At 45.9% G+C, this 71,521-nt stretch overlaps 1 protein-coding gene and 1 non-coding gene across 2 annotated transcripts; one reads left to right on the forward strand and one right to left on the reverse strand.

The window, feature by feature from the left end:
- The first annotated feature begins 4,015 nt into the window (after positions 1 to 4,015).
- Positions 4,016 to 14,813, forward strand: ATG101 (autophagy related 101). Its single transcript, XM_043967163.1, has 3 exons — positions 4,016 to 4,141; positions 11,195 to 11,495; positions 13,950 to 14,813. Exons 2-3 carry the CDS (start codon positions 11,244 to 11,246, stop codon positions 14,352 to 14,354), a joined length of 657 nt encoding a protein of 218 aa, XP_043823098.1. The 5' UTR covers positions 4,016 to 4,141; positions 11,195 to 11,243; the 3' UTR covers positions 14,355 to 14,813.
- Positions 14,814 to 29,194: 14,381 nt separating this feature from the next.
- On the reverse strand, positions 29,195 to 29,301 carry LOC122730186. Its single transcript, XR_006353399.1, has one exon. It is a non-coding gene; the product is annotated as a U6 spliceosomal RNA (small nuclear RNA).
- Positions 29,302 to 71,521: the final 42,220 nt, after the last annotated feature.

The raw sequence follows: 71,521 nt of genomic DNA on the forward strand, positions 1-71,521 counted from the left end.
CTCGTTTGATTCTCACAAACAACCCTGTAAGGGAGGTGCTATTATTATCCTCCATTTTACAGCTGAGGAAACTGAGGCAGACAGATAAGTGATTTGTCCAGTGTCACACAGCTTGCAAATGTCCGAGGCTGGATTTGAACCAACTTGACCTGATTCTGTGTGTGGGTGCTCATGTTTGGAGGGAATAAGAGAGAAGATCTCTGCTTCAAAGTCAACTCCTGGCTGCTGCACTGCCAAGGTCAATGCCCCACCCAGGACCATAAATCAAGCTGGGCTGTGGAGGTGAGGGGATGGCATTTGGGCCTGGGTCAGGGTAGGTAGGGCCCTCTAGAGACATGCTGTATTAGCAGAAAGCAGTGTCCAACATTGTGCCAAGGAGGTGGAGGCGCTGTCACTCAGCCCCTGAAGGAAGGAGTGCCCACTGGGGAATCCCAGGGCCTGGGCAGATTGGTCGGCCCCCAGTTCAGATCACACCTCCTTGGTTCTAGCGGAGAGTTTCATGAAGAATATTCAGAGTCCTTCAGACACATACATACTCCCCAGCTTCTTCCTCTCCCCGAAAAGAGGGCAGTCAGAGACACCCCTCACCCAGGGGTAAAGCTCCAGAGCCCTCTCCAAAAGGCTGGACACCCCTCCCTTCTCTAGCAGCTGCCCTTCCCCCACCCTGAGGGGCCGGACAGATAGACCCTCCTCCCCCAGACCTCCCCAGAGGGGCCTGGGCCTTGTCCAGTTCCTGGGGTGGCCTGAAGAGCTGTGGGCTGGGCGTCAGTTTCTCACGCTCTCCTGCTCCCTTCCCTGCCTCACCATTTCCTCTGCTGGCTTGGGGGGGGGGGGGCATGGGCAGGCAGCTCAGTGACATCAGAAGGAGGGGGTGGAGTGTTCCAGAGCAAAAAAGCCTCCAGGGGCCGCCCCCGCACCGCAAGACCAGTGTCTGCCTGTGCTGAGTGCAAAGAGAGGGGGGCTCCCTAGGGCATGACAACCCAGGAGCAGGGTCTGCTGACTCTTAGCAACACCCGGAGCCTGACATCACCTTCAACCCCCCCCCCATTGTTGCTGCTGGGGACTGAGTCACTGACCCTTGCCGAAATCAGGGGCACTGACGCCAGGGATGGGGTCAGCAGAAGAGCAAGGATGCTGGGGCAGCCCTAAGGTTTCCAGTGGGTTGGACTTAGGGATCAGCCCTGCCTTAGAGGGAGGGGGAGGCCAACCAGGGTCATTTTCCTCATGTCTACAGCTGTGAAATTCAGCTTTTCAGTCTGCCCTTCAAGGCTCCTCTAAATCCCACTTCCCTATCCCTTTCCTGTGATTAACTTCTGTGCTCCAGCCTGGCAAACCTTCCCCTCTCCCTCTCTTGCTCACTTTCCCCTTCTGCCTGGGATGCCCTGAACTCCTTTCCTCTCCCAGCCCCCTTCTCCCCACCCAGCCCTGTCCCTCCCTTCCTTCCTCATCCCGTTCCATGTTCCCCTCCTCCATCACTTCCTTGACTAAATAAACCCCTTTCAACTCCACCCCTCCCCATCTCAAGGCTCTATCCATTCACTTCCTTTTCTGTCTTTTTAGTTAGGTGTCTGTGGACTGGGTATCTCTTGCTTCTCCCCTCTTCTCCTTAGGATGCAAGCTCCCTGAGTGAGCCCAATGCCTCTTTCCGTTGGATGCATCCACTCTACACTTTTAGTACCTAGGACAGGGCACTCAGGAGGTGGGGGCCAGGGGAGAGAGGAGGGCTTTGAGGTTGGGGCAGTGCAGCTCAACCTAGGAAGGTGAGACTAGGACCAATAGGGAGGAGAGAGCTAATCATCTTCTCTTCTACCCCTTCTGCATTGCACCCCCAGGGACCCAAATGAAGTTCCTCCCTTCTTGGGCTAGATAGATCCTCTTACATTTCTATCCTGGGTCTAGGGCCTAGCTGCTGCTTCTTCTTTTTCTTCTTCTTTGGGGCAATTAGGGTTAAGTGACTTGCCCAGGGTCACCCAGCTAGTAAGTGTCAAGTGTCTGAGGCTGGATTTGAACTCAGGTCCTCCTGAATCCAAGGCCTGTGCTTTATCTACTGCGCCACCTAGCTGCCCCCCAGGCCTAGCTTCTTAAACCCCAAATTAGGTCATGTATCTGAATGTGGGGGGGTCGCAAAAAATTTGGCAACAGAAAAGGTTATATATACCTACTTTATATACCTGTATACTTGTGTGTGTTGGGGTAGAACATGGCTTGCTCACATGCAGACCTCTTCCAGCTCTCCAGGGGGGCTGGTCAGGCCGGTTCCAGATATCCTTAACCTGGCTCTTTTCCTTTAGTTCCAGCTCCTTCCTTTTTCAGGATTTCCTTCCCTCCTTCTTTTTCTTTGTCTATCAATTGCCAGGAGAAGACACCACACCTGTCTGACTAGCAGTCAGTTTCTTGGTCCAAACCCCTCTTCTCTAACCCACCCCCTTACTCCCATGGCCCTGTTCTTCTCCTCTCACTTCACCTGAGTGCCCAGACACAAAGCTGGATAAATGAGGAGGGATGGAATGGGGGTGGTGGTAATCTGAGAAAGCTTCCCAGAGGAGTGGAATCAGGGAGAGGAAAATCTGATGACTGTGAAGAAAAAGTGTTCCATCAGTAGAATTAGTATCAAGAATTACCCATTTAACATCCCATTAATTATCCATTAGCAGTCTACTATGTCTTGGGGACTGGGCAGCCAAAATGAAAGCAGATGAACCCCCACTCTAAAGGGGGTGGGTCTAGGGCCAACAAACATTCATTGAGGTCTGGATCCAGTGTGGTTCGGGTTGGGGTGGAGAGAGGAAGAGAGGAAAATGAAAGATTCGTTCTAGGATGAATGAATGAATGAATCAATCAATCAATAGAAATTTTTTAGGCACAAAGATCCCTTTCACCTGGATATCCTAGAACAAGGCTTCCTAAATGTTCCCCACTCTCCACCCCACCCTGGGCATATAGGTATATAAGGTAGGTATACAAATCAAACATTTACTGCTATTTTTTTTTTTTTGGTGAGGCAATTGGGGTTAAGTGACTTGCCCAGGGTCACACAGCTAGTAAATATTAAGTGTCTGAAGCTGGATTTGAACTCAGGTCCTCCTGAATCCAGGGCCGGTGCTTTATCCACTGCACCATCTAGCTGCCCCGTACTGCTATTTTTTTTTGAGACCCCCACATTGTTACTGCTCAACCCCCCCCCCCCCCAGTTTAAGAAACTTTGTTCTAGAATCCCAGGATTCTTAAACCTACATTTTCTGATAGGAACCTTACAAACAACTCTCTAAGGTAATCAGGGGCAAGGATTCTGTTTATTTTTACAGATGAGGAAACTGAAGCTTATAAAAAATACACAGTTAAGTGACTTTGCTCAAAGTTACAGAGCTAAATCAGCAGCAGGGCTGTGACCTGCAGGCTCTCTTTCTATCATCCGTTCCAGCAGCGACCTTAGAGTGTAGGAAAAAGGAGGCTCAGAGACGTTTAGCAACTAAACCAACGTCACACAGCACCCCCACAGTACGGGGCAAAGGGAAAAACACAGATCTTTCAACAACTATTCAAGGACTCCTATCCCGGGTTATTTCCCCGCAGGGAAATGTAGCCTATCTTTAAGGTTACTCTCGGTCCTCCCTCCGACTAGAACCGGGGTTACTCTACTATCCCTCGATCCGAGTTTGTGTTTATGCTAGGATCTACAGCCCCGCCTCGAAGCTGACGTTCTGATCCCGGTGACTCCTCCAACCCAGGGGGCGACGGAGAGCACTCATTGTCTTTCTGTCCCCCAGCTCACCGTCTCTCTATGCCGGAAGTCGGACTGTTCTTCCCAAAGCACAACAGCATCTCGGTGGTGTCGAGGGAATGGAGCCGGGCAAAAGAGGGGGTCAGTTTTTCGGGGTCCAATCTCAGAAAGAAACGAACGGCAAAGAAAGAAGGATCTTTCGCCCCACAGAAAGAACAATACATTATATAGTGATAATCAGTTATTAAAGAAGCCTTTTCTAATGCCTAGGCGAAACAGAGATACGTGACTCTCCTTTCCGCCCCCCCGGGAGAAGAGAGAACGATGGAACGGGCCGAACTCAGACCTCTGACTCTGGGGGCGGGTGGTAGAGTCCTCAGGCTCCTCCCCCCAGGGCAGTGGATGGTCTCGTCCGAAGCGGTGAGTGCGGTTCTTGGGCCTAGGCTGGCGGGGGTTCTGCGGCCCCTGACCCCGGGCTCAGTGCGCCTGCGCCGCTCCCCAGGTGCGGGGGTTCCGCGTGGTGGGACCCCCCGGGCCGGGCCGGGCTAGGCCGGGCCCGGGGACGGCGGGGGTCCTTGGGGCACTGGCGGGCGTCTGGGCTCCGTCTAGGGGGTTGGAGGAGCAGAAAGATCCCGCAGCCACCGCGCCGGCGTCCCTCTGTCTGCGGGGCCAACCGATTGGCGGCGAGTCCCGGCCGGACGCCGTCTGGGGCGGTCCCCCCCGACAGTCTTCGGGGAGGGCGCCGGGGCCAAGGATGCACCGGCGGAGCTGAGGTGCCTTCAGCCCCCAGGCCACCCGCCGCCCCAACCGCCCCTGCCTCCCGACGTCCGGGACAAGGTGGGGAGGGCTCCCCGAATCGAGCTTTGGGGGCGACCGGCGGCGACAGTGCCCCGGGCTGGTGCAAGAGTCCGATCCTGCTCCCCGGCCCGGCGGCGAGCAGCTCCGGGCCTCAGCTTACTCATCTGTGAAATGGGAGGGGGTCTAGGTCTCGGACTGGACGCGATCCCTCCCATCTCTGCATCCGCGGACAGGCGCCTATTTTATTTCCCCAACACATTCACAAACATGTTTTTGCCACCATTTTTTGTGGTAGCAAACAAACGTCGGCACTTTATGGCTTAGCACAGGGCCCGGCCCGTTGTAGGCGCTAAATGTTTATTGAAGTACGGTAGCAAACAAGCCAGCACTTGTTAAGGTAGCAAAGCCCCCAGCATCCACATTGAGGGGGGAGGTGATACTTTGTTTCCAAGTGGATGCTCTTGGGTTGTCTTAAGAACTGTGGCCGATGAAATCCCATGATTCCAGGTCTGTGTTCTCGTTGGGAGGTAGCCACGTTTGTTGCTTCGGGGTACGCCAGGGGAGGACCGGAGTGCAAATTGGCATTATCCTCTCCTGGTGTGGAGGCTTGAGGGGGAGTGACCCGAGAGCCTGTAGTGTAAGTAGGCTTGGATTTGCAGTGGGAGGCTTTTCAATTAAAATTGGAAGGGACCTCGCTAGATGGTCTGTCTCCACAGCCTCCAACCCCTTGATTATGCAGATGGGGAAACTGAGGCCCAAGGGAGGCTTAATAATTTGCCTAAAGTCACTCTGGTAGTAAATGTGAGAGGTATTCTTAAGCTGGGATGAAAAGTCTATGTGAAGGTTCATCTGATAGGAAAGATGAGTTGGGTAAAGAGAAAGGAGAAGTTTTTCTGGAAGATATAATATTGGGAAGAGGGAAGATGCAGGAGGTTAAAACAGAAAAGAGAGTGGTGAGAGGAACGTCCTTGAAGACTGTCTCCAAGTCTGGATTTGATCCATGAAAACAAACATACTGATAGGCTGCTGAACAGAGGAAGAAAGGATCAATATAATGATTGGGAAAGATGAGTTGGACAGGCTCTCTAGCATGTAAGGGAAGGTTCAGACAGCCTGTACTATCTGTCTTTTGGGAAGTGGTCAGTGCCTGACCTAGGGCCAGAGCGTTGACTGGGGAACCTCAGGGTGTTGATGGAAACTTTTATATTATGTCTGAGATTGTTGTGGGACAATGTAAATTCTTCCTCTAAGCCAAGGGAATTTGGATGATGGTCAGACATGGCAAGGCCAAGGAAGCCACCAGCTTGATTCAGATCCATTTGAAAATGTAAAGAGATTCAGGAAAGGTTCTCAGTTTAGATGATTTTACAGATGAGTAATTTAGAATTGGGCCACTGGGGAAAGGAGGGTGATGCAGAGAACATCATGATGTCACTGACCTTTGAGGCAACCTCTTCCCTCTGCCCAGTCCAACTTCACTAGTGCTTTCTGTGGATGCCAGATATTCAACTGGCCAGACCTTGCAGCTAACCCCAAGGGATGTTTTGGTTTTCAACATTTGTTTTCATAAGATTTTTAGTTCCAAATTTTTCTCCTTCCCTTCACTCCCCTCTTCCCAAGACAGAAAGCAATCCGATATAGGTTATATATGTACAGTCACATTAAACATATTTCTGCAATAGTCATGTTGTGAAAAAAAAATCAGAAGAAAAGGGAAAAACCTCAAAAAAGAGAAAAAACAACAACAAAACAATAGAAACAGTATGGTTCAATCTGCATTCAGAATCCAGTTCTTTTTTCTGGACGTGGAGAACATTTTCTATCATGAGTTGTTTGGAATTGTCTTGAATCATTGTATTGCTGAGAAGACCTAAGTCTATCACAGTTAATCATCATGCAATGTTGCTGTTACTGTGTACAATGTTCTGGTTCTGCTCACTTCAGTCAGCATCAGTTCACTTAAGTCTTTCCAGGTTTTTCTGAAATTTGCCTGCTCATTATTTCTTACAGCACAATAGTATTCCATTACATTCACATACCACAACTTGTTCAGCCATTCCCCAGTTGATGGGATGCTTTGGGAAGTCAGGGGAGGGTCCCAGGAGTGGGACCCAGGAGTGGAGAGAGGAGGACATCTGATTGGTGGAGCTCACCCATCCATCAGGTCTTGGGAAGAAACTTAGGAGGTCCCAGGGCACAGCTTGGGAGAAGAGCTAAAAGGAAGAAGGGAATCCATTCAGCAAGTCATTGTGGAGGACACAAGGCCTGAATTCAAATCCCATTTACTACCTGATTGACTTTGAATACAGTGTTACTTAGTATTTCTGGGCCTTAGCTTTGTCTATTGGGAATAAAATAAGGTTTGAGTAGATGTATTGTAAGGTCTCTTCCAGCTCTCTTGGGCTTAGGAAATGATCCTAGAGAAGGTGCTGAGGCTACAGAGACAAAAATGAGACGTTCCTTGCACTCAGAGAGTCTGCATTCTAAAGAGAGAAGAGTAGGTGCCTCCCATGGGTGGGAGATGGCCTCTGCAAAGGCAGGGAGGTGGGAAATGGACTGCCAGTGGGAATGAATGCCAGTTTGGTGGGCAGCAGTGTGAGAGGGGAGGAGGAACAGTTGAGGATGACTAGAAAGCTGGTGGTGCCCTTGACAGGAACAGAGAAGTTAGAGAAGTGTGGGCCGGGAGAGAGGACAGGAGAAGGAATTCTGATTTCTTGAGTCCACAGCAAGCGTGATGTGCTGTAGCCACTTGTGCCATGTTGGCACAAGCTCAGGAGAGGGCTGGACCAACAGAAGCTCTGGAGGAGTGGGATCGTTTTATTGTTTGTGATTGTGTCCCCATCCCCAAGCCCAGGACCTGACATGGAGCAGATGCTTAATAAAATACTTGTTGATTACTCACCTGTGTAGAATTGAAGCCCTGGGAGCTGATAAGATCGCCAAGAGAGGGGTGTGGAGAGAGAAGGGGTGAGGCCAGAGACCAGTGCCTTGATGGGCATCAGCGCTTAGAGAGCACAGTATGGATGGTGAGACTGGAGGAGGAGAAACAGGAGGTAGCCGTGCCTGAAAACCCAGGGCAGAGCTGCGTGCCTGGGAGGAGGGGCTACTTAATTAGCCAGCATTATTAAGTGCCTGCTCCTTCCTGTCTGCTGGTTATTAGGGATACAAAGACCAACATGAAATAGTCCTGCCCTCAGGGATCTTTGCATTCTCTCAGGGGACACGACATAACATGTATGTGCAAAAGAAATCCAGGTTCCCTGGGAGGGAGGGAGGGGACCCAGCACGTGGGGGAATCAGGGCCGGCCTCTTGTAGCAGGTGATATTCCAGACGAGTTTTGAAGATGTGAGGCCAAGGAGCTCCGAGTGTGAGAATCAGTTGGCCAGTTTTTTTTTTTTTTTTTTGGTGAGGCAATTGGGGTTAAGTGACTTGCCCAGGGTCACACAGCTAGTAAGTGTTAATTGTCTGAGACCAGATTTGAACTCAGGTCCTTCTGAATCCAGGGCTGGTGCTCTATCCACTGCGCCACCTAGCTGCCCCAGTTGGCCAGTTTGATTCCGCTATAGGGTATGTGGAGGGGTCTGATGGGGCCCAGTTATGAAGATATTGAAATACTAAACAGAAGAGTTTCTTTTTTTTTTTAAGTGAGGCAATTGAGGTTAAGTGACTTGCCCAGGGTCACACAGCTAGTAAGTATTAAGTGTCTGAGGCCGGATCTGAACTCAGGTCCTCCTGACTCCAGGGCCAGTTCTCTATCCACTGCGCCACCTAGCTGCCCCAGAGTTTCTTTATTGACCATGAGTTAATAGGGAACCACTGGAGTCGATTGAGTGTGTGTATGTTATAGGGTCAGAACCATGCTTCAGGAAAATCATTTTGTTTCTTTGAGGAGGATTGTAATGTGAAGAGACTTGAAGCAGAGAGACCCCTTAGACTGTTTCTATAAGTCCGGGTAAGAGAAGATAAGGGCCAGGGTGAGCGTGGCCATGTGTGGGGAGAGAAAAGTGGGCAGATGCTGTGGAGGTAGAAACAGTCTGATTTGGCGACTAAGTGGATGCGTGAGGGAAGGAAGAGTAAGGAGCTCGGTGTGATGTCCAGGTTCCCAGACTAGCTGTCTGGAAAGATGGGCAGTATCCTTGATGGAAATTAAGTTCAGAAGGGGCCGGGTTTGGGGGAAAAGATAAAATGCTCTGCATAGGATGTGTTGAGTTTGAGATGCCTTTGAAATACCCAGTTGTTGGCTGGTGATGTGGCACAGGAGGACTAGAGCTCTCATGAGAGCATAGTGATGATGATGATGATAAAACCCTTGGGGAGGTCAAGAAGATGAGGATTTGATTAGGATGGATTTTGAGTGTTAGTGACGAAGAAGTTAGCTTTTTCTAGGAGTTTGGCTGGCCAAGGGAGGACTTATAAGCCAATAGCTTGAGGACATGGTAGGGTCAGTGAAGGTTTTTTAAAGATGGGGTGCTTGGGCATGCTTATAGGAACAGGAACCAAGGAGGTAGTAGAGGTTGGCTGAAAATGAAGGGAGGGTGATTGAAGTGGAGGCTGCCAAGGGAGGTGGGATGAAGGACACAGGTTTTGGGGATGACCTTGGGGAAGGCCAAGAGGAGACATTGGAGGGAATTCTTGGTGGAGTCCTGGGGAGAAGTAACTAGTCATCATAAAAGAAAATTTTGAGGCCATGCCCTCTACTGAGAGGCCAGGACCAGAGTTAAGGAGGAGGAGGAGGAGACCTGAAAGAAGAGATGGCTTGGAAAATCCACTGTGGACATAGGCTATAGCATCAGGGAGAAATAAAAGGATTGTCAGGCGGTGGTGAGGGCCAAGTATGAGGCCTGTCAATTTGTAGTACACACAGTCATCGTGGTGTGGGACTTCTTTTATTACATGGGAGGCTGATGGTGGAGAAGAACCATGGGTGAGGTGGGTGTGGGAGGCAAGGAGGCACCCAGGAAAGGCTTGGGGAAGAGCTTGGAAATCCTGGGTAAGAAATTTATATTTGCGGACATAATCACCATCATTCATTCAACAAACATATTCAGTTCCAGTTCTTTGCAGTGAATTGGGGGAAAATATGTAAGCCACGTTCCCTGCCCTCACAGGAGTTAGATGGTAGAGACAATCCTGTCCTGCCTCCTTATTTTATTCCTGAGGAAATTTGGGCCCACCCTGGAAGGAGCAGTGATTTACCCAAGGTCACACAGTTATATATTGGATTTAAGTTCATAACTTCTGACTCCATAGCCACTGTTTCCCACTGATACAGAGCATAGACTAGTAAGATTTGTTTCTTACTGAAACTTCAGGGACTGGGGGGATAGACTTTTCTCGTTTTGGCCACCGGGTTGAGGGGCAGCCAAGCTGGGGGAGCAGTAGAAGGGCAGTAGCAGCTGCCCAGGCCCAGACCTTAGGGCCTTGTTCCTTAGGGCCCTGTGAAGCAGCTATGGGGAAGGTCTGAAGGGTGGCGCTGGCTGTGCACTTCCAAAGCCCTGGACTGGAACTGAATTAATGTGAAGACTCAGACCCACAAGAAGGTGTGAGGTGGCCCCCTGCCTCTCTCTCTCTCCATCTCCTCCTGAAGGACCATAAATCAGAACTGTCTGTTGAGTGCTTGCCTGTGCAAAGTCAGCTGCAGGTGACCCAGAGGCTTGTGGAAAGATGTGTTACCTGCCATGGGAGAGGAGCAAACCAGTATCAGGGGCCTGGGCAACTAGGAAAGGAGGGGGCTGGCTGATCCTGTGGCAAGAATAAGACTGAGTATGGGTACCCAAGTCCTTCTCGGGTGCCCTCAGGATGTTTAAAGAAAGCCTCTTGCACACTGAGGGGCTCCTCTGAGGGGGCCTTTGGTCAGATGGGGATGAGCCTGGTCCAGAAGGAGGGAGGGGCATTTGCTTGGGTTTGTGGTGGTTGGGTGGATGGCGGCCTGGATGAGGGCCTCGCCTTCCTGCCACCTCTGCGCCTGTGCTGTCCATGGGAAGCCTGTCTTCATCCTTCTGGCTGCTCTCACGTTCTAGAGACACTCCCCTGTTATACTGAATCCCCCCCTTGTAGGTTGGAAGCTCTTGGAGAGCAGGCCAGTTGGGTGGTGCAGTGGATAGAGTGCTGGGCCTAGAGTCAATAAGACTCCTCTGTGTGAGTTCAAATTTGGCCTCAGCCATTTTCTAGCTGTGTGACCCTGGGTAAGTCACTTAACCCTATTTGCCTCAGTTTCCTCATCTATAAAATGAGCTGGAGAAGGAAACCAGTCCAGCATCTTGGGCCAAGAAAAGCTCCAAAAGAGGTAACAAAAAGTTGGATATGACTGCCTTCCATTTTTGCCTTGTTTTATCACAAGACCTTTCTTTGCACGTCCTGGGGACCCATTGGATCCATTTAAATGTGTATGCAGTATGTATATGTGTTTGAGAAGGATGAAAAAGACTCCCTCTTTCCCAGTTGGGGAGGCATGTCCTCAGGAAGAAATAACCTACCTTGATTAGTTAGTGGCCAGATGAGATGCAGACAGTAAGGGCCGCAGGAGTTGTGGGTGAACAAGTGTGTGTGTGTGTGTGTGGGGGGTTGGGGCCATCAGGGAAGGCTTCGGGGAGGGAGGTGGGTCTGTGGGCAGCCTCAGAAGGGGGAGGATCAGCTTAGCGTCCTCAGTGTTTCTGGGTGTGTTTTCCCCCCAGAGCCAGCCAGCCCCCTGCCAGGTTGGTGGGAGCAGCCAGCGGTGGGGGGATGAACTGCCGGGCCGAGGTCCTGGAAGTGTCCGTGGAGGGGCGGCAGGTGGAGGAGGCCCTGCTGGCCGTGCTGCACACCGTGCTTCTCCACCGAAGCACCGGCAAGTTCCATTACAAGAAGGAGGGCACCTACTCCATCGGCACCGTGGGCACCCAGGACATCGACTGCGACTTCATTGACTTCACCTACGTGCGGGTTTCCTCCGATGAGCTGGACCGGGCCCTGAGGAAGGTGGTCGGCGAGTTCAAGGTAGGCTGGCTGCCAGAGTTGGGCTTTCCTGCTCTGTGGGCGCTCCCAGCTGGTGGGGGCAGCAGGCCAGACTGCCCTTTTCAGCCCAACAGAGCCCGCCTCTCGTCCTCTGCTGGTCCTTAGGTGGATAGGATCTTGTGGGTTCCTTGCTCCAAGTCCTTTTCTTTCCCCTTTCTTTGGAGCTTGTAGCCATTTCTTTCCCAGCCCAACCCTTTTGTTCTTTAAAACTCACATCCAGGAAAGGAGGATCCAGGATGAATCTCCTCATTTTAAAGGTGGGAAACTGTGTCCCGTCGGGGTCATCTGAGCACCTTATAGATCTAGAGGGCATCGGGGTGGGAGCCACAGGGGAGCCCTAGGCCTCGTCCTTGCCGATTAATTTGGTTTCCTGGGCCATCAGCTTCTCAGAACCTATTTGGAGGGTCCCTAAGGCTTTCTTCTTGTTAGCCTCCCTGAGGCTCAGTGGGTTTAGAGTTCCCAGACACTCTGTTCCTAATCACCTGCCTCCTTGCACAGCTGCCACCACCATCTCTTGGTGATGAGCTCAGCACTCACTCCCCCCTTCCTCCTGTTACACACCATGCTGTGAGAGTGGGTTTCATAAGGGAAAAGAACCATTTCCAGGCATACCGAGAATAGGGCTGTAAGGAATTGGAAGGACATTTGGAAGAGTCTGTCCTGGGCGCTGGTCGAGCGGTCAGTGAGAGAAGACTTTTCAGTTGGGAAAGTACTTTGTCCACTGTGAGGGAGCTTCCTAAGACATTCCCTTTTCTTTGCACCCTGATTCTCAGGAGCTGCTCCCAGCTTGGTCCTCTTAGGCCTGAACATGTAAGTGTCCTCCGAGAGGGAGAGTCAGGACGGATGGAGAGAGAGTAGAGGAGGCTGAAGGGGGTTCTGGGCCGGCGGAGGGAGGGTTGGGCAGAGTCACAGTGACTTAGTTTGGCTGATTTCATTTCCAAAGGACCCTGCCTGGAGCCTGTTGGGATATCCTCACACAAACCAAATGGACCCAGTCTGGGGAACTCTGGTCCTAAGTGTCCAGGAACTCCTGCCACAGCTACCCCCCCCCCTCCCCCCCGAAAAGGCAGAGCACTTTACAAATGACTGAGCCACTGTTGAGACAGGCAGCACAATCCCAGTTAGTCCATCCCTTCTACAGGCCTGATGCCTTTACTCTGGTAGACCCCCTATTAGGACATTTAGACCTATTCCCTGAAGCGTGCTTTAGGATTTGAGGCTTCCTGGGTCAGTAAGTGACTCACTTGAGAATGTGGTTTAGGATCTTTGGCCATCCAGGCTGGGGTTGGGGGCGCCCCCCCAGACACCACAGAGAAATTCCTAGAGCAGATGGTCCCAGATGGCTTCTCTGGGGAGAACAGGGAGGGGGAGCCAGGGATGGACGTATCGGCATCATTCCTTCCTTAACCCATTGTCCAAAGTGTCTCTATCTCGGGGCCTTTATTTTATTTTATTTTGGGGGGGTGGGTGGGGCAATGAAGGTTAAGTGACTTGCCCAGGGTCACACAGCTGGTAAGTGTTAAGTGTCTGAGGCCAGATTTGAACTCAGGTCCTCCTGAATCTAAGGCCGGTGCTCTATCCACTGCACCACCGAGCTGCCCCACAGGGCCTTTATAAAATGACCTTTTTAGAACAGTGGATTTGGAATCCAAGGACCTGGGTTTGAATCCTGGTTTTGCTAATTAATAATTGTGACCTTGGGCTAGTTACTTAATCTCTCTTGGCTTCAGTTTCCTCTCCTGTAAATCGAGGGCTCTGGACTAAATCCAAAGTCCCTTCCAGCTCTAAATCCCAATAGCCTAGGCAGGGAGTTTAAAATGTATCTTGTAGCCAAAGAAGAAGTGACTAAACAAAGGCGGGCTTTGAAGGAAGGGGATAAGAAAGACTAGGCAGCTAGGTGGTGCAGTGGATGGAGCACTGGCCCTGGAGTCAGGAGTACCTGAGTTCAAATCCGGCCTCAGACACTTGACACTTACTAGCTGTGTGACCCTGGGCAAGTCACTTAACACAATTGCCTTACTTAAAAAAAAAAAAAGACTGGGAAACACTCAGGTTTTCCTGGGGAGTTGAGGAGGCTGAAGAATTGAGGAGAGGCCCGACTAGAGAACACGGGAGCAGGCTAAGGTTTTAGCCGTACCAGTCTAGCCCTTCGTTTGCTCATCTGCAAAATGAAGGAGTGGGACTAAGCAGCCTTTGGAAATCTCCGATACTGCTGTTGTCCGGTTCTGTCACCGTGGTGGGGTGGGCTGGAGACCCCCTCCCACATACCCCCAGCCAGGACAGCTGAGGGGGCAGTGGAGGAATGGTGTGATTTGATTCCTTGGTCTTTCTCTGGGCCCTGTCCCTGCCCTTCCAAGGAGCTCCCCGGGGTCAAGGTGAGAGCTAGCGAGAGCTAGGAGCCTTTCAGCCTCATCTCTTTAACCTCTGCTTCCCTAGGATGCCCTTCGGAACTCCGGCGGTGACGGGCTAGGGCAGATGTCCTTGGAGTTCTACCAGAAGAAGAAGTCCCGGTGGCCATTTTCTGATGAGTGCATCCCGTGGGAGGTGTGGACGGTCAAGGTCCACGTGGTGGCCTTGGCCACAGAGCAGGAGCGGCAGATCTGCCGAGAGAAGGTGGGGGAGAAGCTCTGCGAGAAGGTCGTCAACATCGTGGAGGTGATGAACCGGCACGAGTACCTGCCCAAGATGCCCACACAGTCGGAGGTGGACAACGTCTTTGACACGGGGCTTCGGGATGTGCAGCCCTACCTCTACAAGATCTCCTTCCAGATCACAGATGCCTTGGGCACCTCGGTCACCACCACCGTGCGCAGGCTCATCAAGGACACGCTGGCCCTCTAGCTGCACTAGCCTTCTGAGCGGCGCTGTGGGCCTCATTGCGTTCTCGCTTTCCTTGGGGACTTGACTGGGCAGGGTGCCTGGAGTGGGAGCCCGCTCTGGGCTCCTGAGGGGTATTTGGAAGGTGCGGTGACAAAAGTCTGGGCTTATGGTACCTGGGCCGACCGGAGTCAGGCCTCCTGGCCAAGTTTTCTAGGAGTTACCCTGGTATCCTCAGGCCCTTCTCAGCCTCCTCAGATGATTTCTTGATTGAAGCCCCCCCACCCCCCTTTTATTTTGGCTGACAGCAAAGGCTCCCTCCCATCCCTTTCAAGCTGTTGAAGATACCTTCATCTTCAGGTCCTTGCTTAGGACCCCGTTGCCGTCTTTTCAGACCCTTGGTGTGGGAACCCCTTGCCCCTCTTCCTCCTCTTCTGTACAGAAAACACACTAAGGAATAGTGAATAAAAGTTGGAAATGTGAGTTTTGGCGTGACCGTCCCCTTCTTCAGTCCTGTGCCCTGTGGTTTGTCCTGAGATGTGGGCCAAAGTGTGAGCTCTAGGATACAGACACGACCTGAGCCAGGGGCAGCGCCTGCCCTGTAGCTTTCTAGGCCTCCCCCCTTGTGCCCCAGGGCTGGGCTGGGCTCCGGGAGTGTGTGGCCTAAGACTTTGGGGAGCAGGGGCTCTCCCTGTGCTTTCCTGAGATCGATCCTGCCCGATGGGGACAAGAGAGATGGGAGTGCTGATTCCCCAGGGTCTGCGGCGCTCTCTGCTTATAGCATTCCAGTGTTATCCTCAGGACAGACAGGCCTTGATACTTACTTCTCCCTGGCTTGCAGCAGCAGTCTGCAGAGGTACACGCAAAGGTCTGTAGTTACTTGGGGCCAGATTGAATGGAATGGGATAATCACCAAGGTCCTTTCCAGTTTCAAATCCATAATTTGGATGATGACAACATATGCCTTGGTTCTTTGGGGAGAGAGAAGGGGAGGGAGGAAGCGAGAGCGAGAGAGAGAATGAGAGAATGAGAGAATGTATGTATTTGCCAACACTCAAACCTCCCTGATAAAGCAGTTAGACCTGGAAAAGGCCTTTCCTTCCTGTGTTCCTCTCTTCCCACTGGGTCACTGATCAGGTGCTCAGCCACTTAGAACAAGCAAACTCAAAAGACTAAGTCGCTCCAAACCATACTCGTTGCCTTCACCCCCATCCACAGCCTTGGAGCCTCCTACCCCTAAGACCTTTTTTTGCAAAATGTCTCTCGGTCTGTCTGAATGGGCATCTGGTGGAAGAGCGTGGATGGATTGGGAGCCGCCTCCCCAGTGGAAAAAACAACTTCAAATGCCATCCTACTAAAAGCAGATTCACAGTGTTGCAAGTTGAAAGACCAAGATTTGCTGACTCTTTTCCTGGCCCCTTCTCATCTTTTGGCCTTCAGTTTAGGATCAAAAGATTGGAGACCTTCCAGGTCATTGAGACTGGTGCCTCCCTCTCACTTTACATATGGGGAAACTGAGGCTCAGAAAAGTTCAGTCACACCGAGGGGTAATATGGCAAGATCTCTGGTTTCAAAGCCAACACACTTTCCATTATACTTACCGAGATGTCTAGGCTGAGGGACTGGGACGTCTGCCCCGCCCCAGGGAAAAGTGGAGATGGTGAGAATTGTGAAGGGAGGCCAGTGGTTGGAGTGACAAGAGTTGCACTGGGAGTTAAGCTCTTTCGTGGGGCAGGTCGTTTTGGCTCAGGTGGGTCGGAGCGTTAGCTGAGGGCCCTCTGGGGGTTATTTGGGAAATTTGAAAGGGGCTACCAGAGCCTGGGCGCAGAAGGAGCTCACCGGCAGAAAGTCCTTGGAGGAAGAGGGCTCAGGGGAACCCAGTGGTTCCGCCCTCCTCCTCTCGCCCCTCCCCAGCCCGAATGGGCAGTTCTTGCACACATCTGGTTCTTGCACACATCTGCCGGCCCTGGAGGATGAACGGCTCCGAGGCTGGGGAAAGCGTCCCGGCCTCTTGTTGTAATGTGTCGGGCTTGTCCCCGGGGGTGGGGCTGGAGCCAGGGGCTGGGGGGCTTTCGGGGGCCCGGGTGCTGCAGGCCGCGGTGCTGGGTGTCCTCTCCCTGCTCGTGCTGTGCGGGGTTCTCTTCCTGGGTGGGAGTCTGCTTCTCCGGGCAGAGAGCCTGGCGGGTCTGCTGGCCAGGGAGCGGCGCCAGTCCCGGGAGGACGATTGGGGGTGCGGAGGCGGCCACGACTCCTAGAGCGCCGGGGGCCGCCTGACCCCTGGGACAGCGACCGAGCCGCCCCCCTCCCGGGGCACGACTCTGGGGACCCTGGGACACGCCGCCTCGGGTCTCCAGAGGAGACGTCCCCTCCATCCTTCCACTAGCCCGGACTCCTGACCATCGAGGGCGGGCTGACCAGACTGCCCCGACCCGGCTCGAGCTGAGACCCAGGGATCTGGAACCCCGGAGTGTGTGCGGGCCAGCAGGGGAGCCTCTCAGCCCTTCGAGGGTCCCAGGGTCCGTGCCCGGCAGAGGTGAGAGCCCGCAGCGGAAGGCGGTCCCTATATGGAGGCCAGCGTGGTCCTTGTATCCTGGAGGTGAGAGAGAGTAAAAGGGAGTGGGAGGGGCCTTAAAGCGGACCCCCCCCCCAAAAAAAACCCGCAACAACTCCATAAAGGGCTCTGACAATTGGCTTCTTCCCTTTCCCATTAACCCTGTATCAGGGCCCTGAGATCTGGACGCTCCAGAAGCCGGAAGGAGAGGTTGTCCTATCTACACCGTCGTCGGTTCGGGCTTTCAGATGGGACTCCCAAGAGAAAAAACATTTCTATCCCCTCCCGGTGCTTTACTTACTCCAATCCCCGCGCTCCCCCTTCCTTCATAATTAAAAATAAATGTACTGAACAAGTATTATGTTCAAGGCACAGCGGGGGGCCCTGGTCTACAAGGACCCCTCCCCCTCCCAGGCTAGCGCCTCAACCCCTGTCCAGAACGTAACTTCCAGCGGATAAACACGGCCCTGGCCTTGACCTTGGATAGCAATCTTAACCTATTTTGCATTCTCTAGGTTCTTGGGAATTGAAGAGTTTACCCCCAAACAGTCGTCTAAACTTCCAAAAAGCGCTCCTGCGGACACGGAGAGAGCATTGCCTGAAAACCAGACTCGTTGATTTTCCCTCAGGAGGCTGGAAACCCATTGGACACCCTCGAGGCCTTAGTTTACTAATCTTTAAAATGAAGTCGTTGATCAGATGATCTCTGACCTTTTCTGATTCTGTGATTATAAAAAGGGTTGGGGAGGAGCCGATGGCCCGAATAACGTTTAGAAGTCATCTCGAGCTGAATCCTGGAGAATGGGTGGTCTTACTGAAGTTAGGCTAATGCCTTTCCTCCGGCCAGCCCAGATTGGTATTGGGGAGGAGGAGAGATCCCGGGCCTCTGAGATGCCTTGGAAGGACGCTCTCCCGGGGAGCTGGGAGGAGCTGGGAGCCGAGCGTTTCCATCTGTGTCGTCTCCCGCTTCATCTCTGGCTTCTGGGTCCTACTTGATCTCACGCTGACTGTTCCCAGCTGGGGCTGGGGAGCTAGCGAAGAGCTCTGTGGCCAACCTTGGGCCTAAGACAAATGGTCACCCTTCTTTTACCCCCCGGGGCAGGCAGTTCTGCGGTTCACTCTTTGTCTCTTGACTGCCGGGCTGGAGGATGGGGGAGGGAATTCTTAATATCTGGCTGCCCTAACCCTCCCTACCAATTTGGAATGAGGTGCTAGGGAGAAGTTATCTATGGGGCCACCCCCCTCCCTCCTATTCTTTGTTCAGTTGAAAGGATCTCCGAGCACTTAACTAATATCGGCTTTCCTCTGATCTTGCCTGCCCCGGGGCAGAGAACTGGGTCTTACTCGGAGGATTTCCAGTCTTTCTCTTGTCTCACAAGCTACCCAGTCCTTAACAAAGGCTATGGGCAGGGGGCAGCTAGGTGGCGCAGTGGATAAAACACTGACTCTGGATTCAGGAGGATCTGAGTTCAAATTCGGCCTCAGACACTTGACACTTCCTAACTGTGTGACCCCGGGCAAGTCACTTAACCCTTCTTGCCCTGCAAAAACCAAAAACCAACCAAAAAAAAAAAAACCCCAAAGGCCTTTAGCTGAAGGTCCTTAGCTAACCCCATTGTTTGGGGGATTCCAGCTCAGAGGCTTAATGGGGGTCTGCAGCACTGTTGGGCAAGAGAGGGACACATAAACACCCTATCTGAGGACCCAGAGAGTAAGTGAGAAAGGAAATGAGGACTAATACCGGAGTGGGAGGGGGGAGGGGAGACGGAGGGTGGTATAGGGGTGTGATCCTACCGGAGCTTGGGGGAACTAGAAGAGCAGCTGTTGAAGCTTGATCTTTTCCAGAATGAATTAGACTAATTTGTGAGTGGAGTTTTCCAGCTAATCCTTGTTATGTTAGTCCGATGCTTTTTCTTTTGGGGGGGGGGGGGAAGGAAAGGAAAACTGTTCCCTTTTCTTCCCTTCTCCACATACATTCCGTTCCACTCATCAAACACTTTAAATGCCCACTGTGTCCTGGGCGCTGTGGGGGCCATCCCGGCATGTTAGATGAGCTATCATCTCCATTCTCCTGAAGTCTATTAAGGACAAGGGACAAAGATAAACATTCACATGCACATACATACATGTGTGTATATTAGTATATTGCATCTGTACATCCACTTTTCATGCACTGGCTTTTGCCTCTTGCTCATGGGATAGTTTCCCCAAATATACTAGGTGATTTCCTCAGGGGTCTTTACCTTCTCCAGGCTGAAGCAGGGGAGACAGTGAGTGCTGCGTATATAGGAACAGGGGGTGGGTTGGAAATGAGCACAGACTTAAAAACCTCCATGAAACAGCTCTGAGAGCTCAGAACAGAGCTCAGAGTCACCAGAACGAATAAATACTTCCCGCCGTGACTGAAGCGGCAGCAAGGACTTGGCCAAGCAGATGGGAGGAAGGGCCCCATGGACCTCCCCCAGTCTTAGCCTCCTGACATCTGGCCTGCTGTCTCCCACCTGGGGAGGGGGGAGGTGAAGCGGTGACAGGACTAGAGCTGAGGCGGGGAGGGATGTTTCTCCATCCAGCCTCATCTTGTTGTCCCTAGCTTGGAGCTTGGGATTGGCTGGGAGGGTGTGTGTGTGTGTGTGTGTGTGTGTGTGTGTGTGTGTGTGTGTGTGTATGTGTGTGTGTGTGACAACCTGCATGTTCTCCCAAGAAAGATAAGGAAGCAACCTCTGCTGGGTGGTCAGGGCTACAGCCCTAAGATAGGGAAGGAAGGAATTAAGAAAATCTGGAAATCCTGAATCTCTTTCCATCTCAACCCTCAAGCCTTGGCTGAAGTGGGCTTGGAATAGACAGGGAAGTGTGTGTGGGAGATTAAAGTTCCCAGCAGTCCAGGAACCCTGCTGCTCCACCAGAAGAGGCCACCGGCAGAGTGAAGGGCTGGGCAACAAAGGCAGTCACAGTAGGAGATGAGACCCTCAAACGTACCACTGAGTCTAGGTGAGGACATCGGAAACAACAGGAGAGAAATTGTCCTGTTTGGCCTGTCTGGAAGCTCAGAGGATGGAAAGAAGGAATTCAGGGACTTGCTCACAACCACTCTGCGAGGTAGTGTTGGAATTGTGTCCATTTTTTTTTTCAGGGCAATTAAGGTTAAGTGACTTGCCCAGGGTCACACAGCTAGTTAAATGTCAAGTGTCTGAGGCTGGATTTGAACTCAGGTCCTCCTGAATCCAAGGCCAGTGCTTTATCCACTGTGCCACCTAGCAGCCCTCCAATTGTGTCCATTTTACGGATATGGAAAATGAGGTTGAGAGAGTTAGATCCAAGACAAGAACCCAGGTGTCCTCTAACGGAGCCCCTCCGGCTCCCACATTGGACAAGATGCTCCTTAAAGAAGGCATGGGCAGGGAGGACGGGTGGCCCAGTGGATAAAGCACCGGCCCTGGATTCAGGAGTACCTGAGTTCAAATTCGGCTTCAGACACTTGACACTTACTAGCTGTGTGACGCTGGCAAGTCACTTTAACCCTCATTGCCTGCAAAAACAAAAACAAAAACAAAAAAAGCATGGGGGGAGCCTGCTTGGGAAGGGGGTACCTCTCTCCCGACCCACAACAGAACAGAGAACAGCGCTTTTCTGCATGGATTTGTCTCTGACGAAGTGAGAGAATATTCACAAAAATCTTCCAGCCCCTGCCTCCCTCCCCAGAATCCTCCCACTGGTTCCTTGATCTCCCCCTCCGGCTCCCTTCAAAGGTTTCTTTCCATGATGGGGGTGGGTGGAGCCGACTTCAAGAACGATCGCTTTGCTGCCACCATGTGGCTGTTTGTGGTAACAGCAGTGCTTAGCCCACTGCCTCCTCTCCCGGGTGGTGACAGGAAAATCCATCAACATTGAAAGTCCAGTCGGGAGCCGGCTGTGTGCCTAGTCCTGTGTTGATCTCTGTGGAATGAGAGTGAAGATAGCCTGGTGTGGAGGGTGCAGTAGGGCGGGGTGGGGGGGGGAGGGGGAGGGCACCAGAGCCGGGCCTAGGGGTAAACAAGGCAAAGGGGCCACTCATGGTGCATCAGGAGTGTGTGTGGGCAATGAAATTTACTTTTCCTGATGTTTCATTATAAACGTTCATATTGGAATGCCAGGACATCCAACTCTCTGTATCATAGGGATTTATTTTATTTCAAATAAAAATGCTTAGGTTAGGGTGAAGATTCAAAAAAGCCTCCTGCCTCTGGGGTGGGAATGTGGAAATAAATTTTGATTTTTTTTTGCTGCTGCACTCACTATAGGATGGAGAATCAGATCAGTGGGATTAAATATGTATGGGCCAGGGATAAAATTTGGTGTTTGGTGCTGGGTCTGTGGGCACTCAATCTTGGTGGGTGTAACGATTGGAATGACGCCACCTGCTGGATACTTACTGTAGAAGAGTTCTGCCCATGAAGCGAAGGTCTTTGAGGGCAAGACCAGGAGTCTTTTCTTTGGCGGAAGGAAGTGACGCGGACTAGTGGGAGGAGGAAGGAAGAGACTGGCGCTGACTCTGGGGCTCTTTCCTGAGGACGCTGGCGGAGAAGGGAGCTAGAAATGTGCTCTCCCTTTAATAGATAGGAATCTAGGCCTTTCTCTCTCTTTACCAAATTCTTATTCTCCTTAATAAATGCTTAAAAGTCTAACTCTTGCTAAAGCTTATAATTTATTGGCGACCACTCATTAGATATTTTAGACAGTTTAGCTAGAATTTTAGCCCTTAACATGGGGAAGAGAAAAGGTGTTGGACCTAAGGAGTTGTTTGGCCCTTGGAGAAACAAGTTCACGAAAAGACCCCTAGACCTGGAATCAGTGGATCTGGCATTGAATCTTTGTTGCCCCTGACTACAGGAAAGTCTTTTTCTCTCTCTGGGTGATGAATGAGATAATCTCCAAGGTTCCTTTTAGCTCTAAATCTTGTGATTCCTTACCCTGGGGCTAAGGATGTCTTCAATTTTCTCCGGACTTCTGAGGTTAGTATTTTCAAAGGACTCTAGCCTTAGGGATTCCAATAGTGAGGGAGCTACTAGCCAAGAATCTGCTCCGCCCAAAGTTTAGAAAATCCCCAGCCTGGCTCTACATAGACTAGGAGGATCCCCTCTACATACCCTCTGGATGAAATAGTGCCATTCATCCACCAGACTGCTGTCCTTGAGGATTCCTTTGGAATCGAATCCCTCTAATTGCGCTGGCACATTGCCCATCAGCCCCCTCCCTGGTTCTTTTGGGTGCCTTGATTTCCACAGCTTTCTGGACTTAAGTGAGGAAGAATCCATCTCCAACTTTCCTTAAACCGGCTGAGGAAAATTAGGATCAAATAAAGTTTCACTAGAGAAAAGACAATCTATCAATTAAGACTCTAGGCAACTTTCTCAGACTATAAATTTTAGAGGGGACAAATTGCATTTGTGTTGGGAATATCTGCATCTGGGAATTCCCTATACTAGTGAAAGCACAGGTCCAGTCCCAATTCTATCCACCAATTAATCAGCAATTTTACATACTTGTTATGTGACTCAGCTGTCCTAGTCTCCAGGAAAACAAAACCAAAAGTGACAATTTCCCTGCCCTCAATGGGCATTACATTCTATTGGAGGCCACATATATACACACCAATATACAAATTCTGTTTGAAATTGTTGTTGTTCCAAGTTCAACTCTCTGTAATCCCATTTGGGGTTTTCTTGGAGTGCTTTGCCATTTACTTCTCCAGCTCATTTTACAGATGAGAAACTAAGGCAAATGGGGTTAAGTGACTTGCCCAGGGCCACACAACTAGTAAGTGTCTGAATCTGGATTTGAACTCAGATCTTCCTGACTCCTGCCCTCTATCCACCAGGCCACCTAGCTGCTTCTACCATGCAATTTATCATATTAAAGTTGTATGTATGATGTATCATATTCACTGATTCATTGTGAGCTCATTTACCTATAGGCACAGACTGTATCTTATCCAAATGTTGTGTCTCTTTCAACAACAGCTGTGCTGCACCCACAATAGGTACTCAATAAATGGTTGAGTTGGATTAAAATTTTAAAAAAAGGATTGAAGTTTGGATGGTCAAAATATAAAGCTTTCTAACCCTAGTCTGAGTATGTTTGCTCTAGGCAACATTCAGTCTTTCTTCTTCTTCTTCTTCTTCTTCTTCTTCTTCTTCTTCTTCTTCTTCTTCTTCTTCTTCTTCTTCTTCTTCTTCTTCTGTGGGGCAATTGGGGTTAAGTGACTTGCCCAGAGTCACAAAGCTATTAAATGTCAAGTGTCCTGAGGCCGGATTTGAACTCAGGTCCTTCTGAATCCAGGGCTGATGCTTTATCCACTTCACCACCTAGCTGCCCCTGCAACATTCAGTCCTATTTAATTTTTTTTCTTATCACTTACAAGCATCATAACCTGAAAGAGAAATATTTATTAAGTACCGATTATATGCCAGGTACATAGTGCTGCTTGCCTTACAAATATCTCGATAGTGATGTGAGTGCTATTATTTGCCCCATTTTAGAGTTGAGGAAACCAAGGCAGACTGAGTTGAAATGACTTTCCCAAGGTCACACGGCAAGTGTCAGACTGGATTTGAAGTCAGGTCTTCCTGACTCCAGGCTTAACACTCTATCCATTTCACCATCAGGCTCCCTGCAAGTAGAGAGGGAAAAGTACATGGTGTCAGGTTAATTTAAAGTAGCCTGTTAAAGGGCTGAGTTAAAAGCCTGTGTCACCAAGCTGCCTTTCTATGGATAACTTCCTCTATGCTTTGTTGAGTGCTCCAGACCCAGTGGGCAAAGAGAAGCACACAAATACATGACCAAAGTGAGCAGTCATTTCTTTCTTCTGGACTGAGTTCCCAGTTTAGCTGAGAGCTGTCCAGCAGTACCTTTCCTGCCGATACAGGGTGGAGTCACAGGCACCTTCTGGGAACCACTCCACAGTCTCTGAGCTATAGGGCAGCAGCACAGATTTGTAACTGCTAATGGTCCTGTCCTCTATTTCCAAGGTAAGGCTCTCTCCTCAGCTCCAAGCCCTCATTTCTAGCTGTCTTAATAATAGTTGTTACTGGGGGCAGCTAGGTGGTGCAGTGGATAAAGCACCGGCCCTGGATTCAGGAGTACCTGAGTTCAAATCCGACCTCAGACACTTGACACTTACTAGCTGTGTGACCCTGGGCAAATCACTTAACCCCCATTGCCCCGCAAAAAAAAAAAAAATAATAATAGTTGTTACCAAGATTTAGCTAAGTTTTGCAAAAGCACTTTGCATGCATTTGATCCTCATTTGATCCTGACAACAACCATGTGAGGTAGTTCCCATTTTGCAGAGGGGGAGACTGAGACCCATCGGGTTAAATGACTTTGTTTATAGTTATACAGCTTATATCAGAAGGTGGAATGTGGAACTATGTCCCTCTTAACTCCAGATCCAACACTTTCCACCACAGCAAGATGGTGGTGATGGTTGTGGTGGGGTCTTCACTGCTTTTTGCCAATGGTACCTACACCAATTTACCCAGTGTCCCATGCTCTAAATCTTGTGATATTTGGGTTTCTGACTCTATGATGGCAGACACAGTGTCTTGTGGAAACTTTATATCTCCCACAGTACAATTCTTTACACACAGTAGGTGCTTAATAAATATTTGTTGAATGAAAGAACTGAGCCTGTGTTTGTCAGCTATTGCTCTGTATGAAGAGGACAATTCGAGTCAACAAACATCTACTGGATTAGAGTATAGGGTGAGTGAGCCTTTGGTTGGAGGAACCAGAGAGAGCACCTCCCTGTAAGGAATGAGGGCATGTGAACTTTGACGAGAGGGCACAGAGAAATCTTCCTTGACTGTTTCCAAGATGGCTAGCTTCCTGGGACTCAGGAGGACAGACCTTTGTCAGAGGAGTCACCCCATTGTTGTGGTTTATAAAGGCAAATCTCTCAGGAGTTGCATTTCCACCTTCAGCTATTCAGAAAAAAAATCAGCTTGCAGCAAAGCAAGGATGATGGTCGTGATGTTGATGATGACATGGTGGTGATGATTCTGCCGGTGACAATGGTGGTGGTGATGGTAGTGGTGGTGGTGATGATGGGAAGGGAAGCCTCTTTCTGACTGCTGTCCCTCTCTCCAGGAACTGGAAGCTTCTGCCTTCTGTACCTAGCAAAACGTCTGGAACAAAATGGATGCTTAATAAATGCTCAGTGATTTTTTGGGGGGGGGGCACAGGTTTGGAGAGTTATATGAGGCTGTACTGGGTCTGAAAAGAGAGATCCCAAGAGTAGAATTTCCCAGCTCAAGAGATAGAAGCACAAGGACTCAGAGAGAGATATGAAAGGTGGTCATATATGTGCCCCCTCAGACCAAGAAGTATGTCTCAGGCTTGGGGACTACCTTCTAGGTCATATCAAGTTCAAGAATTTCCCAGTTCAACAGTATAGGATTTGCATCTTCTAGTGCAGGAACACCTTTTTGCTGTCATGGCCCCTTGGCAGTCTGGTAAAGACTATGGACTCTGTCCCAATAATGTTCTAAAATTTATAATATAAAGTACTGTAACGATTGGAATGACGCCACCTGCTGGAGACTTATTGTAGAAAAGCTGTGCCATGAGGTGAAGGTCTCTGAGGGCAAGAACATGCGTCTTTTCTTTGGCATCAGGAAGTGACCTTTGCTAGTGGGAGGAAGAAGGGGGAGGCTGGTGTTCTGACTCAGTCTCTTTTCGTGTGGACTCTGGAAGAGAGTGGAACTAGAAATGCACTCTCCATTTAATAAATAGATGAATGTAGGCCTTTCTCTCTCTCTTTACCAAATTCTTATTCTCCTTAATAAATGCTTAAAAGCCTAACTCTTGCTAAAGTTTATAATTTATTGGCGACCACTCATTGGATATTTTAGACAGACTAGCTAGAATTTTAGCTTTAACAGTACATCAGGTCATGAAGGAAATAGATTATATTGAAATGCATTGATCAGCATTGTTTAGAAAACTAATTCATGGACCCCAGGTTAAGAAGCCCTGTTCAAGAGGGAGAAGGGGATTTTCTAGTACAGTATGTTTCTTTGCCAAAACAAACAAACAAATAAAAAAATGCAAAGTTTCCCACATAGTTCCTTAGCAACTAGGTTGTGAAGTGGAAAGAGGAATAAGGAAGAACTGAGTTCAAATACAGTTTCAGACGCTTCCTAGCTGTGTGACCCTGGGAGAGTCATTTAACTCTCACTCAGTTTTCTCATCTGTAAAATATGAATAATAGTAGTACCCACCTCCCAGGATTGTTGTGAGGATTAAATGAGAAAATATTTGCTCATGCCTGGAAATCTCTATCTTCTGGCTTCTTTAAAGTCTCAGACACAATCCCATCTTCTGCAAAAAGCCTTTTCTATTTCTCCTTAATTTCTGCCTTCCCTCTGAGATTATCTCCAGTGTATACCACACACACACACACACACACACACACACACACACATCCTGTACATATCATAGTTGTTTGCATGTTCTTCTTCCATTAGATGGTGAGCTTCTTGAGGGTAGGGACAGGTTTTTTTTTTTTGTGTGTGTGTGAGGCAATTGGGGTTAAGTGACTTGCCCAAGGTCACACAGCTAGTAAGTGTTAAGTGTCTGAGGCCGGATTTGAATTCAGGTACTCCTGATTCCAGAGCCGGTGCTCTATCCATGCGCCACCTAGCTGCCCCTGTAGGGACAGTTTTGTTTTGTTTTTGCCTTTCTTTGTATCCCAAGTGCTTAGCACAGGGCCTGGAACATAGTGGATGCTTAACAAATGCTTGTTGAGTTGACTTGTGGGAGGGCTAGGGATCCCCCTGATTGTCAGAGGGGCATCACCCCAATGGTAACCCCAAGTTCACTTCCCTTCTGATGGGAGCTGATAGGTTTTATCTGTTCCTGTATCTGTTATATGGACTCCCATCAGTACTTGTGTCTTTTTCATTTCCCCTGGGGTGAAATGCTACCTTCAGAGCTTGGAGCCTTGGAGGGGGAACCCAAACAGGAGCCAAACATGAGCTACATTTGGAAGTTTTTCTGGTGTGAGCAGTGAACCAAAAAGTGAAAATAAAAACGACTCCATTGTGGTTGGCTCTTAAATTTGAGCCGTCTTTTTTTTTTTTTTTTTGAGGGGCAATGAGGGTTAAGTGACTTGCCCAGGATCACACAGCTAGTAAGTGTCAAGTGTCTGAGGCTGGATTTGAACTCAGGTACTCCTGAATCCAGGGCCGGTTCTTTACCCACTGCGCCACCTAGCTGCCCCTGAGCGCAGTCTTGACGGTTCCTGGGCCATGGTTTACATGAGTTGTAGTGGTTCCCATAGACTTCTGGCTATTTAGAAGAACTCCCCCAGTTGTTAAGATCATATTATCCTTCAGAATCTTCATTAAGGTGAAATTCATAGCCTGATGTCCTCTTTCTTCTAGATGCTAGACATATGGTTTCCTCCATTCTTACTGCATTCCAATGGTCCAGGACCCTTCCAAAACAAACCAGAAAAACCCCAAACAAATAACAACAACTCTCCGGTTTCTGGTCCCCCATTCCTTCTCTTGGGCCAAACTGTGTAAAGTTGTTTAAATTATGCTGAGTTGCTTCCTGTAATATGCAAGACATAAAGATGGAGGGGACCACCCAGTATTAAAAGAGGAAGCAAAATTCTGGCAAGCTTTAGGGGCAGGGGATGTTCGTTTGGGGGGATCGCTTCCAGGACTTCCCTGCTTTTCCAAAAGCCTCCTAATTCTAGGCCCTTCTCAGTGACCTCAAATTTATCCTGTGTTAAGGGCTAAAATTCTAGCTAAACTGTCTAAAATATCTAGTGAGTGGTCGCCAATAAATTATAAGCTTTAGCAAGAGTTAGACTTTTAAGCATTTATTAAGGAGAATAAGAATTTGATAAAGAGAAAGAGAGAGGCCTAGATTCCTATCTATTAAAGGGAGAGCACATTTCTAGCTCCGCTCTCCACCAGAGTCCAAAGGAAAGAGAGCAAGACAGAGCGCTAGCCTCTTCCTTCTTCCTCCCACTATCCAACGTCACTTCCTGATGCCAAAGAAAAGACTCCTGGTCTTGCCCTCAAAGACCTTTGCTTCATGGGCGGAACTCTTCTACAGTAAGTCTCCAGCAGGTGGCGTCATTCCAATCGTTACACCTGTATATATGTGTGTGTGTGTGTGTGTGTATGTATGTATACACACATATACACATGCACAACCAATATGTATATTTACATAAAGATATGTACATATGTATGCATATCTGTCCCATATATGCATGTGTATAGAAAGATAAGTATTTATCTAGTATCTGCTTATTCATCCATTCATTTAATTTGTACATAATTTCTTTTTTTTTCTGTGGGGCAATGAGGGTTAAGTGACTTGCCCAGAGTCATACAGCTAGTAAGTGTCAAATGTCTGAGGCTGGATTTGAACTCAGGTCCTCCTGAATCCAGGGCTGGTGCTTTATCCACTGAGCCACCTAGCTGCCCCCTGTTTGTACATAGTTGTTCCAATGTTGCCTTTCCCATTAGACTGAGTTCCTTGAAAATAAGAACTGCTTTTTGCCTGGCACATAGTTGGTGTTTACTAAATAGTTATTGACTGACTGAGACTGACTATCCCCTAGCCCAAAGCTTCTTAAACTGTGGCTCTCGACCCCATGTGGGGTCGTGTAACTGAATGTGAGGGACCTGAAAAGTTTGGCAGTAAATGTTTGATTTGTTTACCGAGAGTGGAAAGCTAAGAAGCCCTGCCCTAGTCTACTAAGTGGCTTGTGGCTGCCATCTGGTGGCTTCTTCCATAATTTTTCTTTCCTTTCCTTTCCTTTTTTTTTTTTTTTGGTGGGGCAATGAGGGTTAAGTGACTTGCCCAGGGTCACACAGCTAGTAAGTGTCAAGTGTTTGAGGCTGGATTTGAACTTAGGTCCTCCTGAATCCAGGGCCAGTGCTTTGTCCACCGTACCACCTAGCTGCCCCCTCTTCCATAATTTTTCAAGACAGCAATTTGCAATGCTATGGCTTAGAGAGACCTTAGAAGTCATCTAGCACAGGGCTTCTTAAACTTTTTCCATTCATGACCCCTCTATGCTGGAGAAGTTTTAAAGCCACCCTGAGTATATAGGTAGATATAATAGGTATACATAACCTTTTACTGTTGCCAATTTTTCCCCACCCCCACATTTAGACCTTCAGTTTAAGAAGCTAGGGTCTATAGATTCTTCTCACCAATCCAATGGTACAAGAAAGTTCCAAAGGACTCATGATGGAAAAGGCTCTCCAAATCCAGAAAAAAAAGGAACTGTGGAATATGGATGCTGATTGGACCATACTATTTCTTCATGAATTTGCGTGTCATCCTTGCGCAGAGGCCATGCTAATCTTCTCTGTATAGTTCCAATTTTAGTATATGTGCTGCTGAAGCGAGCATGGACCATACTATTTCTTTTGTTTTTTGGTGCTGTTGTTTTTCTTTTTTGAAGTTTTTCCTTTTTGCTCTGATTCTTCTCTTATAACATGACTAATGAAGAAATATGTTTAATGTTATTATATATATGTATACATATATACACACATATATGTGTATATATACACATACATTCATCATATATATATATATATATATATATATATATATATCCTATATCAGATTATCTGCCGTCTAGGGGAGGGGGGGAGGGAGGGGAGGGAGAGAAAAAAATTTGAAATTTGAAATCTTATATAAACAAATGTTGAAAACTATCTCTACATGTAACTGGAAAATAATAAGATACTCTTATTTTTAAAAAAGAAGCTAGGGTCTAGCCCATCTGGGGTCATCGCCAGTAGTCCCGGACCTACATCTTGCCACTGGACCCAGATGGTTCCGGAGGAGAGAATGGGCTGATGACTTTGCACATCCTTGCCTCACTTAAATTCAACTCACTTGCAAGTCAAGACATCACCCTCTTAAAGTCACTGCTCCTCTATGAGAATGAAGGATGGACACCACCACCACCCAAGGTGAAATCCTATGGGCTTTTGGCTTGGGCAGATCAACCAGTGACATTTGGGACAGACAGGCAAATATAGTTGTGGATAGTCTGAAAATTGGGAAGAAATTTTCACAGACAATATCTCAGATAGGATGTGACTGTGGTGGAATATTGCTGTGGTGTAGGAATTGATGAGCTAATTGATTTAGGAAAATATGGAAAGATTTGGGTAGATGCTATCCACCTTCAGAGAAAGAGATGACAAGTGGAAATATACATATTATAATTTTATATCTCTGTATATGAGTATATATGTATGTTTATATATATATCTATATATATCTGCATTTAATTGTAGCCTTCTTTGGGGAGGGGGAGGGAAAAATAAAGTAAAAAGTGCCCCAGAGAACAAAAGAAAACCTAGAAGGAAGCAAAGAAAAGCTGGATAGCTTTGAAAACAATGTGTAGTATTTATTATATAGGTTTTCTTGCAATAGAAATTTAAAGTTTTATATTGAATGCTCTCCTGTGTACATGGAAATATTCTTTTTTCTTCTTTTCTTGTTTTGTATTTAAGTTTAAATGAATAAAAAATTTACCAAAAAAGTAAAAAAAGAAAAGAAATGAGGGTAAATATCTCAGAGGAAGATGGAAGCAAGGAGAAAAGAGGATGTTTGGAAGTAGAGCAAGATTGAAGGAGACAAGCTTTTTGGAAAGACTGACACGTAGAAGAGGGATTAGGATTTATTTTGTCAGTCCCCACAGGGCTGAACTAGGATTGGTAAAGTAAAACCAGTGAGGTAAATTTTAGCTTGATACAAGAAGAACTCCGAAATAGTTACAACTGTTGCAAGGGCTAATGGAATGGGCTGTCTCCTGGGTTACTGAGCCTCATGAGGTGGCTTCATGACTACCTGTCAGGGATGTCCCAGGACTTGGTTAACCCTTTCTGTGTTGTGGAGTTCTTCGACAGTCTGGTGAAACCTATGTCCTTAAATACATAAAATAAAAAAATATGATTATAAGAAGACCAATTATATTGAGAGTTGTCAAATATTTCTTGTTTAAATTTTTTGTTACTTTTGTTTTTATTTCCAAATTTCTTCTTCTCCAAAATCTCTCCCACCCATTGAGAAGGCAAGAAATATGATAGAAGTCATGCAAAACATATTTCCACAATAGTCATGTTATCAAAATAATAATAACAGCAACAACAATAATAACAATATAACAACAAAAGCACCAATAGAAATGGGGCCCAGATTGAAAACCCTTTTAAGGGAGTCTTGCTTGAGGCTGGACCTGAATCTTTTTTTTTTTGTTTTTTTTTGCAGGGCAATGGGGGTTAAGTGACTTGCCCAGGGTCACACAGCTAGTAAGTGTCAAGTGTCTGAGACCAGATTTGAACTCAGGTACTCCTGAATCCAGGGCCAGTGCTTTATCCCCTGTGTCACCTAGCTGCCCCCTGAATCTTCCATTTTAAGAAACATAGGGAGAAGCAACCCAAAGGAGTGTATGTATGATCAACCAATCAGAGGGTGGGAAGATGGGTTGCATGCCTCCATCTTTGTAAGAGTCAGTCATGGGGATTGTGTCCAACACAACCTCTACTCTTATCCCTCAGCACTCCCCCATCCTCTCTCTTCCTCTGCTCTGCTCTCTTCTATCCTTCCCTGGCCTCTCAGGGCAGATATAACCAATAGGTGGCACACCCAGCATCCACTGCACAGGTGCCTTTGGAGAAGTTCCACTCCCTATTCCCTGGTGCTATCCATCACCTAACTGGAGTAGGCCCCCTCTGGAGGGTGGGTTCTACTTTTCTGGGCAGTGCCCAATGAGTCATGCAATAGGTTCAGACATCAGAGATCTCATTATATTATCTTTCCTTCCTCAGCGTACACTGCTTCTAAACTTCTCAGCCTCAATCAAGGGTACCGCCATACTTCTAGTTACAGCCCATCACAGCATTGCTGTCATCTTCACTTCCTCAGTCCCTCTCACTCAGCCAATCAGTTGCTAGACCTTGTCATCTCCATCTCCACAACATCTCTTACATCTGGCATTTGTTTTCTTCTTACCACTCACGCAGCCACCACCTTAGTTCATTCCCTCATCTCCTCCTGCTTGGATTATGGCAAAAACCTCCTAAATGTTCTCCCTGCCTCAAGTCTCTCCCTTCTCCATTCCATGCCCCATGCAGCCATCTGAGAGAAATGATCATTACTCTCTTGTATTAGTAACTAATTATTGAGTTAGCACCAAGGTTTTCCCCCTTTTCTACTTCTTCATTCAGAAATCAGCCCCTGTAGGTTGGTTATTCAGGCAACCTTTGAAGTACAAGGCTGATAATGAGAGAGAAAACTCAGATCTGTTCAAAAGGTAAAGAAATTTTAGTTTAGGGGAATTGATGAATTCTGGCCCATTGTGTTTTACTCAGACAGGTCTGGGAAAAAATGGATCTTCCCTTTTCGTCAGACAGGTGATATGGGTATAGATAAGTCTCTTTGTTTTTTGTTTTTGGTGAGGCAATTGGGGTTAAATGACTTGCCTAGGGTCACACACAGCTGGGAAGTGTCAAGTGTCTGAGGCTGGATTTGAACTCAGGTCCTCCTGACTCTAGGACTGATGCTCAATCCACTGAGCCACCCAACTGCCCCAATAAGTCTCTTTGACTAAGACTGAGTGATCAGAGTCAGTGCCCCAGACCCTCATTAGAACAGGTCCACCTTGGGGGCAGCTAGGTGGAGCAGTGGATAAAGCACTGGCCCTAGATTCAGGAGGACATGAATTCCAATTCGGCATCAGACACTTGACACTTACTAGCTGTGTGACCCTGGGCAAGTCACTTAACCCCAATTGTCTTAAACTTTGGGGTCACCACCAGTTGTTTCTACTGGACCCAGATGACTCTGGAGGAGAGAGTGAGGGTGGTGACCTTGCACAGCCCTCCCTCACTTAAATCCAATTCAATGCAAGTCATAACATCACCTCGATGTTTTGGTCCTTTCTGAGAATGAAGGACAAACAACAACAACAACATGATTAGTAAAATGATTAATTACCTAGGAACTATGTCTCTTGAACTTTTTAAATGTCACACATCAATGTGATTTTCTTTTTTTTTTTTTTAACTCTTTTTTTTTTTTTTTTGCGGGGCAATGGGGGTTAAGTGACTTGCCCAGGGTCACACAGCTAGTAAGTGTCAATCGTCTGAGGCCGGATTTGAACTCAGGTATTCCTGAATCCAGGGCCGGTGCTTTATCCACTGCGCCACCTAGCCGCCCCCAATGTGATTTTCTTAAAGCATTAGCTTGGCTATATCACTTCCCTACTCAATAAACCCTAGTAGCTTCCTATTGATTTAAAAAATAAATATTATTTCAACTTTATCTCATCCTTCTTTTTTATTCTGAACTTTGGAAATAAAACAAGCATTTCCATAACAAAGTAGAATAGAAAAAAAGATAATTGTACATGAAACTGAAAATCTATTATGTACAACTTGCTTTTCCTTTAAAATATATAATTTAAGTCATAATGTAACTTTTGACATGGGGAAAAATGGGGTAAGGGGTAAGGGGTAGGAGTTTGGGGTTTGGGGTCCTTAAGAATTCCTCTTTAAAGAATTATGCCCTCTAGCACACAGAAGTAGTTAGAATAAGATAGTAGTTTATTTCGGGGCTGAGGAAGGGAAGGGAAGGGAAAGGAAACCAAGAGAAATCCTTGGACTTCTTGTGGGGAGAAAGGCATAGAGCCTGTCTCTGAGATACCAATCTCCTCGAGCAGGAGACTGGCAGGTGCATTTATAGAGGACTGATGGGTGTGACCATCTGACTGTGGAAAGTTCCCTTAGTGAGGGAGGACCATCTCCCACTGGTGGTGGCTGGAGGAGTTGGGTGAGGGGTGGCTGCAGATCTTCCAAGCCATCTCTTCAGGACACAAAGGGAGCAGCCACACCTAAATTTATCTCCCCAGGGGTAAGGAAGACTAGAATGAAAGGTGGGGGTCACAGAGCTAGCTCAGTCCAAACTGGTTCCGCTTATTTCTCTAGGTGTATCTGTCCTCTGGTTTAGTTTCTCAAGGAGAAGGTTCTTGGATGTGCTCCAGAGAACTTCTGGGGTGTCCTGGGCCCGTAACATTCGCCACTTCTCTCTATATAAGGAAAGGGAATGAAGATTCTTTTGAAACTGCTTCATGCTGAGTGGGGTCGAAGAAATCACGGCACAGGGGAGGGGGAGGGGAGAAGTGGAGAAGGCCTGGTCCCGAGTGTGAGGAGCTGTAAGGTCCCAAGGGTCCAGAGGGTCCAGAGAGTGGGAGGTGACACATAGGCACAATAAGTATCTGCCATGAATCCTTGAGCCTAGATGGAACAGTCTTAAATAAAGAATTAAAACTGACCAGAGCAAAAATGAAAAAGGACTTTAAAAAGTGGCCACTTTTTTTTCCCAGTGGAAGCTGGAAAGGCTGCTTTACAAGAGTTAAGTAATCAGATCAAAGCCTAGTTCTATGAAAGGCAGTGTCTGTCTGCACTTTAGGTCCTACCCTGATCCCCATGACTTTGTGCCTTGATTGAATGCTAGGACCTGAACAAGAGAGTAAAACAGAAGTCACCCCTGAATCATCCCTAGACTTGCCTCCTAAGACCAGCTTGGCCATCAGCTTGGCCCTACAGATGTCAGTGACAAGGGGCTGGCCAGGAGACCAAGCTGCAGAGAGCTGGGTTTTTGCTAGGCCAACCTCTTGGGTGCTACCCTAGGGACAAAGAGGTAGGAGAGCTGGCCTCACCTTTGTGCGGCGTCCCCCACTCTTGTGTCCCGGCTTACTGCAGCTGCCAGAATCTCGGCCACCTGGAGTTCTGCTGGTAGCAGATGTAGTGATGGCTGCTGCTATTATAGAGGCTTGGTCTATGGAGCATGCACAAGTCATCTTTTCTCTCTTTGGCTACTGCAAGGTCCCTGTTATTAAAAGTCTTAAAAGCAATATCAAGGAGTTATGAGGATGGGGTTCGGGGACCCCAGTCTAACTTCTGGAGTTCTCTCCTAATGTCAGGAGCAGATTGGCTGATAAAATGAATATTGAGGACAGTTATTTCTACATCTCTTTCTGGATCTAGGTTGGTATATTTCTTCAGAGAGTCCACTGAGGTGACTCATGAAAAGAGCTGGATTTTCCTCAGACCACTGTGTTATCTCCTTCACCTTTTCATAATTGACTTGTTTCTTTCTTTCTTTCTTTTTTTTTTTTAGTGAGGCAATTGGGGTTAAGTGACTTGCCCAGGGTCACACAGCTAGTAAGTGTTAAGTATCTGAGGCCGGATTTGAACTCAGGTACTCCCGACTCCAGGGCCGGTGCTCTATCCACTGCGCCACCTAGCTGCCCCCATAATTGACTTGTTTCTTAACCCCCCTTCTCATTTCCTCAACCAGGCAGGTGACCATGTGATTTCTACGAGCCCTGTCTTCCCTGTTATCATAGTTCCATCTCGGTTCTCCAACTGGGACAGCTGTAAATCCAGGGACCCCAACCCAATTTCCAACCTGTGAGTATTCATCCCCAACTTGTAACGCTAGGTCCCAAATCTGTTTTTTCTCATGGGGGTACAAAAGCTGGCAAGAATAATTTGCAAATCGGTCCAGGAAAGGTCAAACTCCAGTGTCACAGACTTAAAGCCATCTATGAACTTTGTGGGGTTCTCTGAGTAACTCCCCAATTTCTCTTTAATCTGAGATAAACAGCTCATGGAAAAAAGAACATGCATTAGTGTTGTGTCCTTCCCAATGGGAAATTCCCTTAATGGAAGCAGGGGAGATAGTTGGGGAGATGCTGGTATGGACCTAGGTGAAGCTGGTTGAGGAAATAGTTGGGGAGATAGCTCAGGTGGAGGCGGAGCCAGAGGATTGGGCGGAGGGCCCAGGATAGTGTTCGAGGTGGGTGGGGGATGGGTAACAGTTTTTGGCTGTGGAGTAGGTGGGGGAAGGGTAACAGTCTTTGGATGCAGCCTAGATGGAGGAGGGGTAAAGACTAGAGCAATGGGAGTAGGTGACTGCAGATTAGGTAAAGCAGATGGGAGCAGCTGCTGAATGGAAAAAACAGGAGAACAGAGAACAGATTGGAGCTCCTCCAGATTGTGACAGGGATACAGCCATAAGGGGTATAGCTGGATAGGTTGTGACCACTGTTGGGTAGGGCAAATAGAGGAATACTGACATCCACTCCCAGTGTGGCCGGAGCTTGGCTGTGGAGGACACAGGGAATTGGTTCGGAGATCAGCCGGTTGGCAAAGAGAGGTCTCAGTCATAGAGTGATATGACAGTGGTTGATCCATAGGGATGGAAGCAGGCGGGGAAGAAGGAGTGAAATGAGAAACAGGTAGGGAATGAGTCTGAGGAGCAGGAGGGGATGAGGTCTCAGAGGAGGTACCCAAAGGGTTAGCTTGGACTTGTGGTGATTTTCTACCGGCAAGGGGACCTCATCCTTTTCTTTTGACTTCTGGCTTAAAGTCATAAAAGCCAAAATGTATGGAATCTCTGTCCATCTCCCTTCATGCTTGTAAAACTTGTTCAATTGCAAAATGGTATTATAGTTCAAAGTCCCGTGTACGGGCCAGTTTCCTTGAGATCCTAATGGATACTGTGGCCAGACAGTGTTACAATAATGGATCATGCATCTCTTTCTCAAGTTTGTAAGTTCTAGTTTAGTCCAATCTCTTAGGATGCACCCCAGTGGTGAGCCTTTCAGTACACTCCCTTTCTGTCCCATGACTGTACCCAGATTTTGTCCTGTCTAAGGAGAATGGTCTGAATGTGGTTTAGACGTGAGGTTTAGCTTTCTCAAGGGAGAGAGATGCCGGAAAGGGATAGACACACAAGCACAAAAGTTCTTACCCAGAAACGTGGAGTCCGAGGGTCCAAGCGTGGTTTAGACATCTAGCTGAGCTTTTGGCGAGTGAGGGAGTCCCAGGCTGCCCTCCGCTGTCTTGTGCAGAGATTGACAGTCTCTACCTCTCTGTGACTCAAACAGGAGGTTGAGTTGGGTGGAAGAGGGAGAAAAGAAACCCAGAAGGGAGGTTCCCACCTTCAGGTTTTGTGTGCCAAGCGTGGTCCAGACGTCTGGCTGAGCTTTTGGAGAGGGAGACCCAGGCTGCCCATCCACTGTCGCATGCAAAAGCTCACCCTCTCTACCTCTCTGTGACTCAAACAGGAGATTGAGTCAGGTGGGAGAGGGAGAAAGGAAACCCAGAAGGGAGGTTCCCACCCTCAGGTTTTGTGTGCCAAGAGGAAATTTCCTGTTTCCCCGTACAGGCCACCAAAATGTCATGGGGAAAAATGGGGTAAGGAATAAGGGGTAGGAGTTTGGGGTCCTTAGGAATTCCTCTTTAAAGAATTACACCCTCTTTCACACAAAAGTAGTTAGAATAAGATAGTAGTTTATTTCAGGGCTGAGGAAGGAAAGGGAAGGGAAAGGAAACCAAGAGAAATCCTTGGACTTCTCATGGGGAGAAAGGCATAGAGCGTAGCTCTGAGATACCAATCTCCTCGAGCAGGAGACTGGCAGGTACTTTTATAGAGGACTGATGGGGGGGGGTGACCATCTGACTGTGGAAAATTCCCTTAGTGAGGGAGGACCATCTCCCACTGGTGGTGGCTGGAGGAGTTGGGTGAGGGGTGGCTGCAGATCTCCCAAGCCATCTACAAAAGGAGCAGCCACACCTAAATTTATCTCCCCAGGGGTAAGGGAGACTAGAATGAAAGGTGGGGATCGCAGAGCTAGCTCAGTCCAAACTGGTTCCACTTATTTCTCTAGGCGTATCTGTCCTCTGGTTTAGTTTCTCAAGGAGAAGGTTCTTTGATGTGCTCCAGAGAACTTCTGGGGTGCCCTGGGCCCATAACACTTTCTTTTCCTTCTCCTTCCCCCCTCTTCACCCTAGACAAGGCTATGATTAGATATCTCATCCTTTTAAAATGTCTATTTTTTTGGTGTGTTTTGTCTGATATCTAACTATTAGTATAGTAGTAGGGATTGGGACTGGACCTGGGATTTTTATTGATATAGGGAATTCCTGGATGACAAAATATTCTCTACCAATTTGGAGAGTTTGCCTAGGGTATTGAGAGTTTAAATCAGTAGTGTCAAACTCGAATAGAAAGAGGGGCCAGTAAACCATACCTAAGGGTCTCTGGCTACATGTTGACTTAGAAAACTACTTATTAACATTATCTATGTTCTATTGTAATTTTGTTTATTTTATTAAATATTTCTCAATGACATTCTAATCTGGTTAGCAGAGCTTCTGGGTATTAACGCTGCAATGTAGTCCTCAGGCGGTGTGTTTACCACTTTAAATGATTTTCCTAGGGTCACACTGTTAGCTATATATCAGAATCAGCGGAATTTGAACTCAAATCTTCCTGGTTCTGGGGTCATCTCTCTATTCACTATGCCATACTGCTTTTCATTATGTAGCACCCATATGCAATACATTTATACCAGTAGGGGCGCATGATTTTTGAGGTCATTGTCAGTTTGGATAGCAGGCTAGTCTTAGAGTCTGAAAAAGCTGAGTGCAAATACTGCCCTAACACATACTAGCTGTGTGACCGCCAGAAAGAACATTAACATCTCAGCAGTCCCAGGTGACTTTCTTTCAGAAAAGAGTGGTTAGTCTGCCTCAGTGAAGGAGCTTATTTCCCACACTGGAAGAATAGTAGCACCTACATGATGGGATTTTTGTGGTGATCAAATAAGATAATGTGTATAAAGTACTTTGTAATCCATAGCAATATAGGATTCTTGACCATTATCAGTGTTGAGTAAATGAAGTTATCAGAGGTGTGGAGGGGAGGGAGGGAAGGAGGGAAAGGAAAAGGAAAAGGGAAAGGGAAAGGGAGGGAGGGAGAGAGAGAGAAAGAGAGAGAGAGAGAGAGAGAGAGAGAGAGAGAGAGAGAGAGAGAGAATCCTAATGTAGTGGAAAGATGCCTGGAACTGGGTGGGGTGAGAAGACCTGGATCTAGGTCTAGGCTGTGTGACCTTATCCATTGTGTAACCTTGGGCAAATCACTTGGGTCTTTTGGAGGGGAAGGTGAGACTGAAGGGAAGGGAGACTTGGCATTTAAATCATCACTCTCTTCTTTCCTGTGAAAATGAGGGACCTAAAAGCATCCTGGTGCTTCCACTGGGGTCGTAGCATAAGGGAAAGCACAGGCCAGGAGCTGATTCTCCTGATCTCCTTTAGAGACGTCTGTACCTCTCCTACTTCACCAGAGTTTGAGACCATCCTTTTAAAAATCTTGTCTTCTGTGCCATTTACCAGGTGCCTCTCCTTCCTCCCAGGGAACCTTTTTTTCTTTTCTTTTCTTTTTTTTTTGGTTGGGGGACTGAACTCAGGATATTCATGAACTCTGCAGTCTGGGGATCCCAAGAAGAGAAAGACCCCATATTGCCTATTGCCTAGAGTGTGAAGTACCCTTAGAAGCAATTATACCCAAGTTATATTGACAAAAACATTGGCAGAAGACTTGGTTCGAATCTTATCTTTGCAAGTTATATGAGTATTTCACCTCTCTGGACCTCAATTTCCTCATCTGTATGTATTGGATTCTGAATAGTCTTCCTTGTCACAGGGAATGGCTGACTCCATCTCTTCTATTTCCTCAGAAGAATGGATTAAGAGCTTTGGAATTCATTGAGACCAAGCCCCTCATTTTTTACAGATAAGGAAAATAGCATTTAACACTTAACTGACCTGTACACATTTTATTAATCTATTGTCCATAATTTTATTTTGATACTAGAAAAAGTATGTAATTATGTAAGAGGAGGGTGTTAGCAGACCTCAACTGGAATACTGATAAGATTCAAACTAGGTGGACATTTTGAATTTTTAAAAATCATCCTTCTATGATATGAAATTTCTGGCAAAGTCTTCTTCCAAGAAGATTCCCTGATCTTTATTCAAAATTCAATTGTACTGAGAAAATTTTATTTGAACAAACTTTTCAAAGGTCATTTTATGACTTTTAGAAAAGACTTGGAAAATGTCTTTTTCTTTTTTTTTATAGTATATTTTTCTAGTGCAGGAAATACCTCAAATGCCTTCTGATATGTTCAGTTTCACTAAGTGCACATCGATGGGCTCCTGGCCAGCTTTACACACCTACTCTAGCCAAAACCTGAAATTCTCACCTGATTGATTAATGATCAAGAAATTCAATGAAAAAAAGAGACATCTTTCATTTTCAGAGCATCAGCCAGCAACCGGCAATAGGATAGGGGACTTCTGGTACAGGCAGATAAGTTCATAGTTTTCCAGCGTAACCAGAGAAGGGTCAGATACAAATGTAACTCACAGGGCTCTTTGTGGAGACATCGAGAATGTATGTCTTTGTCCCATGAGAAAGTCCTAGGATGTAAGTTCATGGTGGGGCCCTTGGAAACCCAGGGAAAGTGGTAGCAACCATTAGCATGTAGGTGACTGGTAGGATCACAGCTCATATGGGATACCTGTCTGAAGTCCAAGGTTCCTAATACCGTAGAGGTTCTGGAAGACTTAATGATCTGAATCACAAAGATTCACAGGGGTCTAACCCTTTAAGGAAAAAGTTACCAATGGGACCCAGGGGACCCTTGGCAAAGCCAACTGTGTTCTACCATCCCACCCAAAACTCAGCAGAGGGAAGAACAAGAAGAAACATTGGAGAGGTGAGTCAACCAAAGAAGACATTGGCCAGTATAGAAATTATTATGAAGCTAAAGATTTCCCCCCCAAATAAGGAGAAAATAACTTTATAAAAACCGTAAGCAAAGATTCAAAGTAAAAACTGGATTTTTTCTACAAGGCTATACCCAGAAAGAACCTCTATGGTATTAGGAACCTTCTTTCAAAGGTGGATGCTCCAACTGGCAGAAGAAACATCACTGAACAGGAGCACCTGTTTCATCTTCAGTTAAAGAGATGATGGGGTCTCATATTCATGGCAAAGTAGCACCACAGCCTCCAGGTCCAGATTTTTGATGGACTGACTCTCTGGGAATAGTGGGGTTTCCAAAGAACTAGATCATCTTAGGCAGGGACGCATCAGGGTAGTAGATAGGACAAAACATTGTAACTGGGGCTGGAAGTCTCATTTTCTGGCAAAGTCTCGTCTTGCTCACACAAGGTCCTAATATGCAAGGGGCATTGTTGTTGTTCAGTCATTTTTCAGTCATGCCCAACTCTCCATGACCCCATTTGGGGTTTTCATGGCAAAGGTACTAGAATGGTTTGCCATTTCTTTCTCCAGTCATTTTACAGATGAAGAAACTGAGACAAACAGGATTAAGTGACTTGTCCAGGGTCACACAGCTCGTAAGTGTCTGAGACTGAATCTGATGTGCTATGGTGCCACCTAGCTAACCTCGAGGGGCATAGGTAAGTATCATTTTGAACCATCTGACACTCCACTAATAAGGCGAACCTATATCCCCACCTCAGTATTTGGCTAACCTTTTTTTTTTTTTTTTTTTTTAGCGAGGCAATTCGGGTTAAATGACTTGCCCAGGGTCACACAGCTAGTAGTGTTAAGTGTCTGAGGTCGGATTTGAACTCAGGTACTCCTGACTCCAGGGCTGATGCTCTAACCACTGCGCCACCTAGCTGCCCCTGGCTAGCCTTCTTTTACAAAGTTAGTTGTAAATCCTCTTTCGAGTGAGGATTCCATTGGAATCCTCCTATGCCCTCTCTATCTTTTTAGAGGGACCATGCCACATCACCCAATTCATAATGGACAACTCTGGAAAAAGGGTGCTTTCCATTTATTACCTATTAGAGCCTACTAACAGGTAAGCAACTGCTTTTCAAAAGTAACATGGTGAGTGGCTGCTTTGGGGAAGTTATAGCGCTAAAACATAATAGTCATTTAGTTGGGTTGGGCATTGCATCTTTGTTCAAACTGGCCATTAAAAAAATAATGGAAAATAATTTTCTTTCCTTTCCACTTCACTGGGAAAAATAAGGAAAACAAATTCCTTGTAACAAACATGCCGAGTGAAACAAAATGAATTCCCTCCTTGTCTTTGTCCAGAAAAATATAGTCTCCTGATATACCTTGAGCCTGGGCCTTACAGAGAGAGACCTTCAAAAACACAGGCTCCATAGACACCTGTGAATGAATACCCAGGAAGAAAGACTGTTACAGGTTGATACTCTTTAGCTGTTCCAGGGCTATAGCCCACTCAAAAGAGGATTTACAAGTAACTTTGTAAAAGAAGGCTAGCCAAATACCCAGGTGGGGATATAGGTTCTCCTTATTAGTGGAGTGTCAGATGGTTGGAATAGACTATCTGCATAGCCATCTGGGGTCTCCCTATTTATCATATTCCCTTAAATGTCAATGAACAAGTTGGACCATGAATTTTCTCAGGGTTTATCTTCCATCCATTATCCCTCATGTTAGCCACCATTTTATTTATGGCATTTGCCACTATGGCCTGACCTGGCCCAGCTAACATCACATTATGATTGTAGGGGTAGATATCAATGTCCTCAGGAATTTGGGTATCTTTCATGTATTTACCTACAAAAGGGTGGTGGGGCAGCTAGGTGGTATAGTGGATATAGAACACTAGCCCTGAAGTTGAGAGGACCTGAGTTCAAATATCACCTCAGACACTTACTAGCTGTGTGACCCTGGGCAAGTCACTTAACTCCAGTTGCCCAGTCATCTTGATCTATATCTCACCACTGGACCCAGATGGCTCTGGAAGAGAGAGAGTGAGTTTGGTGACCTTGCACAGCCCTCCCTCACTTAAATCCAAATCAGTGCAAGTCATGACATCATCCTGAAGTCACGGCCCTTTTTGGGAATGAACGACAAATAGCAAGTCACAAGGCACAAAAGGGTGACAGAATGAAGGTTGCACTGAAGAAGGATGGTGAAAGATTACTGGATTCCTTTCCAGGTGAAAGCAAACTGTTCCTAATTAGTTTCAGCCTCAGGAATAGAGAATACAAATTTTGTGAGCTCAAATAGCTCCATATCACTGAGGGGATTGAGGGGATTAGACAGAAAGTGGTTAATTGTGGGAATTGAGTGAACCACACTGACTCCATCTTGTGGCTCGATTCTGGAGCTAGCTGAGTTTCCTTTCTATTCAGTTATGGCTCTAGTCCAAATTCTGTCCTGTAGCAAAACTTTATTCAATTGTGGGAATTGGGAGAAGATCATATTTTATTATTTAAATGTAGCCCAGAGTGACTGAGAAGCAGAACCACCTCTACCTGCTGCTCTAAAGATCCTTAACTAAGGTTCTAGGTTACACTAACCAGAAACCCCTCAGATGTGAAGACTGATGCAAGGAGTTTTCTCATAATTATGCATCTCAAGCAACCCATATGTCTCATGGCCCCATATTGGTCAATCAGTTATTGTTTCTGTGTTCCTTTAATTGTTTACAAACACTGGGGAGTGGGGCATTTCCTTTCTGATTTCAGGGAATTGCATCTTTTCATTCTCCCCTTCCCAACTTGGAAAGTCTCTAATCTAATTAGAACTCAGATTATCGAATGTTGTATTGTTTCCTTTTAATTAATTAGCCTTATTTGATTATTATTAATTTTTTTTAGTGAGGCAATTGGGGTTAAGTGACTTGCCCAGGGTCACACAGCTAGTAAGTGTTAAGTGTCTGAGGCTGGATTTGAACTCAGGTACTCCTGACTCTAAGGCCAGTGCTCTATCTACTGCGCCATCTAGCTGCCCCCTATTTGATTATTTTTAATGTATTTCTTCTTCTTCTTATTATTTTGCAGGGCAATGAGGGTTAAGTGACTTGCCCAGCTAGTAAGTGTCAAGTGTCTGAGTCTAGATTTGAACTCAAGTCCTCTTGAATCCAGGACTGGTGCTTTATCCACTGTGCCATTTAGCTGCCCCTTATTTATTTTTATTTATTTATTTATTTTAGTGAGGCAATTGGGGTTAAGTGACTTGCCCAGGGTCACACAGCTAGTAAGTGTTAAGTGTCTGAGGCCGGATTTGAACTCAGGTACTCCTGACTCCAGGGCTGGTGCTCTATCCACTGTGCCATCTAGCTGCCCCTTATTTTTTAATTATTTTTAATGTCTGTCTCTCCCTGTATTTGGGGTCCAGGACTAAGCTGAGGAGCTCTGGTCCCGATTTGTTGAACAACTGGACATGTATTGCTTAATAAATCGATAGGTTTGGAAGATTGAACCTTTGTTTCCTCAGTTATTTCATCTTTCACCTGTCATATCAGTCCCCTGAACCCTGGGCCTCCTGTGCCACCATATGGACAAGATCAGAAAAGGATATAGCAATCAGCATGATAATTTTATTCAGTTTTCTGTAATCTTCTATAAGCTTTCAGATACCAATTGTCTTCTTTTATAAAGAGATTTTATTTTTATATAAATAAATATATTCTTCTTTATTTCCATCCCTAAAGAGGAAATTTCAACTCCTTCAACTCCTCTCTACTTCTGATAGTACCCAATATTTCTTGATGTTAACTAATGTTGCATATTTCAAGCGGCTCCAAGGGGTCCCATTTTGTCCTGTCCATACTAACTAGCAAATAAGTTGTGCTAAGTGTCTGTATGGGCAACCACTATGTCCACTTCTGCCATGACTGGACACCACAACCAGGCAGTTGAGGTGGGCAAGGTATCTTCTATCCATTTCCACTTGAGTTAGTATATCCCTTCCTTTGCTGTTTTGCCCCCTCGAACCTTAGTAGAAACTGGGGTGTTCCTGTGGACCCACTGAGAATCCCTTGTAAAAATAGTAACATGTCTACTGGTATCCAGAAATCCCTTATTTATTTAGAAATCTGTCCCTTTCCAGACCACTGCGATTTGGGTATGTGGTTTGTTGTTCCCTCAAGGCAAGGTCTTAGAGTAAGAATGATCTGAGCCTTGGATGAGGAAGTACAAGCAGTGCTAGAAAGACTAGCCAGGAAGGCTGTTTTATCAGGAAGGAGCCAGGTCTCAGTGAAAGCTGGAAGACAGAAGGAGTGGAAAAGAAAAGAGTTAGGATAAAAGTAAGTTTATTGCCTATGGAGCAGGCATTCCAGAGAGTATAGTGAGAGAGGTGAGTAGCTTTGGGGTAGGACATGGGAGTGGGGTAGGGGATAGAAATTATTGAGGGGGATGGGAATAAGGGAACAAAATGGGGAATGGAGAATTGGGGTATAAAGGAAAACAACTTCAGAATAATTGGGATGGGGAGAAGATGACCAGATGCAATTTTGTTAATCCTGGAGGAATGAATTCATGTAGTGAGTGCAATACCCGAGTTTGCCACTAGGTGGCAGTCTACTCAAGCCACTAACTCATTCATCTCATCAGGATCTTTCTGGCACATCCCTGAGATAGCCTTCATGTATCCCCAGTGATGATCAGAGGATGCTCATCTTGCCTACAGTGTTCTGCTTGCCCCTGTCCCAGCCCCAACTGAACCTATGACTTTAAGAAGTGGTGCTTACTAGGCCTGGAATTTAATCTAGTATATTAAATGGAATGTTACTCAAATATTAAATTATGAAACCTATAGTTTGTATGGGGCAGCTAGGTGGTGGTGTAGATAGGATGCCAGGGTTGAAGTCAGGAAGGCTCCTCTTCATGAATTCAAATCTGGCCTCAGACACTTACTAGTTGTGTGACCCTGGGCAAGTCACTAAACCCTGTTTGCCTCAGTTTCCTCATCTGTAAAATGAGCAGGAGAAGGAATTTGCAAACCACTCCACTATCTCTGCCAAGAAAACCCTAAATGGGGTCATGGAGAATCATACACAACTGAAATAACTGAACAACAACAACATAGTTTGTATGCAGCTTTGGAGACTCTACCCTATTTATTTGGGTTTTCTTTTCACTGGTTCCCAACTCCTGCTCCCCCTCTTCCTTCAGATGATTCAGATACTTAACTTACTATAAATAATTTATAAAACATTGTTTTAAAAAAAGAAGGCAAATAGGTCAATCAAACAGCCAAAGGATTACTTTATAGAACTAGAAAAATAATGACAAAATTCATGCTATTGTTGTTATTTGTCCTTCACTCTCAAAGAGGACCATGACATCAGGAGGCAATGTCATGATTTGCACTGAATTGGATTTGAGTGAGTGAGGGCTATGCAAAGTCACCTCACTCTCTCCTCCAGAGCCATCAGGATGTTTAAGGCAATTGGAATTGTGACTTGCCCAGGGTCACACAGCTAGTAAGTGTCTGAAGTGATATTTGAACTCAGGTCCTTCCAACTTTGGGGCCAGTACTCTATCCACTGCACCACCTAGCTGCCCCAACAAAATTTGCATGGAGGAAAAAAGGTCAGGAATCTCAAGAGAAATATGAAAAGAAATGGGAACAAAGGAGACCTAGCAGTGCCAGATATACTATATACTATAAACTACTATATACTACAAGGCAGTAATTATTGTGTTTTTTTTGCTGGACAATGAGGGTCAAGTGACTTGCCCAAGGTCACACAGCTAGTGTCAAGTGTCTGAGGCCAGATTTGAACTTAGGCCCTCCTGAATCCAGGGCCAATGCTTTATCCGCTGACACCTAGCTGCCCCCTAAAGCAGTAATTATTAAAGCAATTTGGTATTGGTTAAAAAATAGAGATATTGGTCAGGAACAGATTAGGTCCATAATATAAAGAAGCAAAGGAATCGAATACCCTAGTATTTGATAAACACAACGACCTCAGCTACTGAGATAGGTTCTCACTATTTGACAAAAAGTGTTGGGAAAATTGGACAACAGTGTAGAAGAAATTAGAGTTGGTCCGATGTTTCACATATCATACAAAGGTAAACTCAAAAGGCTACTTGATCTAGATATAGAAGGTCACATCAGGGGTAGCTAGGTGGCACAGTGGATAGAATACCAGCCCTGGAGTCAGGAGGACCTGAGTTCAAATCTGGTCTCAGACACTTAACACTTACTAGCTGTGTGACCCTAGGCAAGTCACTTAACCCCAATTGCCTCACCAAAAAAAAAAAAAAAAAAAGAAGGTCACATCATAATCACAGAAACATGGAAAAAATTACCTATCAGATCTATGGATAGGAGAAAAGTTTGTGACCAAACAAGAAGTAGAGAATATTAAAAAAGATAAAGTGTGGGGCAGCTAGGTGGCACAGTGGATACAGCACCGGCGGACCTGAGTTCAAATCTGACCTCAGACACTTGACACTTACTAGCTGTTTGACCCTAGGCAAGTCACTTAACCCTCATTGCCCCACCAAAAAAAAAAAGATAAAGTGAATAATTTTGATCATATAGAATTAAAAAGTTTTTGCATAAACTAATAAAAAGCTAAGATTTACATTGGAAATAATTACCTGGGAAAGAATCTCTGCTGCAAGTTTCTCTGATAAAGGTCTCATTTCTATGATATACAAGGAACGGATTCAAATTTATATAGAAAAGAGTCATTTCCCAATTGGTAAATGGCCTTAGGATATGAATGGACAGTTCTCAAGAGAAGAAACTTAGGCTGCCTAGAGCCATGTGAGGAAATGCTCCAAATCATCTCTAATGAGAGACATATGAGATTGTACTTCACTCCTATCAGAGTGGTAAAGATGACAAAAAAAAAAAAAAAGAAAAAGAAAAATGATAAATGTTGGAGGGGCTGTGGGAAAATAGGCACATTGATGTTTTGGAAAGAAATTTCAACTTATACACAAAAAGTTAGTACATAGTGCGGTGCCTTTTAACCCAGTTATATCATTGCTAGACACATCCAAGAGAAAGAGGAAAAGATCCTTTATTTACAACAATATATTGGTGGCAAAAAATGGAAATTAAGGGGATGTCCATTAATTGAGGAATGGTCAAATAAATTGTGGCTATATGAATGTGATGGAGTAAGAAATGAGAAAATGGATGATTTCAAAAAGACATGAAAAGACCTATATGAAATGATACAGAATGAAGTAAGCAGAACCAGATGAACAAGTTATACTCTAACTTCAATCTTATAAAAATGAACACATTTAGAGACTTTTATAAACTGGTGCCTAATGAAAAGAGCAGAACTAGGAGGATAACATAGAATAATAGGAAATCTGTAAAAGCAAACACCTCAAAAGCTACAAGAAAGATGATCAATGCAATGAGCACCTATGATTATGGAGGACTCTGATGATGGTTCCATTACAGAGAAGTGATGGATTTAGGATGCAGGATCAGACATATGCATTTTTGTATACAGACAATGGGAAAATTTGGTTTACTTGACTCTATTTGTTTTTTTTTAAATCATAAAAGTATTTTATTATTTTTCAGTTACATATAAAGATAGTTTTCAACATTTGTTTTTATAAGATTTTTAGTTCCAAATTTTCCTCCCTCCCTCCTTTCCCTCCTCCCTCCCCAAGACAGGAAACAATCTATGGGAAATTGGTGTTGGCTACTTTAGCAGAATTCCTTTTGTCCTGTGGGAATATGGTGAATATGGAGGCAGAGGGGAATAACCATTTTATCTGCATTATGCTTTTTTAACCTCTAAGAATTATATATATATTTACATATATACATATATACATATATATTTTTTTTTTCGGGGCAATGAGGGTTAAGTGACTTGCCTTGGGTCACACAGCTAGTAAGTGTCAAGTGTCTGAGGACAGATTTGATCTCTGGTCCTCCTGAATCCAGGGCAGGTGCTTTATCTATTGAGCTACCTAGCTGCCCCCAATTATATCCTTTTTATCCTTTGTCCCCAGTATAGTTATTTTTACTCTAATTTATCATCTGTGAGTGCTTCTTTGTATTCTAATCCCCAGTTTGAATCACTGGGCTTGCCTGATTTTAATCTCTGTTAGTCTCATTCACTGGTCAGTAAAGAAACAGGGACAGCAGTGGTCACCGGAACCACAACCCAGGCAAATCTAGTCTACCCATTGTGTTAAGATAATGGAATTTGGTAGACGCCCAGGGATCTGACTTGATTGGCGTAGTAGTGTTTGAATTGGGTGTGAATGAGGAACTACTGGGTGCCCACTTAGAGGTGATTAGATCTTGAATTTGAATTTGGCCAGCCTGAGAAGGAATATTCACAGAGGCTGTGGACTGCTGCATCGGCTGGAGACTGTCCTTAGCCAATCAACTTGAAGAGCCTCCCATTTCTGGGAGGAGGACACGAAGTAGGAAGCGGATGCTGGCGGAGGCCTTTTATCTCTTTTGGTTCGAGACTTCGGCTTGGTGGCAGGACTTCACGTGAGCGGTTAGGGAGGCTAGGAGGAATCTGTTCTCAATCTTTCTCTCTCTTTACTATCTTATATCTTTTAATATACCCTTAAAAGCCTAAACTCTTGGTGAATTTATCAGTGATTTTAGCCAGTTTCCCCCCAAAACTGGGGGGGGGGGCAGATTAGAACCCACATTTAGATTTTTAAACAATGCACCATTAAAGTCCAGAAGAAATCTGTGATGTAGTGAATCTACTTGTGAAATACCCTTGGGAGACCTCTTGCCACAAAGAACACAATTTGAGAAACCTTACTGTGGGGGACAAACAGGATGGGGAGCGATTAATTCAACATGGACCCCAAATAAAAGAATGAAAATACAATTGTTTCTATGATGTATAAGTCATAAAACACACAGAGAGTGAATGGTTAAACTGTGCATACCCTTTGACCCAGCAATACCACTACTAGGTCTATATCCCAAAGAGAACATAAAAAAGGGAACAGGACCCACATGTACAACAATATTCATAGCTGCTCTTTCTATGGTAGCAAAGAATCGGAAATTGAGGGGATGGCTAAACAAGTTGTGGTATATGAATGTAATGGAATACTCTTGTGCTGTAAGAAATGATAAGCAGATGGATTTCAGAAAAACCTGGAAAGACTTGACATGAGTTGATGCTGAATGAAATGAGCAGAACCAAAAGAACATTGTACACAATATCAACAACATTGTGTGATGATCAACTGTGAAGGACTTGGCTCTTCTCAGCAATACAATGATCCAAGACAATGCCAAAAGATTTATAGTGGAAAATGCTCTCCACATTCAGAAAAAGAACTATGGAGTCCAAATGCAGATTTGAAGCGTACTGTTTTTCACTTGTGTTGTTACTTTTTTGTTATTGTTCTTATTTATTCTTTCTTGCATTTTTTCCTTTTGTTCTTCTCTTTCAACATGACTAATATGGAAATATGTTTAACATGATTGTAATGTATAATCTATATAAAATTGCTTGCTGTCCTCTGGAAGGGGGAGGGAAGAGAGGGTGGGAGAAAAAAATCTTTATATGTAATTGGAAAAATAATTAAATTTTTTAAAAAGAAAGTGAATGGTTAGGGGAAGAGAACCTGGTGTTTATTAGACAGTAGTATGTTGGTGGTGATGGTGGTGTTGATGAGGGTCCAAGTTCTCAGTATTTAACCAATCATTCCGTGAGGCACTTGGCTCAGACGGGGAAATGCCTGATCCTGAAGGGTGAAGGAGATATCAGAGTTAACAGTCTCATTGACTTTAGATAGTCTAAAGCCTAAGGTCAGTTAATAGCCGTCCTTTACCTTTTTGTCCTGAGAGACCCAAGACATAGACTGGGAGAAGGAGAAATGTTTTAGAATACTTGGTCTTGATCTCTCATTTATCCCACACAAACTAGGCTCACTTTTCCATAAAGAGTATTGAAACCACCAACAAGACTTGATTAGCTTGATGTACCCTAATAGGTCATTGATGTGGCTCCCTGGTGGCCTAAGTATAAAAATACCAGAACATGAGGCGTTAGCTACTTTTTCCTTAGGGTTCTGACTGGTCGATAAGAATGGGCAACACAGAAGCAGAGAAAGTTATGTCTAACTGAATCAATGCTGTGTCCTTGCTGAATATCCTTTCTTTAATCTGAAAATCCTTTCCTTGCTATGGCTAAGTAATCCTCCTTTTGATAACTGTTAAATGAACTATGAGTGTCTCATTTGATTCCAAATGTGAACCCGATCTACTAGAAAGGTCTGAGTCACACTCTTTCTCAAATATCAGAATAAGTCAACAGGTTACTCCCCAGCTAAACAGAAGACAATATTTGGGTGGAGGCAGATGGGGTTACCTCTAGGGGTATTTCTTTTACAATTGCAGTTTCCTCATTTATCAATGGGTATAATAACAGTAGACCCACATTCCTAACAGGATTGTCACAAAACCAGAATGAGATAATGTATGCAAAGTGCTTTGTACCTGTAGAATGATGGTGGGTTATTATTATTGGTTGCTAACAATAAAAACAGTAAGGGGAGGGGGGTTTGCATTATCTTTTTTTTTTTTCCCCGTGTGTGTGTTCTGAAAACTAATTGTAAGGGAAAAGAGCAGTGGAAGCAGATGAGAGGGTAGAAAGAACATTCCCAGGCAGGAAAATACACATTCAATGTGTATCTAGTACCTACTATAGGTGTGTAGTTTACGGACTAATAATTAGAGCTATCTTTTTGTTTTTTTTTGTGGGGAAATGCGGGTTAAGTGACTTGCCCAGGGTCACACAGCTAGTAAGTGTCAAGTGTCTAAGGCCGGCACTAGCTGCCCTAAATAATTAGCTATCTTAATGTGGAATGATGGGGTGTAGTGAGCATCTCCTCAGTGGGGGTGTTACTGAAGAGACTGAATGACCACTTGTGGGGGGTGTTGATCTTTCTTTGAGTTTGAGCTGGAATAAATGTGATCTGAGGCCCCTTTCAACCTAGAGATTCTCTGATACCAAAATTCACACTGTTTGGCACATAGTAGGTGCTTACTAAAGGCTTATTAATTGATTGATGATTTATTGATTGCTTGCTAATTCTCTTCCAGGAAGACAGTGGTATACTCTATCTTGTCCCAGGTAACTGGGCTGGTTTCTATCTTTCTGCTTTGTTGAGAATGCCCAGATGGTGGCACTCCTGCCCCGTGAAACACAAGATCCCCAGGCTTGGCACAGGCAGGAAGATTGTTCTGGAGCCTCTATCCTGAATGCTATTGGGTGTGGAATGAGTATGAGAAGGGAGAGAGAAAGTGGAGTTTGGAGGAGGGGGGAAGGGAGAAAGGAAGGAAAGAAGCATTTATCTGCACCTACTATGTGTTGGCCAGGTAGAATCATTCAACCTGATGCACAAGTTTCTTCCCAGATTCACAGAAGACAATATCTGGGTGGAGGCAGTTGGGGTTACTTCTAGGGGGATTTCTTTTTACAAAGCCTCAGTTTCCTCATCTGTCGAATGGGGAACATTAAAGAGCTTTATAATTATTAGCTCATTTGATCATCACAACAACCCTGGCAAGTAGTACCTATTACTTTCCCCATTTTACAGTTGAGGAAACTGAGGCAAATGTAGGTTAAGACTCATCTTCCTGACTTCAAATCCAGCTTCAGAAACTTACTAGCTGTGGAATCCAGGGCAAGTCACTTAACCTGTTTGCTTCAGTTTCTTTATCTGTAAAATGAGCTAGAGTTGGAAATGGCAAACCAGTCTAGTATCTTTGCTAAGAAAACCCCAAATGGGGTCACAAAGAGTGACTGAACCATAGACTTCTTGATTCCAGGCCCAGGACTATATCCACTGTACCATCCAACTGGAAGAATGGAGAGGGAAAGGGGGGAGGTAAGGATAAGGAGACAGGAGATAAAGAATCTCTTCTAACCCACTATGAAGTCAGAGGATTTGGGTTCAAATTCCACATCTAGGGTCAGCTAGGTGGTGAAGTAGATAAAGCACTGGCCTTGGATTCATGAGGACCTGAGTTCAAATCTGGCCTCAGACACTTGACACTTACTAGCTGTGACCCTGGGCAAGTCACTTAACCCTCATTGCCCTGTCCCCCCCCCCCATTCCATGTCTGATGCTTGCTATTCATGTGACCTTGAGACCTCAATCTTATTATCTGTAAAATGAGGTGATTGGACTAGATGGATTTTCTAGATTTATTCTCTAAGGATGTACATTAGTATGTTTATGTTTGTGGATTCAAGGGTGTGTGTGTATGAGAGAGAGATAGAGAGAAAGAGAAAGAGAAAGAGGAGGGGGAGGAGAGGGGAGAGAGAGGAGAGAAAGAGGGAGGGAGAGAAACAGAGACAGAGAGACAGAGAGAAGGGGAGAGGGAGAGGAGAGAGAAAGATCGAGGGAGAGAGAAACAGAGAGAGACAGAGAGAAGAGGGAGGAGGGGGAGAGTTTGTGAAGAGGTATTTGTGTCTTTAAGTATGAGGCATGGTGATGTCAAGAAGACCTTGGTTCAAGTCTTGCCATTGAGTAGTTGTATGACTGCTGCCATTTCTCCAAGATTGTAAATTCCAGTCTAACCATGGATCTACATTGGAAGAAGTTTCTACAATGGAATTCCTTTATACTATATGTTCATAGTATAGTATGAACATATTTGTGGCTGAGTCAGTTTGGAAATTTATTCTACTGCTCTTGGCCTTAATTTCCTCATGCGTAGACTAGAAATGGCGGTTAAGGTGCTGTGGATCAGTCTTGGAGTTTTCCACCTGTTCAAATCTGGCCTCAGATACTTACTAGCTGTGTGACCCTGGACAAGTCACTTAACTCTGCCTCAGTTTCCTCAACTGTAAAGTGAGCTGGAGAAGGAAACAGAAAACCACTACAGTATCTTTGCCAAGAAAACCCCCAAATGGGATCAGGAAGGGTCAGAAACAATGGAAACAACCAAACAACAAATAACAACAAAAAGAATAGAGACAGTCCTATTTCCTCACAGGGTTGAGTTGGAGGCTTGAGGATCATACAGCAGTAACATGGGATTGTAGGTGTAGAACTGGAAGGGACTCCAAAGACCATCTAGTAATTGAGGTTGAGTGCAAAGGAGCAGACGGTGGAGGGTGAATTGGAACCCAGATCCTCCGATTCCAGTCAGAGCTCTTTCCACTGGACCAAGACACCTCCTTTCCAAGAGCAAGTTCTGGGAAACCCTGGCCCCGGGGATCAACTCCTTTTCCCCTCTCTTGAAGTCATTGCCTTGTTACAGGGCCTCGTTGCTTCTCCCCCCCAGACTATCCCCCTCCTCCAATCTAGCCTCTCCTCAGCTTCCAAAGAGATTTTCCTAAAGGCCAGATCTGACTTTGTCACCCTCCGCCACCTCCTCACTCTATAAACTGCAGTAGCTCCCGATTATTGCTAGCACCAAATATAAAAACCTCTGTTTGGCATTTAAAGCTGTTGATAACCTGTCCTCATTCTATTTCCCTTGTCTTCTTACACCTGACTCCCCAGCAGCGATATCTTTCTCATACACATTACTCTAGCACACAACTCTGTCTTTTCACTGGTTGCCCCTGTGTCTGATTGCTCTTCCTCCTCACCTCTGCCTCCTGGCTTCTCTGAGTTCTGTTGAGACTCAGCTCAACTCCCACCTTCTGCTAGAGGCCTTTCCTGGTCCCCATCTCCCCTCCCTGACTACCTGCCTTCTGAGATGACCTCCAATTTCCCATATATATTATATATTAGAATGATAATCATTATATCATATATCATATGATATACACATATATCATATATAATATAGATACCCATATGTGTGTGTGTGTGTGTGTGTATATCTTAATAGTTATTTGCACACTGTCTTCTTCATTGGAAGGTGAACTTCTCAAGGTCAGGAACTGTGTTATTTGTCTTCCTTTGTATTCTCAGTGCTTGGCACAGTGTCTGGAGCAGGTTAAGCACTGATTAGTGCTTGCTGACTGACTTGGTTATACCTTTGTGCTTCCCTCACCTTAGTACCGATGATTCCAGAGAGAGCCCTAACTTGCTTCTAAACATCTCCTACATAGTATAGGGGAAGGCAGGCTAAATTTGGGATTGGTGGGCTTTGGTCTAAAGCTTATTTAACTCTATCACTTACCAGCAGTGTGATCTTGGGTAAATCACTCTTTGTTCAGAGCCATAACTGGGATTTTTGGCAGTTGGGGTAAATTTACTTGGGATTGTTGGGGGACAGGTGGAGACCCCAGGATATTCCAAGGATAATGCTGGAGGCCATTGGTTCTCATCTCCAGGTCAGGAGGACTAGGCTCCATTGGACCACACACACTAATGGGGTGAAAGTTCGAGGGAGGCCCAAGTGGTGGTAGGGTAGATGGCGGGTTAGGACTGGTCAAGAGACCCAAGGGAGAGGTCTCTCAGTTTCCTTATCTGCAAAATGAGACGTTGCACTAGCTGGTCTCTAACTCTATAATTACAAAGCTTTGGGGAATGTATTGACCTTCTGACCCTAGGGTCTGGCTCCAGGGCTGAATTTGAGGGTGGGAGGTAGGACAACAAACTTCTTCCCCTCCACTTTTATTAATATCCATTGTATGCAGAGCACTGGTGGGTAGGTAAAAACTTGAGATAAGATAAAGTCTTTTCTCTAGTCTCCTCTGCTTAGAGGAGGGAGAAAAGAGAAGAAGAAAGACCTTTGGATTTGGAGTTAGAAGTCAGATCCACCTCTGATACTAGCTCAGCGATCGATCGTGGCCAAGTCCATTAAGCACTTGGAGCCTTCCCTGATCTGGGAAGAGGAGGTAGTGTGGGTGGGAGGGAAAAGAATTCCCAACTGGGACTCAGAGGGCCCGGGTTCAAATACCACAGAATGTTACTTGCTATCTTCGGGACCTTGGGTCAATTGCTTAATAACTTCACTGACCTCAGTTTCCTCATTTATAAAATTGAGGGGCAGCTAGGTGGCAAAGTTCATAGAGCACTAGTTCTAGAGTCAGGAAGACCTGAGTTCAAATCTGACCTCAGAAATTTACTACCTGTGTGACCCTGGGTAAGTCACTTAACTCTGTTGGTCTCAGTTTCCTCATCTGTAAAATGAGCTGGAGAAGGAAATGTCAAACTTCTCTCTGCCAAGAAAACCCCAAAGGGGTCATGAAGAGTTGGACATGACTGAAAAGACTGAATAACATCAACAACAAATGAGAGAGGGCTTCTAGGGTCCCTTCTTGGTGACCTCTAAATCCTATAACTAATAAATGATTAGAGTATTAGGGGGTGTTAGCTTGGGGTAGTATATGGAGAACCTCCCTCAGAGTTAGAAAGACCTGGCTTCTGTCCCACTCTGGACACGGGCTGGATGTGTGACCCTGGGCAAATTGCTTCTTATGCCTCAGGTATGAGGCCCGGGTGTGTGTGTGTGTGTGTGTGTGTGTGTGTGTGAAAAAGGCCCTGCATTTGAGGTGCTGAACTTGGAATCACTGGGCCTGGGTTCAAATCCTGGCTCTGCAATTTGTTACCTGTATGCTTTGGACTTCCTGCAAAGGTGGGCCCTTGATGACTTCTAAGGTCCCTTTCAGCAATGACCCCATGGCAATGATCTACAGTGGTAGTTCGGCACCACCTCCCATGCAAAGTGCCTTGTACAAAACCCAGGGTCAGAAGGCATCTTTCCGGGCACTTCCATGGATGGTTGAGGGGTGTGTGAAGCAGGAGCCCTTTGACACAAGACAGGAATGGTGGGTGGGGCCAGATGGTGGAGGCCTCTGGTAATACCAAGCAACAGAGGGGCCTTAAAGCCAGAAATGAACAATACAAATGTTGCCCACTAGGCCAAATGCTCCATCTTTCTGGGACTCAGTTAATCCTCCTAGGAAGTGGGGAGAAAGCAGTTCCCAAGAGTAAGCTCTTTGTGGGCAGGAACTTTTTGGGTTTGTTTTTGATTTTGTTTAGGGCCTTTGTATGTAGGCATTTGTTGAATGAATGAAAGGCAACTGAAGAACTGTTGGGAGGTTGCCCCCCTTTCTTCTAAGGGCTGTGGGGCCACAGGGTGGTGCTGGGAGGGGCATGAGACTCTCAGCATCCCATGGTGGGTCAGGAGAAGGCCCTCGTGTGTCTGATTGTAGCTGCCGCCTGGGCTGCTTTCTGACCCTGGTGGAGAAGGCTGAGCAAAGGAGGGGGTGGGCAGACTAGCTGCTTTCCTGTTTATTCTCCATGTAGACTGCAGGTCTTGGCTTGTTGGGAATGTAGCTTGACTTCCTGGGCCCTAGGAGGGGAGACCCAGCCCTGCACACAGAAGACAAGCCCGGTTCCCTAGTATCCTCCTCCCCGCTTTATCACAAACTCAGTTCTCCCCTTCCTCTCTTGTCTCCTTCCCTGACTCCCCCACTCCCCCTAACCCTTGCCCCAAATAAGTCACTGAGGGAGTCATGGCCCCTTCAAGCTCCCAGAAACTCTGCCTTCAACTATGAGAGGATGAGAAACTACTGAAGGGCTGGTTTGGGGGTGGTGGGTTGGGGGGATGGAAGCTTGGGAAGGCACAGAGAGGAGAGGGGTAGGGTTAAGGACTGGGTCAGAGACACCTAATGAAAGGAACAGAAGCTGGAAGGGATACTGGGGCAGAGGGTTAGGAATTGGGGAACCATTGGAGGAGAGAGGAAGGAGCTGAGGGGACACTGGGGGACAGGGGCAGGACAGAATATTTTGGGGAAAAATGGCAGGAGCTGAGAGACTGAGGGAGAGGGGTAGAGGCTGAGGGGACTTTGGGGGAAAGGGGGGGAAGTTGGGGCCACTGGAAGGGAGGGGAAAGAGCTTAGGAGACACTGAGGGAAAAGGTAAAGGTCTCTAGAGACTTTGGGGAAGAGGGGTAAAGCTTAGGTGGAACACTGGAGGGAATAGAGTAGGTAGGGGCTAGAGGAGTCATTGAGGGGGATGGACAAGGGCTGGTGGACTCTGGAGGAGAAGGGAGTGGAACCACTTGGGAGAGGGTCTTGGGGTTAGGGGGTATTGGGATGTGGTTCAGTTCCCCAAGGGTGGCCTGAGTCCTGGGTGGGGGCGGGGCGACGTTAGCCTGAGTGGTTCCAAGATCTCCTCATCTCCGGAATCCAGGAGATAGGACTGGGCCTATGCTGGGCATATCTGTTTGTCTGGCCCCTAGCTGCTCAGAGCTGAGCTATGGGGTGGGGACCCTAGTTTCATTTAATAAGCAAAGTCAGTCATCCACTGTGATGAGGCCCTGGGCCAAGCAGGCCCCACAGCAAGCAGGCAGGCAAGCTGAGGCAGGCTGTGGGGAGGGAGCAGGGTGGGGCTCCTGTGGGGAGCTTCTAGAAGTCTTAGAAAGAGAGGGGGCTGGGAGGGAGGGGGCCACCGGTCTCTCATTGTCATCCTCAGCAACCCAGGGGGCATCTCAGCCACCTCTTGTTTCTGGGATCCCCATTCCTCCCACTAATTTGAAGGGTGAGAATATTCAAGTAGGAGCCTGTCTTCCTATGGGCCTGAGGAAGGCAGGACACAAGTTGATAGGTACCCTAGGCACCTAACACTATAGGCCCTATCGAAGTACCAGCAGAATCACCCATACCAACCAGTGAGATTCCACTCTAACCCCATCCCCTCCCAAAGGGTCCCTGAGAGTCATTTCTCAGGCTTGCCACAGCCTTTCCAAACAGAAGAGCCTCCACATAGAGAAGCCTGGGAGAGAAGACTGGGGGAAGGAGAGGGTTAGGTTAGAATTTAGGGATGGGGCTGAAGTGAGTTTGAGATTTGACATGGCATCATGACTTAAGGGTAAAGACCTGGGTTAAGGGAAAGTCAGGTTTTCTCAAAGCATTCTGCTTCACATAGGGTCAGATCTGGGGTGGGCTGAGATCTGACATAGGATTAGATTTGGGTGGGCTTGGGTTTTCATATAGGATTGGGGTTTGGGTTAGATAGAATAGGATTTGTTGTAGGGTTAAGGATATGGGGTATGGAGGCTGTGTGTGTGTGTGTATACACACACACATACATACATACATATACACATATATACATACATATATATAACAAGTTGAAGGCCCCCTCTGTGTAATCATAACAACAATAATGATAACTGATATTTACATAGGGATAGGGATTGGGCCTGGGATTTTCATATGTGTAGGGAAATCCCAGGTCAGGAAATTACCTTTACCAATGTAGGTCACCTACCTTTTCTGAAACTCATCTGTATACTATATAAGTATATATGTATATAGTATATCTATGGTTTTTGGTTTTTTGTTTGTTTGTTTGTTTGTTTTGGAGACTTGGCTCTCCTTAGCTTATCCAGGCTGGAAAGGCAATGATTATTCAAGGACAGACCTACTCCTGATGGGCACAGAAGCATTGACTGTTCTGGGGCCTACTTGGTCCACTCTGCCCCTCCTCAGGCAGCCTGGTGGCCCCTCCTTACAGGCTCACCAGACTTAGGACAGAGACCTGGTTGACATTAGCCCTTCTGTTGTTTGTTCTTCATTCTTGACATCGGAGTGATGTCATGACTTGCAGTGAATTGGATTTAAGTGAGGGAGGGCTGTGCAAAGTCACCAGCCTCCCTCTCTCTTCCAGAGCCACCTGGGTCTAGTGACAAGACACAGATCAAGGCATTGGTCCTACTGTAGCTCAGAACTCCTGAGCTGGAGGTATCCACCATCCTCAGCCTCCTGCAGTAATAGGGATCATGGGTGTGTGTCATCCCTCTGGCCAGAGGCAGTGCTGGGAATTGATCTAGGATTAAGGCAGGGATTTGGGATTGGGTTTTCAGATAATAATGGTTGTGACTGTGGTGAGGGGAAAGTGTCACTCTGCCTGGGTCTCCATGTTGAAAGCAGAAGTGCTGCTGTAGCAGTAGCAGCTTCTGTCCAGCCTTCCTTAACCCTACAGAAAGATGGGTCGTTACTGTACAATTAAACAGCAAGATAATGTAGTTTACAATTTGCCGAACAGGTAGTGATGGTCTCGGGGCTTTGTGGTCTTCTCTGAGTCTCTTTTGCTCATATGCAAAGGATATTCCATGTGAACGCTCCAGCAGCCCAAGATGGACAAGCTTCAAATTTGGGTTGGACAAAGAAGGACTCCTGGCTGATAAAGTTCGAATTTCAGCTGAGGGGTGACACCAAGCTATTCCTTGGGATGATTTTTATTTTTAAAAGGGCAATCTATAGCTCTATAGAGTCCCCACTTCCTCCTCTGGAAAATGTCTGGATTCCATTTCTAACATCTTTATTTATATTACACAGGCAAGCAACTCTTGATGTCCACACACACCCACACACACCCCCACACCCCATTTGTTATCAGACATAGCAAAAATGTCAAAGAAAACTGCTACCCTAGGGGGCTTTTTGACCCTCCTAGAGTACTTCACACAATCATATACCAAACCTTCATCTTGAGCCTTACAAATTGGAAAGGGAACGAGAGAGAAGGGAGAGGAGGTGAGCTGCTGCCCAGGGCCCAATTCTAGGTCCTGCTCTGTGTGTGTGTGTGTGTGTATATGTGGACACACACCAGAGATCAGACGGGTCTTCTAGGCTTCTCACCACCCTCTGAAGTTTTCAGAAGCTGCATGGCTCCTTGTCCTAATGCTGGCCTCTGATTGGGAGCTGCATCTCTTCTTTCACACATCTCAGCATTATGACCCTCACTATGAACTACAGTAATCAAAGACCGTTGCCCCCACGGCCTCCCCAGAAGTCCTTGGCTTCAATGGCAAAAGCTGTCTCTGCTCCCTTCAATGAATGGGAAAAGAAGAAAGTCTGTCCAGGGCAAAGGAAGGAAGGGGAGAAAAACCAGTTTTAGAGACCTGGGTCCATCTGTCTTTTCCCTATTCCTATTGCAAGGCTTCTTGCCTCAGGCCAAGGGTTCAAGGCATCAAATGTCTCTATGACTCAGTTTCCCCTGTGGGAACTTTTTGGACTCCTCTAGTTCCCACAGAGATGAAATAAGTTGAAGGCCCCCACTACATAATCATAACAACACTAATAATGATGACAACTTGCAATAATAATAATAATAATGATAACTGGCATTTACATAGGCATAGGTATTGGAACCAGAATTTCAAATAGGAAGGGGAATCCTGGCTAAGGAAATTCCCTCAACCAATGCAGGTCACCCACCTTTCCTGAAACTTAGAGTGCCTAGACTGATGGTGCCAAACTCCAATAGAAATGGGGATCACTAAACCATATATGTAAACATCTCCATGGACTATATATTGACTTAGAAAACCACACATGGATAGGTGTGTATACATACATGTATATGTATAAACACATATACACACATACATATATACACATATATTTTATTAATATAGCAACACATTAAAATCAGATGGAAACTACATTTTGACCTTGTTTCGGCCCTACTCAGCAGTGTTTTGAGCCTCGTGGGGACAATGGACTGTGTGTTTGTTATTTCTGGTCTAGCCTAGCACTAAGAGGTTAAACGATTTGCCCACAGTTATGGAACCAGGATATGTTACAGGTGGGACTTGAACCCAGGTCTTTCTGCCTTTGAGGCCTGTTCTTTCCCCACTGTGACCTACTAATTGTATAAAGCACTTTCTTCAGGATATGCCTATGGGGTAGCTTTCACACACACACACACACACACACACACACACGCAATTATTATTTATATTTTACAGATACCCAAGTACTTTTGATATTGATGTTGGGTAAATGACTTAACTATTCTCAGCAATACAATGACCCAAGACAATCCCAAAGGGCTAATGACGAAGCATACTATCCACCTCCAGAGAAAGAACTGATATGGATTGAACACAGACTAAAAAAAAAAAAGTACTTGTGGATTGGACATTAAAAAAAAAAGGATATTGATGTTGGAACTGGGATTTGAACCCAGCTCTTTTACCCCTTCCCCTAACCAGCGCTCTTGCCGCTAGGGTTCTGGGCTGCTTGCGGGCTGGTTGGATTGGTGTGCTTTTCTTTGAGTGCACTTGAGCCATGCTGAGCCATGTGGGTGCTTTTTGAGACTGGAAGGAGCCTCAGAGCTCATCTACACTAATCCTTCCATTTTATAGCCAAGGAAACAGGGAGAGGAGTCACCATCTAGTAAATAGCAGAACTGGGATCCAAATTCGGGTCTTTTGACTCCATGGGTTTTGGGTCACCTTCGATACTGGCTTTGTCTAGGATGGGTGTCCAAGGGTAGCCCTGCATTGTTGGAGAGGAGCTGGGTAAGCATCAGTAAAGCCAGGGCCTGGAGCTCTTGCCAGGGCCTGCTCCTTTCTCCCCAGGGCAGCAGCTGGGACAATGTCAGACTTGCCTCACCTGGCATCTCCCTGACTCAGCCTTGCTTCCTGCCCAGAGCCCATCTGTCCCAGAGCTTGAGAGATACATGACAAAAGGCAGATGCTGGTGGGTGTGTCAGGAGCCCTCCTCGCCTGTGAACACTGGCCCCCTCTGTTCCCGTCTTTCACCCCCCAGGAGCCTCTGCCTACTTGTCTCTTGCTCTAAAAGGCCTCTTCAGGCCTGTCTTTCCCTCAGCTTGGTGAGCTAGCTCCTTGGTGTCTGTCATGCAAGAGGGGCCTGTCTGGCCCTGCTTAATCTCTGGGACCTTCACAGAGATGGGAAGGAAACCAAGAGCTGCTGCCCTTAAAATAGACAAATGAAACTGGGACCCAAACAAAAGTCCCAGCCCTAACTAGGACACTGAATGAATGGGGTTTCCCTCTTACCAGGACATTCTTACCAATTCACTAGCAGTTACATGGGTCCTAACTCATCCCCTCTCTTTTACTTGTTTTTTCTCCCTACTCTCTCACTGGAGTTCCTTCAAGAGAAAGGAGCAATGTCATAGAGCTTCTCAACGTGAATATGAGATCTGGCTTCTCTAATATGGTGTTTCAACCCCAGGAAATGAGTGGCTAAGGTAGTGCTACCCTTCAGAACAGATACTAATCTTTTTTTTTTTTTAGTGAGGCAATTGGGGTTAAGTGACTTGCCCAGGGTCACACAGCTAGTAAGTGTTAAGTGTCTGAGGCTGGATTTGAACTCAGGTACTCCTGACTCCAGGGCCGGTGCTCTATCCACTGCGCTACCTAGCTGCCCCAACAGATACTAATCTTAACTGAACCCTAAAGATGAGCAGAACCTAACCCTAGCACTCAGCCCACACAGTCCCAGGGTGTAGTTTAAGGTCAATGATGCAGCTACAAAGGTAGCAAGCAAAGAAAGGAAGGAAGGAAAGAAGAAAGGAGAAAGGAAGGAAAGAAAAGAGGGAGGAAGGAAGGAAGGGAAGCAGGAAAGGATAAGGAAGGAAGGGAAGAAGGAAGGAAGGAAATAAGAAAGGAGGAAAAAGGAAGGAAGAACCCATCTATATTTAGAACATTAGAATATTTGATGTCCACATGGGAAACTAATCTGTATTTGAAAACACACCACCATAGCGTCAAGAACAATTAATAGAAAACATGGCATTTTTCTGGGAGGCAAAATTCTGGCCCATTATGGTTCTCCCTAATTTTGAATCTGTGATCATCGCTCCTAAGTAGAATTAAGAATGGATTCTGAATTAAGGAGTCAAACTAAAATTATTAATCACATAATGTATATGGATGGTATTTTAAACTATGTGGTTCTGCTGAAAAATGAATAAACAGCATGTTCATCTCACAGAATCTTTCTCTAATTACATAAAAATTGTTTGGTCTTAGTAAGTGAAAACTTTTTGATGTACACCAAAGAAAAAGTCTGAAGGCTTTGAGTTTGAGGCAATGGATATAGACAATAAGTAAAAATACCTTGATCTCCAAATAAAGCATACTGAGTACAAAAATATCAAGGAGGATATCTGTGGATGATCTATTAAGAGGCTTATTGGCATCCTGAAATCAAAGCTGAATGGAAAGAACATTCAAAAGGCTTAATACCTATGCAATACCAAGTTTAATGTATATTTTTGGTACTGTAAAATGGATCATAACAGATCTGGAAAGTATCTGAACAAAACTCTGCTCAATATTAATGAAGCACAAGGCCCAATACCTTACTAACACAGTCTTGCCAAAAACGGAGCAAGGGGATTAATTAGATATTCTTCGAATACATGAAAAACAGGCCAAAAGTCCACAGAATGCTTTTGGAACAAGTAGACACCATCTCCCTGAGCAATGATAGAGGCTGATATAACATGGACTCACTGTCAAAAGTAACTAAAAGTGGTTTACTTCAAGATGGAGCCAAGAGTCCAAGACCCAAGAGTGGAATCAAAATGGGTGACCTTTTCATGAACCCAATCAACATGTGGACAAAGAAACCTGAATAAATGGTTGAGTCATGCGAATTTGTTTGTGGAAATGGAGGAATTTATGACAATCACACCAGGTTATTGCCACCAGAAATTACAGAAAGGTTTTCCATAAGGAGTCCAGACCTAGTGATTAATGTAGATGATGAAATGAAGTGATGGCAACTGTGTAATATCTCACCGCAGGTTGCAAAAATTTAGCATCAACCAGATACCTAAACAGACATAGTCAGGTGGCTGAAATTATACACCAGAATCTTGCAGATGACAAATCCACATACTATAAATGAAAACTCCTAAAATATCTTTGAAAATTCAGCAAAATAAACTGCATCGGAACTAGACCACTATTACAACTAGAGCTATGGAATAACACTGATCCATAACGATTTAAGAAAGATTTTTTTAAAAAAGTTTTTCTTTTATTTTCCCCAACTACATGCAAAAACAATTTAAACATTCAATTTAAAAATAATTTTTGAGTTCAAAATTCTTTTCCTCTTCTTCTCCTCTCCCTTCCTTGAGAAGGCAAGCAATTTAATATAGATTATACATGTATAGTCATGCAAAACACATTTCCATATTAGCTACGTTACAGAAGAGAATGCAGAAATAAAAAGCCAAACCTCAAGAAAAATATAGTAAAAAAGTGTGCTTTGATCTGCATATGGATTCCATCAGTCCTTTCTCTGGAGATGGATAGCATTTTTCATCATAAAACCTTTGGAATTGCCTTGGATCATTGTATTGCTGACAATAGTTAAGTCATTCACAGTTGATCATTGTACAATATTGCTCACTCTTCTCACTTCATTTTGCATCAGTTCGTGTAAGCCTTTCCAGGTTTTTCTGAAAGCATCTTATAGCACAGTAGTATTCCAACACAATCATATACCACAACTTGTTCAGCCATTCTCCAAATGATGGGCATCCCCTTAATTTCCAATTCTTTGCCACCACAAAGAGAGCTCCTATAAACATTTTTGTACATGTGGGCCCTTTTCTTTTTTCTTTGATCTCTTTGGGATACAGACCTAGTAGTGGTATTGCTGGGTCTAAGGGTATGCACAGATTTATAGCCCTTGGGCATGGTTCCAAATTGCTCTCCAGAATGGTAGGAAAGAATATTTTTTTAATAGATATCATCATACCAAGTGCTCATGAATTCCAATCAACATGGAATAAAAAGCTTAAAAAATAGAGACAAAATATAGAGCGAGAAATTATATGCATATAGAAATAGGACAATGTACATGTCATCCCTGTCATGTTGCTTGCCACTGGAGTTGTCAAAAAGATGCTGTTTCTAGGAGTAATTCAATCCTAAGGCTAACAAGCAGCTACTGATGGTTTAGGCCTCAGCCCTGGGCCCTAGGAAGGTGTTCTTTTTTGATCACTACGACTTTTGTCTTAGCTCATGGCCCAAATTGTGCCCCGGGGAGTTGTAGGGGCAAAGAGGAAGGAAAGGATTTGGCTAGAGGGGATGGGTGAAACACAGGCCCTGGAACAGAAGAGTGAGACATCTGTCCTTTGTTAATCCTTTGTCCACTTCCCCAGATAGGCCTAGAGAGGTTCTTCTTGGGATGCTTCTATTTCACTCTTGGTCCCCACCCTGAATCAGGCCATAGGAGTTAGGAGTGTGTGTGTGTATGTGTGTGTCTGCTCAGCACAGATGCCTGAGCAATGAGCTGGTGGCTTTACCCTGGGCTACATCACTGCTGGCCCGCCCACCTGCCCTGGCCAGGTTGGGCACATGCTGCAGCCATGAGTCATAGGGTGTGTCTGCCCAGCCTGTAGGGAAGGATAGGCAGTCACAGAGGCAGACACTTGTGCAAGATGTACAGCAGAAACTTCAGGCCTTTGCATTTGCTTCTGTCCTTTGTGCAAGTTATTTTTTTGTGTCTGCCCTTGCCCCCAGTGCTCCCTCCCTCAGCTTCCCCTGGGGGAGCCAGAAGATCCCTGGGAGCAGGGAGCAGTTCTCTATCTGAAGCCTTCTTTCTCCCTCCCACCCACAATTGTCTAGGAGAGAGCTGGGCATATGAACCATCAGGCTCTGAACCAGGATGCCTACACACCTTCACAGTATGCCCAGCTGTGCACCAGAAACACAAACACGGAGAAAGACATAGATTCATAGAGACGTACACACAGGTACCAGGGCACAAAGTGGGATTTGACACATACTTCAGCCTTAACAAACATCACATGTGTGATATGTGCTGGTGCAGAGAGGAAGGTTAGGAAGATTGAATCAGACCTGGGCCTCATGGAACTTGCATTCTAGTGGCTGGATATAACACATGTACTAATGACTATAATACAAAACGATGTGATTAATGCCTAAGAAGGAGGCAAGAAGAGCGCTTTCGAGGGTTTCAGCTGAGAAATATTCAAGTTACTGACTGGGGAACGATTGGAGAAGTTCCATATCTTTACCTTCACAATATTGTTCTCATCTTGTCTCTCTGCTCACACAGCTTTTCACCTCTCCCCTGTACTGTTTCAATAGCTTTCTCTCTCTCTCTTTCTTCCTTCCTTTCCTTCCTTCCTTCCTTCCTTCCTTCCTTCCTTCCTTCCTTCCTTCCTTCCTTCCTTCCTTCCTTCCTTCCTTCCTTCCTTTCTTTCTTTCTTTCTTTCTTTCTTTCTTTCTTTCTTTCTTTCTTTCTTTCTTGGCAATGAGGGTTAAGTGACTTCCCCAGGGTCACACAGCTAGTAAGTACCGGATTTGAACTCAGCTCCTCCTGAATCCAGGGCCGGTGCTTTATCCACTGTGCTACTTAGTTGTTCCCTTCAATAGTCTTTTTTTTTTTTTTTGGTGAGGCAATTGGGGTTAAGTGACTTGCCCAGGGTCACACAGCTAGTAAGTGTCAAGTGTCTGAGGCCGGATTTGAACTCAGGTCCTCCTGAATCCAAGGCCGGTGCTTTATCCACTGTGCCGCCTAGCTGCCCCCTTCAATAGTCTTTTAATTGGTTTTAGGGCAGCTAGGTGGTACAGTGGATAGAGCACTGGGCCTGGAGTCAGGAAGACCTGAGTTCAAATCCAGCCTCAGACATTTACCCTATTTTCCTCAGTGTCTCATCTGTAAAAATAGCCACAGAAGGAAATGAGAAATTACACCAGTATCCTTGCCAAGAAAACCCCAAATGGGGTCACAAAGTTGGACACGACTGAACAACAACAAAAATTGTTCTTGAGTTTCAGTCCACTCCAATATATCTTTGACACAACTGCCCAAGTAATTTTTCTAATAAAGAATAATCTCTTGGGCATCTAGTGGATAAAGCACTGGCCTTGGATTCAGGAGAACCTGAGTTCAAATCCCGCCTCAGACACTTGACACTTACTAGCTGTGTGACCCTGGGCAAATCATTTAACCCTCATTGCCCTTGCAAACAAACAAACAAACAAAAAAAGAGTGGTCTGACCATATCATTTCCCTGCTCGATAAACTCCCTCTTCCTTCCATGATCAAATACAGAGTCTTATTTGGCACATAAAGCTCTTCTTAGCTCTCTGGTCTTCTTCTACTTAAACGTCTTCCATGTGGATTGCTTGGCAATCCAGCCACACTGGCCTTTTTGAGGTCCCTGGCACTGGACATCTCCCAACTCTTGGCATTTGCACAGGCTCCCCCTCCCCTCCTCCCATCCCTGGCTTCCTTCAAGAATCTGCTCAAATCTCATCTTCTGCAAAAGGCTTTTGGTGGTTTCTCCCACCCCAGGCTCTTCCCACTAAGATTCTCTACAGGGCAGATAGGTGTCACAGTGGATAAAGCATTGACCCTAAATTCAGGAGCACCTGAGTTCAAGTTAGGCCTCAGACACTTGACACTGTGTAACCCTGGGCAAGTCACTTAACCCTCATTGCCCCGCAAAAAAAAAAAAAAAAAGAATCTCCCAGTTGGCAGTTACTAGTTTTATAAACATGAACAAATAATCGTACCTTTCTGAGCCTCAGTTTTTTCATCCATAAAATGGGGAATAATCCTCCTCATACTTTTTTTCATGGTGAGGAGAAAAGGAGGGAAGCCACTTTCAGTGCTGAAGAGTCGGATATCATGAACCCTCCTCTCTAGCTCCTAAGATTCACTCATTATTATCCCCTTTCCCAATCCAGGAGCTGGAGCTTGGCCCACTAGGTCTTGCAGGTCTTCTTCTTCTTGGAAGCAATGGCTGGGGATGGGCTTCATTCCCCACAGATGACCTCCCTCAGATTCCACCCAGCAAGGCTGATCTGGTTCCTCCTATTCCTCCCTCTCCCTACCATCCCAGTGACCCCTGTAACCCTCATGGATCGTCCTCTACACGCATCCCAAGATGCTAAGGGACACCCTAGGTTAGAATCCTGAAGCATTTTTTCTCTACAATATTGCTCTCTCCCAGGAGAACAGTCTCCACTATACCATACTCCCTGAGGTCCTGTGGCCTGGACCGTGGAACAGAAGAGTGAGATGGAGGTCAGACCTTCCCTCCCTGTCCAGATGGGGAGTACTGACCTCTGCTCCCCAGCTCCCCTCTTTCATATCCTCACTGGCTCTTTCCCCAGTTTAGGTTGTATTGTTTTCCACTATTCCCCTACCGCTTGCCTAAGACCCTGTCTCCTGCTTATATCCAGAGTTTGAGACAGCCAGGGAGTGTAGGTTTAGGGGACCCTTTCTGGGTAAAAAGCAGTCAGGGGGCACACTCAATAGAGCTCAGATCCTGGAGTGAGGAATTCCAGTTATGTCTGACTCTTCGTGACCATATCACTACAATACCGTCCTTGGGGTTTTCTTGGCAAAGATACTGGAGTGGTTAGCCATTTCCTTCTCCAGTGGATTAAGGCAAACAGAGGTTAAGTAACTTGCCCAGGGTTACACAGCTAGTAAATGTTTGAGTTTGGGTTTGAATCAGGTCTTCCTTACTCCAGGTCCAGTGCTCTATTCACTGAGTCACCTAGGGAATGAGGAAGACCTGAGTTCATATCCAGTTTTAGACCCTGGGCAAGTCACTTAAGTGCTGTCTGCCTCAGTTCCCTCATCTGTAAAATGGGATAATAATAGCACTTAATTCCCAGGGTTGTTGTGAGGATCAATTGAGATCAATTATAAAGTGCTCAGCATAGTGCCTGACCCCTAATAAGTGTTTATAGAAATGTTACAAATGTTGATCTCAAGGCAATTGGAGACTGGTTGGAAAATTCCTGAGGTCTTCCTAGGAACTAAGTGCCTACTGCTTTTCTATTTTTAAACATTTAAACCATTATTTTTATTACATAGATTTTTTTTCCCCCACAACCTTTAAAAATAGGTATTATGGGGCAGCTAGATGGTGCAGTGGATAGAGCACTGGCCCTGGATTCAGGAGTACCTGAGTTCAAATCCGGCCTCAGACACTTAACACTTATTAGCTGTGTGACCCTGGGCAAGTCACTTAACCTCAATTGCCTCACCAAAAAAAAAAAAAAAAGGGTATCATAAGATTTTTTTCTAGGCAGAGAAATTAGAATAATTTTAGACCTGTGAGGGCCTTTAGTGATCATCTAGGCCATCTTCACTTATTTTTCCTCCTCTTCTTCCTCCTCCTCCTTTTCTTCTTCTTTTCTCCTCCTTTTTCTCCTTCTACATTTAAAAATTTTATTTTTTCCTCAATCACATGTAAACAAAATTTTTAACATTTGTTTTTTAAAATTTTGAGTTCCAAATTCTCTCCCTTCCTCCCCTTTTCTCTCCCTGAGACAGCAAGCAATTTAATATAGATTATACATGTGCAGTCATGCAAAACATTTCCATATTAGCCATGTTGCAAGAGAAAAGGCAAAGCAAAAATCCCAAGAATAATCAAGTTTAAAAATAGTCCGCTTTGATCTGCATTCAGACTCCATCAGTTCTTTCACTGGAAGTAGATAGCATTTTTCATCAAAAGCCCTTTGAATTGTCTTGGGTCATTGTATTGCTAGGAACAGCTAAGCCATTCACTAAGTGCCTCTTGCTGAGCCCCTCTCCTGGGCCTTAGCTCCTTAGCTATGGATTTATAGGACTCCCACACACAGCACTGGGGGCTGACACCTCCCTCTGTTCTGCTTGCATCCCTGAAATTGTCCAAAGAATTCAATAGGAAGCCATTGCAATGGAGTAACCATTCATGAATCCCTTAAACTCCTTTCCTTCTCCTCTTCTGTTCTGAATGTCTTTCTTTCTCTGCTACCTCTTCAATCAACATTTTCCTCTGGTCAACGGTGCAACATGGCAGCCACACACACGAAAAAACTAATGTTATTAAAGACTATGTTAAATGCCGCATAATGCTGAGGTCTAGGGGGGGTCATAAGATCATAGATGCAAAGCCGGAAGGGACTTCAGAAGCTGGGTGGTTTTTTTAAATGGTTGAAGAAACTGAGAAAAGGGACATGGAGGGAGGTAACACCTAGTAGAGGCAGGATTGGAATGCGGTGCTCTTTCCAACAGACCACTCTGCTGTAGTCAGGTTACATATGAAGTATTTGTCTTCAGTTCTGGGTGCCATGACTTTGGGAGGATGTTGACAAACTAGAACATGTCCAGAGGAGAGTGCCCAGGTTGGGGAAGGGTTTAAGATCATGCCATAGGAAGATCTTTTTTTTTTTTTTCAGAGCAAAGAGGGTTAAGTGACTTGCCCAGGGTCACACAGCTAGTAAGTCATAGGAAGATCATTTGGAGGTAATGTTTAGCCTGGAGAAGGAATGGAGGGAGCACCATAGCTATCTGCAACTATCTGAAGTGCTGTTCAGTGGAAGGATTAGACTTGTCCTTGGCCCCAGATGTGGCTCCAGAACAGAGACCTAGGAGTGGAAATTGCAGAGGCATATTTAGTCTTCATGTAAGGAAAAAAAAAAATCCTGACAGTGTTACAGAGGGGGTGGGTTCCCTCTCATGGGAAACCTTCAAGCAAAGGCTTGTTGGATAGGTTGTAGAAGGTCAAGTTGGGGTTGTTGAGCTAGGTGGCCTCTGAGCTGCCTTTCAAAGCGCAATTCTGTGATTCTTCTCTATAGCAACATCTTTCCCACCCTTATGGGGTGCCTGAAGTCACCAGCACCTTTGCTGGATACCCATTGGTATCAGCTAATGGAAAAAATGGACAAGGTGCTGGCCTTTAAATGGTTGGTTTATTAAAGGTATTCTGTGATTGTAGCTCATTACCACAGGGCTAGTTCCCTTTCTGGACTTAGTTTCTAGACTTTTCTGTGGATAGGTGAGAGTTGGGGTGACTTGGCCTGTGATTTTATTGATGGAGGAAACTCCCACATACAGAAAATCTTTCTATCAGTTAACCCTTGTTCTGTAACTGATAGTCTCAGAGCTGTCTAGATCACTCTGAGGTTAAGTGACTTACCTAAGGTCACACGGGTAGGGTGTTAGAGACAGGGTTTGAAGCCTCAATGCCACATTAACTCTTTTTTCCCCGCCTCTAATACATCAAGGCCTTTTTTTCTCTTTCTGATCCATGTCCATTACTTCCTTTGGCAGCCGATTAAAAACTCACCTCCTCCGAGAAAACTTTCTTGAATAATCCTAAGTGATAGAAATTCTCCCTGCTTTTGTGTTGCCCCAGCTCAGTCTTCTGTGTCCCAGTGGCCCATGGTTGTCCCTATAGCTTTTACTGGAGGAGCATGCTGGGGAAGGAAGCAGCAGGGAGAGAGGCAGAGGGCACCAGGA

Source organism: Dromiciops gliroides, chromosome 5 (assembly GCF_019393635.1).
Source record: "Dromiciops gliroides isolate mDroGli1 chromosome 5, mDroGli1.pri, whole genome shotgun sequence".
NCBI lineage: Eukaryota > Metazoa > Chordata > Mammalia > Microbiotheria > Microbiotheriidae > Dromiciops > Dromiciops gliroides.

Excerpts from the sequence above, each read along its gene's own strand:
- ATG101 (XM_043967163.1), top strand. The coding sequence starts at position 11,244 with ATGAACTGCCGGGCCGAGGTCCTGGAAGTGTCCGTGGAGGGGCGGCAG. Across the intron at positions 11,496-13,949 it reads AGGTGGTCGGCGAGTTCAAG|GATGCCCTTCGGAACTCCGG; the intron begins GTAGGCTGGCTG and ends CTGCTTCCCTAG.